The 72,089-nt window shown below is 46.4% G+C and overlaps 1 protein-coding gene across 6 annotated transcripts; it reads right to left on the bottom strand.

Annotated features, from left to right (window-relative positions):
* Window positions 1-24,755: 24,755 nt before the first annotated feature.
* Window positions 24,756-52,548, bottom strand: B3GNT2 (UDP-GlcNAc:betaGal beta-1,3-N-acetylglucosaminyltransferase 2). 6 transcript variants are annotated; one of them, XM_069954480.1, is made up of 2 exons: window positions 52,348-52,548; window positions 24,756-30,571 (listed from the first exon to the last, which is right to left on the bottom strand). In XM_069954480.1, exon 2 carries the CDS (start codon window positions 30,560-30,562, stop codon window positions 29,369-29,371), a length of 1,194 nt encoding a protein of 397 aa, XP_069810581.1. In that variant the 5' UTR covers window positions 30,563-30,571; window positions 52,348-52,548; the 3' UTR covers window positions 24,756-29,368. The 6 variants fall into 6 exon arrangements, with proteins under 6 accessions (XP_069810581.1, XP_069810586.1, XP_069810584.1 ...); XM_069954485.1 differs by lacking the exon at window positions 52,348-52,548 and adding an exon at window positions 32,274-32,295; XM_069954483.1 differs by lacking the exon at window positions 52,348-52,548 and adding an exon at window positions 32,104-32,267.
* Between the last annotated feature and the right edge of the window lie 19,541 nt (window positions 52,549-72,089).

The following is a 72,089-nucleotide window of genomic DNA, read 5'->3' as shown; positions in this document are numbered from 1 at the left end:
ATTTTTGGTCGCATCAAATCCAGAAAAAATGTAATAAAAAGCGATCAAAAAGTCGTATATGCGCAATCAAGGTACCGATAGAAAGAACACATCATGGCGCAAAAAAATGACACCTGACACAGCCCCATAGACCAAAGGATAAAAGCGCTATAAGCCTGGGAATGGAGCGATTTTAAGGAACGTATATTTGTTAACAATGGTTTGAATTTTTTACAGGCCATCAGATACAATATAAGTTATACATGTTATATATCGTTGTAATCGTAACGATTTGAGGAACATATATAACAAGTCAGTTTTACCCCAGGGCGAATGGCGTAAACATGAAACTCCCTGAAATGAAAACAAATTCCTTTTGTTTTTCAATTTGACAGCACAAATGAATTTTTTCTGGTTTTGCAGCATATTTTATAGTAAAGTTCAGCAAAGTACAATTGGTGTCGCAAAAAATAAGGGCTCATGTGGGTCTCTAGGTGGAAAAATGCAAGTGCTGTGGAAAAAGCAAAAGCGCAAAAACAAAAATTGGCTTTGACCTTAAGGGGTTAAGGGTGCGTTCACACGTACAGAATCTGCAGCAGATTAGATGGCGCAGATTTGAAATTGCAGATTCAAAGCAAATCTGCAGCTTCAAATCTGCAGGGGATCCTGTACATGTGAACGCACCCTAAGAACTCTGAGGGATACCCTTATATATAAGGTGCAGATATATTTTGCCTCCTTCAGGGCAGTTTCCTTCCAGTTGCCCCATCTCCTCAGTATACAGCCAATGCCCCTGATATATACACACGTGTGATCTCAATCATGAAGAATTCTTTTGACTGTCTTGGGATGGATTGCAGAGCGATCAGTTTCCTTCTAGAAGCTTCCTCTGTCCGTGGATCAGCCCCCAGGGTCCGGGCAGGTAAGTCTCACCTTTACTTTGGTTGCGTAGACAAGTGGCAGAACAGATGACACCTAATGTGCTGGATGTCATTGTGTGGGTAATGGTAGACGCCACCCGATCCGCAGAGTCAAAGACATTTGCTGCAGTATTAATATTAATGTCGGCCACCAATTACAGCAGGTGCGACCGACGTCGGGGAGCCAAACACTTTACAGATGAGAACCTGTCTAATGGCGCCAAAACAATGGCTTCTCTCCCTAATGGGAAAGATAATATGAGACAAGCTGCTTCATCTCTCCGGTGTACGGCCACCGCGTCCCCTGCGCCGGCAGTACACTCACTTACTGATCATACAACTGCTCAGGTGAATACATTTTCCCTATTTTAAAGGAGTAGTTCACAAAAAATAAAATTCTTTCAAATCAGCTGGTGACAGAAAGTGCCAGGGATTTGTAATTTACTTCTATATAAAAAAAGACTCCAGTCTTCCAGTATTTCTCATCTGCTGTATGTTCTGCAGGAAGTGGTGTATTTTTTCCAGTCTGACACAGTGCTCTCTGCTGCCACCTCTGTCCATGTCAGGAACTGTCCAGAGCAGCAGCAAATCCCCATAGAAAACCTCTGCTGCTCTCCAGACTGAAAAAAATACACCACTTCCTGCAGGACATGCTGCAGCTGATACCTACTGGAAGGCTTGAGATTTTTTATTAGAAGTAAATTACAAATCTCTGGCACTTTTGGGCACCAATATATATATATACTGATCTCCCCCTTTAACATTTGAAAACATCTATTAGTGACAGTGATGACCACATAGAGCAGAAACAAAATGATAATGTAGAAATGAACTCTGCAAACAAATTACATTTAGATCCAGTTCTCAGACGCTGGTGCCCAGCTGCCCTGCCGCAAATCGAATGATGGTGGTCATGTCTGCCAGGAAGGAACGGCTTAGAGGAAGATATCATATCAGAGAATTAAAGGAGCTGTCCCAGCAATAGGTCGCTCAGGAAATCAGGAAAAACGACATTCTTCAGCTTGAAGAGTTAAAGTAAAAATGCTCCATATAGATTTACTATATATATATATATATATATATATATGTATGATAGATACGACTGACAACATAAGGGATTAGTATTTAAAGGGATACTGCGGCAATTTTTTAATTCTTATCAACTGGTTTCAGAAAGTTATGAAGTTTGTAAATTCCCCCTATTTAAAAATCTCCAGTCTTCCAGTACTTATCAGCTGCTGTATGTCCTGCAGGAAGTGGTTATTCTCTCCAGTCTGACACAGTGCTCTCTGCTGCCACCTCTGTCCATGTCAGGAAATGTCCAGAGCAGCAGCAAATCCCCATAGAAAACCTCTCCTGCTCTGGACTGTTCCTAACATGAACAGCGGTGGCAGCAGAGAGCACTGTGTCAGACTGGAGAGAACACACCACTTCCTCTAGGACATACAGCAGCTGATAAGTACTGGAAGACTAGAGATTTTTAAATAGAAGTAAATTACAAATCTATAGAACTTTCTTACATCAGTTGATTTAGAAAACAGGGAAGGGAAATTAATCAAAATACACAATATAAGTCAAAGATTCTGAGGCAGATCGATATTTCTGTAATTTAATCTTCTAATTTTGTGGACTTAATTAAATTGTAAGATCCATGTACAATGCTCCTTATCCATTATCATATATACTCACCCATACTATATATATATATACAGCTGCGTTTACCATCTACCTGTATACAGACCCAGCAATTATTCATGCTAATACCTAATCCTGCACCATTACATAACTGTAATCGGGGACCATGCTGCCCAATGTGGACGTTGCATCATTTAAAGGGACACTACACCTACAGATATATATGTGTTTTTTTTTAACCTCACCTGTTGTTAATCTGTAGGATTGTCTCCATGTTTCTGAAAGTTTTACAGAAATCCTGCAGAAAGCAGAGGACTTACTGTAATGTCTCTCTGATCTCTTCCCTCTATGGCTGGTGAGTATCTCAGGATTGGTGTAATGAATGGGCGAGGCCCTAATGTATCCAGTGCAGAGGGGGGAGGATCCTGGTGCAGGGCGCGGAGGTAATAGCTGATCTTCTGGGACTCATATAAAGTATTTCTGAATACATTTTAACTGTAATATGAAATGAATTAGGAAAAAAGCAAAGGAGGAGATGAAGGGAGAACTAGGAGGAATATTTTATTAGCATTTTCTATGTGTAGTGGTTCTTTGGATATGTTACATATTGGTGGTTGTGGTTGATCCTCTTGTTCCTGTAGATTTGAGAGTAGAGATGACGCATGGTCATGGTCCTCCCTCTTCTTCATGAATAATCTCTGCTGCCGCTCCTCCTGCTCCCTCGCGCTGTCAGCCAGTGCAGTGTAGGACTGGAGCTGAGAAACACTGAGCCACTGAGTGTTTATAGAAGTTGTAAACTGTCTAAAGAGGACTGGTCTGCAATCAGATATAGCTGAATCTCCAATCTTAACTTAACAGGCGCTGTGGTCTAGGGGTAAGGGTGGTATTACACGGGCCGATGGGGGCCCGATAATACCTGTAAACGAGCAGCAATCTGCTAGATCATCGCTCGTTTACTGAACCTATTACACAGCCCGATAATCGTTAAACAAGGGCTGCAGGGACATCGTTACGATGTCCTTGCAGTCCTTGTTTAAACGACATACATTACCTATCCACGTTCCAGGGCTGCTCCTGCGGTCTTCTTCTCCCCGGGTCCTGCTCGCTCTAGCTTCAGAGTGGCCTGTCAGCCAATCACAGGCCAGGACCGCCGCGCTGTCCTTATGTCCTATTATATATCTCCCAAGCTCTATATCTCCCAAGCTCTAGATTCTAATAAAGCAAGTAATAATGTTGCTAAACCAACAACTAGGAGGCGCCTCACTGTTTGAGAAGCTCTGATATAGAACACAGCCCTGTCCGTATATCCTATTATATACACAGCCCTGTCCGTATCCTATTATATACACAGCCCTGTCCATATATCCTATTATATACACAGCCCTGTCCGTATCCTATTATATACACAGCCCTGTCCATATATCCTATTATATACACAGCCCTGTCCATATATCCTATTATATACACAGCCCTGTCCGTATCCTATTATATACACAGCCCTGTCCATATATCCTATTATATACACAGCCCTGTCTATATATCCTATTATATACACAGCCCTGTCCGTATGTCCTATTATATAGAACACAGCCCTGTCCATATGTCCTATTATATACACAGCCCTGTCCGTATATCCTATTATATACACAGCCCTGTCCATATATCCTATTATATACACAGCCCTGTCCGTATCCTATTATATACACAGCCCTGTCCATATATCCTATTATATACACAGCCCTGTCTATATATCCTATTATATACACAGCCCTGTCCGTATGTCCTATTATATAGAACACAGCCCTGTCCATATGTCCTATTATATACACAGCCCTGTCCGTATATCCTATTATATAGAACACAGCCCTGTCCATATATCCTATTATATACACAGCCCTGTCTATATATCCTATTATATACACAGCCCTGTCCATATGTCCTATTATATAGAACACAGCCCTGTCCGTATGTCCTATTATATACACAGCCCTGTCTGTATATCCCCTGTGAAACAGGAGAAAACAATGGGGGAGAGAAACCTGGGGATGGGGGAGAAACAGGGGAGAGAAGCAGGGGGGAGAAGTAGGGGGAAGAGAAGCACAGGAGAGAAGCAGGGGGAAGAAGTAGGGGGGAGAGAAGCACAGGAGAGAAGCAGGGGGAAGAAGTAGGGGGGAGAGAAGCACAGGAGAGAAGCACAGGGGGGAGAGAAGCAGGGGGGAGAAGTAGGGGGGAGAAGTATGGTGGAGAGAAGTAGGGGGGAGAAGTAGGGGGGAGAAGTATGGTGGAGAGAAGCACAGGAGAGAAGCACAGGGGGAGAAGAAAACAGGCCCAAGTTTCACACTGAGTGAGTATAAATACATTTAGAATCTATATTATTAACTATATGTATAATATGTACTGTTTTAGTGTCATTTTGTGCCATTTTGGTTGGTGGTGTGCCCCGGGATTTTTTAAGTATAAAAAGTGTGCCCGCGGCTCAAAAAAGGTTGAAAATCACTGATATAGAACACAGCCCTGTCCGTATGTCCTATTATACAGAACACAGCCCTGTCCATATATCCTATTACAGGGGTACTCAACAAGTTTTAGTGAAGCTCCACTTACTGGGGTCTATTGTCAGGTGAAGGTCTGAGCTGAACGTCAGTAGTAAACGTGTTTTGTTACTTTTCACAAACGTTGTTAAACAATTTACATACAGAATTGATGCTTATAAGTGGGAAAACTGGCATTATATAGTGCCCCTGTGCGCTCCCCCAGTAGTATCTAGCCCCCCATTTGCTCCCCCAGTAGTATATAGTCCCCCTGTGTGGTCCCCCAGTAGTATCTATCCCCCCTGTGCTCTTCCCCCAGTAGTATATAGCCCCTGTGTGCTACCATCAGTAGTATATAGACCCCTGTGCGCTCCCCCAGTTGTATATAGCACCCCTGTGCGCTCCCCCAGTAGTATATAGTCCCCCCGTGCGCTCTTCCTTTAGTATATAGCCCCCCTGTGCGCTCCCCCAGTTGTATATAGCCTCCTGGGTGCTCCCTCAGTAGTATATAACCCCTCTGTGTGCTCCCCCAGAAGTATATAGCCCCCCTGTGTGCTCCCCCAGTAGTATATAGCTCCTTTGTACGCTTCCCCAGTAGTATATAGCCGCCTGCTTTGTGCTTCCCAGTAGTATATAGCCCTGCTGTGTGCTCCCCCAGTAGTATATAGACCCCCTGTGAGCTCCCCCTGTTTGTATAGAGACCCCCTGTGAGATCCCCCTGTTTAAATAGAGACCCCCTGTGAGATCCCCCTGTTTAAATAGAGACCCCCTGTGAGATCCCCCTGTTTGTATAGAGACCCCCTGTGAGATCCCCCAGTTTGTATAGAGACCCCCTGTGAGCTCCCCCTGTTTGTATAGAGACCCCCTGTGAGCTTCCCCTGTTTGTATAGAGACCCCCTGTGAGATCCCCCTGTTTGTATAGAGACCCCCTGTGAGCTCCCCCTGTTTGTATAGAGGCCCCCTGTGAGATCCCCCTGTTTGTATAGAGACCCCCCTGTGAGCTCCCCCTGTTTGTATAGAGACCCCTGTGAGCTCCCCCTGTTTGTATAGAGACCCCCTGTGTGCTCCCCCTGTTTGTATAGAGACCCCCCTGTGAGCTCCCCCTGTTTGTATAGAGACCCCTGTGAGCTCCCCCTGTTTGTATAGAGACCCCCTGTGCTCCCCCTGTTTGTATAAAGACCCCCTGTGTGCTCCCCCTGTTTGCATAGAGACCCCCCTGTGAGCTCCCCCTGTTTGTATAGAGACCCCCTGTGAGCTCCCCCTGTTTGTATAGAGACCTCCTGTGTGCTCCCCCTGTTTGCATAGAGACCCCCTGTGAGCTCCCCGTTTGTATAGAGACCCCCCTGTGAGCTCCCCCTGTTTGTATAGAGACCCCCCTGTGAGCTCCCCCTGTTTGTATAGAGACCCCCCTGTGAGCTCCCCCTGTTTGCATAGAGACCCCCCTGTGTGCTCCCCCTGTTTGTATAGAGACCCCCCTGTGTGCTCCCCCTGTTTGTATAGAGACCCCCTGTGTGCTCCCCCTGTTTGTATAGAGACCCCCCTGTGAGCTCCCCGTTTGTATAGAGACCCCCCTGTGTGCTCCCCCTGTTTGTATAGAGACCCCCCTGTGTGCTCCCCCTGTTTGTATAGAGACCCCCCTGTGTGCTCCCCTTGTTTGTATAGAGACCCCCCTGTGTGCTCCCCCTGTGTGTATAGAGACCCCCTGTGTGCTCCCCCTGTTTGTATAGAGACCCCCTGTGTGCTCCCCCTGTTTGCATAGAGACCCCCCTGTGTGCTCCCCCTGTTTGTATAGAGACCCCCCTGTGTGCTCCCCTTGTTTGTATAGAGACCCCCCTGTGTGCTCCCACTGTGTATAGAGACCCCCTGTGTGCTCCCCCTGTTTGTATAGAGACCCCCTGTGTGCTCCCCCTGTTTGCATAGAGACCCCCCTGTGTGCTCCCCCTGTTTGTATAGAGACCCTCTGTGTGTTCCCCCTGTTTGTATAGAGACCCCCTGTGTGCTCCCCCTGTTTGTATAGAGACCCCCCTGTGAGCTCCCCGTTTGTATAGAGACCCCCCTGTGTGCTCCCCCTGTTTGTATAGAGACCCCCTGTGTGCTCCCCCTGTTTGTATAGAGACCCCCCTGTGAGCTCCCCCTGTTTGTATAGAGACCCCCTGTGAGATCCCCCTGTTTGTATAGAGACCCCCCTGTGTGCTCCCCCTGTTTGCATAGAGACCCCCCTGTGAGCTCCCCCTGTTTGTATAGAGACTCCCTGTGTGCTCCCCCTGTTTGTATAGAGACCCCCTGTGTGCTCCCCCTGTTTGCATAGAGACCCCCCTGTGAGCTCCCCGTTTGTATAGAGACCCCCTGTGTGCTCCCCCTGTTTGCATAGAGACCCCCTGTGTGCTCCCCCTGTTTGTATAGAGACCCCCTGTGTGCTCCCCCTGTTTGTATAGAGACCCCCTGTGTGCTCCCCCTGTTTGTATAGAGACCCCCTGTGTGCTCCCCCTGTTTGTATAGAGACCCCCTGTGTGCTCCCCCTGTTTGCATAGAGACCCCCCTGTGTGCTCCCCCTGTTTGTATAGAGACCCCCTGTGTGCTCCCCCTGTTTGTATAGAGACCCCCTGTGTGCTCCCCTTGTTTGTATAGAGATCCCCCTGTGTGCTCCCCCTGTTTGCATAGAGACCCCCCTGTGCTCCCTCTGTTTGTATAGAGACCCCCTGTGTGCTCCCCCTGTTTGTATAGAGACCCCCTGTGTGCTCCCCCTGTTTGCATAGAGACCCCCGTGAGATCCCCCTGTTTGTATAGAGACCCCCCGTGAGATCCCCCTGTTTGTATAGAGACCCCCTGTGTGCTCCCCCTGTTTGTATAGAGATCCCCTGTGAGCTCCCCCTGTTTGCATAGAGACCCCCCTGTGCTCCCCCTGTTTGCATAGAGACCCCCCTGTGTGCTCCCCCTATTTGTATAGAGACCCCCTGTGTGCTCCCCCTGTTTGCATAGAGACCCCCCTGTGCTCCCTCCGCACTGCAGCAGTCACAAGAGGCCGCTTTCCCCTTGTCCCCTTGCACCAGAGGCAGAGAGCGTTCTCTTGTGACGGCTGCGGCCAGTGAAGGGTGACTGACAGGGAGGGAGCCGATAGGTCCCTCTCTGTCAATGCTGCTGCAGGGTAACTATGAGCGCATTTTACGAGCGCTCATAGTTACTGTGCAGAGGGGAGCAGTGCAGCTCAGTATACACGTATACTGAGCTGCAGCCGGGGTCCAGACAGCTGGCCTCGGACCCCGGTCCGCCAGTTGAGGACCCCTGTCCTATTGTATAGGTATATGGTTATCATAGTGGGGGCCACAGTATATCCATGGGATTGATTCACCAAGAATCTATGGTAGATTACTAATACTAGAGGGTCTGCCTTTTCCATCCCATGGTCTCCCGCTCCCCTCCAGATCCTTCTGATACACTGATGATTTCCCATCGGACTATATGGCCGTTCTCTGACCCAGACCATACGATTCCCCCCCTAACCTTCTGTAGGTGTCAGGCTCCTGTGCTGTGATGGTATCTTTGGTTTTCCTTACTTTCTGGTACTGTTGTGAAATCACTGTCTCATCTTTCCAGAACACATTGTTCAGACGTTCCGGTGTTTACAGGTAAATGTTGCCCTGAAGATCTTTCTGTACTTTCTGTCTTCCTAATGGTCGAATATTATATTCAAATCAATAATACCAAGAGCTCATACACCAGAACCTTCTGGGCTGGCTGAGCTGAGCATCCCTATGTTCCCTACAGGTAGGCAGACCGCTCTCACTGCAGCTTATCTCCTCCAAAACAAAGGGGTCGGTGCTGAGGAAAGCCCCTGTACACCGTGTATTGACCAAAGTCTAAGGTGTATGGGGACCTTTAAACATCCTTCATTCTGCTCTCTACTGAAGTCAATTGGGATAATCAGACCCTCAGGCAAAGCAGACCTCCTGCTCAATACAGGGGCCATAACAGTGGGACACTGGGTAACTACCAGGCTTGGACTGACTATCTGGCGGACCGGGCAAATGCCCGGTGGGCCACCCACATTATCGGTCTGTGGGCAGCTTGACTGCGGCTCCTGCCTGGGATGTAACTACCATCAGGAGCTGCCGCGGCAGGGAGAGGCAGGACACCTCTACAGGCCAACACAACATAGCCTCCGGCCCCAGGCCGGCTGTCAGCTACACAGGCACCCGCTGTCACTCTCCATATGTCAGCCACCGCACCTGCCTCTCATTGCTGCCGGGGACACTGCTGTCAGCCTGCACAGGGTTGGGGGACTACTCTTCAGAAGGCCACCACACAACCTCTGGTGCTCCGTATGTCAGCGGCCGCACCTGTGGGGGGCATACAGCTGCCGACCTGCCCAGGACTTGGGGACTCCTCTCCAGGATGCCTCCTTCCGCTGCAGGGGACACTGCTTACAGCCTGCCCAGGACCAGGGAGGTAAGTATGTAGAAGAGCGGGAGATCCCAGCAGGGGAGAGGCTACCATGTAGGACACTATTTATTATTTTAGGTGTTACACATGTATTGTCATAAGGGAAAAGACCAAGAAAAATGGGTTCTTAGGTAGATATAGATTGCTTCATTAGTACATAGGAAATAAAACACCCGGACATTTATGGGTCAGTGACGCACAACATAAAAAAGGTACAGACACAGGACAGAAGAAGCAGCTGCTACGCATTTATCTTGTGCGTCGGGTTTGTGGGCCCAGGGGCCCCGGCCCCTGTCTTATTATTTGCCTGCAGTTCTGTAGTTGTCACCATACTGTTGTCTAGTAATAAACTTCTCAGCACTCACCAATCAGCTATGCTTGTAGTGTTTTATTGCATCTTCAAAGATGAAAAACAAATGGTACAGGACGCGTTTCGGCTTGCACCAATCAATTGATAAAGGCGCAAGCCCAAACACTTCCTGTACCATTTGTTTAAAAAATAAAATTAATGCATTTTTTCACAAAGTAAACTTAGTGTTTGGTTCAGTTTCAAGACAATCATTCCGTTCAATTATATTTATATATTGTTTATATAATAAAATACATATCGATCTCTTCCTATATGTGGAGCCCTCCCCGCACACAGCCGGCTTCTCTTCCAGCAGAGGGTTTAGTATTTGTGGGACAGAATGCTGCAAAACAAGGGAAAAAACTCAGTGGGTGAAGTGGAAAAACCAGCCGCTCCACCATTGTGTGGTGGATGTGTTTGATGGTGTTTACTTTACAGGTGTTGACCCAACATTGTGTTATTTTTATTGTTATTTTCACAACTTTCCGCCCCTTTCTTTCCCTTTTTCTCTCTGCGGAGATTTATGGGAGCTTGTTTTTTGTGGGAGGAGCTGTATTTTTTAGTGATAGATGATTTTTTAAATCATCTTTTAATATTTTTAAAGATTCATTTTTACATTTTTTATTCTTGTGTTTTTTATGTTTTTTTCCCTTTTTTATGTAATATTTTAAGCTCTCTCAGGGACTGACCACTCTATTGGTAGCTCTTGGGAACCTTCACAAGGCAACTGGCTGTTATCTCATCTGCTTCCATTGCAGAGAGGGAAGGAACCTCTGCCTGGGATTTAACCACCTAGATGCCACAGTTGCTATTGATCCTCAGCCTGTTTCATATATTCTTGCTGATATTATGAGACATCTACAGTATGGTTAAAAAATATCAAAGATGGGAGTCTGGTCTCTGGGACCCAGACCTATGGGGCTCGGAGAACCTTCCCTTCCATGACCCACAATAAACCAGCCTTTGTATATTCAATATCTGCCTAGATGCTGTCAACTTTCTGAAATCAGTTGATTTGAAAGAAAGAGACTTTCGCCGGATTACCCCTTTAAGAAAGGAGAACGCCCCATTTATGGGAATTGATCACAGGAAATCTTTTCTAGAAGATTCTCTGACCAATACCTTCATCTAAGCACTGAGTAATCTGCAGAGTTTCGCTATGAAGATGAACTATAGAAATGACGCTGAAGTCTCAGAAGTGGAATTTAAAGGGCCCTTCAGAGGTCTGAGCACCTTGAGGAATGTGTATGGGCGACTCTCATCGGGGAAATATCCAATCATTATTGACCTTTTGCTTCACATTTCGCACAGGAACAAAAATCCAGATTTTCCCTTAAATAACGTAAACTGTTTGAGCCAATTGTGAGGGCGTGAAGGACGTAGTGTGACAGCTGGGGGCGTGACACAGTATTGTAAGTATAAGGGTGCGTGCACACTACGGAATTCCCGCGTATGACGTGTCACTTCTTTCGGCGGAATGCGGAATCTGCCCGTGCATAGAATAGTGTCTATGGCACGGGCGAAGGTGCGCGCCGCTGCGTGTGGGTACGAGCGCCGGAATCCGCTGCGGGTCATACGTGTGAATTCTGTAGTGTGCACGCACCCTTATGTAGTATTCATACATGGCAGTACACTATTATATTTTGCCACATTTTGGATTTCCCCCCCACAACTATCAGGCTGTAGGGGCACATGAGCCTTCCGCTGTCTATGTCTGCAGGGTCCCGGGCAACCACTGACTCTGTACATAGGGAAAGGCAGTTCGGCTACTTTAAGGGTCTCGACCACCTAATCATTTGATCAAACAGATTTCTGTGTAGAAAAAAATAGCTTTATATATTTGATTTATTTGCTGCTATACGAGTTCAGTGGTGGCTTGGTTTGGAGCATAATCCGTCCCGGGACGGCGCTTGTAATCCAAATCCACTCTTACACCAAAGCAAATTTCCCCATAAGAAATCACTGAAATGCAGGCAATTGGTTTCACACCCCAAAGTATGATTTTTTAAATTCTGAATGTAAACATGTAAAACAAATAAAACAAACAATCAGAAACAGCTGGATATGTGATATATAAGTTACTGTACAGTATAGCAATCAGCATGTGGTGTATAATGTATAGTAACTGTATAACCCTGATAACACAGCAGCAGGATATGTGATATATAAGTTACTGTACAGTATAGCAATCAGCATGTGGTATATAATGTATAGTAACTGTATAACCCTGATAACACAGCAGCAGCTGGATAAGTGATATATAAGTTAATGTACAATATAGCAGCATGTGGTGTATAATGTATAGTAACTGTATAACCCTGATAACACAGCAGCTGGATATGTTATATATAAGTTACTGTACAGTATAGCAGCATGTGGTGTATAATGTATAGTAACTGTATAACCCTGATAACACAGCAGCTGGATATGTGATATATAAGTTACTGTACAGTATAGCAGCATGTGGTATATAATGTATAGTAACTGTATAACCCTGATAACACAGCAGCTGGATATGTGATATATAAGTTACTGTACAGTATAGCAATCAGCATGTGGTGCATAATGTATAGTAACTGTATAACCCTGATAACACAGCAGCTGGATATGTGATATATAAGTTACTGTATAGTATAGCAGCATGTGGTATATAATGTATAGTAACTATATAACCCTGATAACACAGCAGCAGGATATGTGATATATAAGTTACTGTACAGTATAGCAGCATGTGGTATATAATGTCTAGTAACTGTATAACCCTGATAACACAGCAGCAACTGGATATGTGATAAGTTACAGTACAGTATAGCAGCATGTGGTGTATAATATATAGTAACTGTATAACCCTGATAACACAGCAGCTGGATATGTGATATATAAGTTACTGTACAGTATAGCAGCATGTGGTGTATAATGTATAGTAACTGTATAACCCTGATAACACAGCAGCAGCTGGATATGTGATATATAAGTTCCTGTACAGTATAGCAATCAGCATGTGGTATATAATGTATAGTAACTGTATAACCCTGATAACACAGCAGCAGCTGGATATGTGATAAGTTACTGTACAGTATAGCAGCATGTGGTGCATAATATATAGTAACTGTATAACCCTGATAACACAGCAGCTGGATATGTGATATATAAGTTACTGTACAGTATAGCAGCATGTGGTATATAATGTATAGTAACTGTATAACCCTTATAACACAGCAGCAGGATATGTGATATATAAGTTACTGTACAGTATAGCAGCATGTGGTGTATAATGTATAGTAACTGTATAACCCTGATAACACTGCAGCTGGATATGTGATATATAAGTTACTGTACAGTATAGCAGCATGTGGTGTATAATGTATAGTAACTGTATAACCCTTATAACACAGCAGCAGGATATGTGATATATAAGTTACTGTACAGTATAGCAGCATGTGGTGTATAATGTATAGTAACTGTATAACCCTTATAACACAGCAGCAGGATATGTGATATATAATTTACTGTACAGTATAGCAGCATGTGGTGTATAATGTATAGTAACTGTATAACCCTGATAACAAAGCAGCTGGATATGTGATATATAAGTTACTATACAGTATAGCAATCAGCATGTGGTGCATAATGTATAGTAACTGTATAACCCTGATAACACAGCAGCTGGATATGTGATATATAAGTTACTGTACAGTATAGCAATCAGCATGTGGTGCATAATGTATAGTAACTGTATAACCCTGATAACACAGCAGCTGGATATGTGATATATAAGTTACTGTACAGTATAGCAGCATGTGGTGTATAATGTATAGTAACTGTATAACCCTGATAACACAGCAGCAGCTGGATATGTGATATATAAGTTACTGTACAGTATAGCAGCATGTGGTATATAATGTATAGTAACTGTATAACCCTGATAACACAGCAGCTGGATATGTGATATATAAGTTACTGTACAGTATAGCAGCATGTGGTGTATAATGTATAGTAACTGTATAACCCTGATAACACAGCAGCTGGATATGTGATATATAAGTTACTGTACAGTATAGCAGCATGTGGTATATAATGTATAGTAACTGTATAACCCTGATAACACAGCAGCTGGATATGTGATATATAAGTAACTGTACAGTATAGCAATCAGCATGTGGTGTATAATGTATAGTATGTGGATAAACCTCAAAATACAACATCAGTTTGTCAGAGGTCTGTGTGGTCACATGACAGCAATGGGGAAGGGTGTGTGTTCAGCATGGACCAATCAGGAAGTGAGAATCACAGAGCTGTGCAGGAGGACAGTGACAGAAACTTCTCTATACAGCAGTGTGAATGGCTGAGTGTAAGTGCAGGCACACTATAGCAGCAGTGTGTATAGCTGAGTGTGAATGCAGACACATTATAGCAGCAGTGTGTATAGCTGAGTGTAAGTGTAGGCACATTATAGCAGGAATGGAGAGGATGGGAAACACAAGGGCTGACAGAGACTGCAGAGAGCATGAAGGAATGAGCAGGACAGATGTGGGCACATAAATTGGGCACTCCCTGTCCAGGGAGAGAGGGGTTACAGCTATGGAGAGATTACCTCCACAGTCCTGTCCCCTGATGTAAGCCTCAGCCTGAAGTGGATCTGCTATGATTTGGAAGGTGAGGGAGACTTCCTGGGTCAGAGTACAGGGCTGTAGACCCGCTATGCAGACCATACCCCTCCTTCAGTCGGGCTCCCACCCAGTACAGGGAGCTCTTATACCAAAGCAATGCTCTTTCGCCGAGTCACAATTTTGAAAAACTGTGAGCTCTTAAACCAAAACGCTCTTAATCCAAGTTACTCTTAAACTGAGGTACCACTGTACATTGGAATTGTGAAGTGACGATAAGAAGCATCAGGGAGAGTAATAGTAGACGGCAGTAACACGAGGACGCTTGTCACAGATAAGACGGCGCTGGATTAGATCACCGTGAGGTTATAGGTCCGGACGTGGGAGAAAGCTGACGGAATCAGTTCAACTTCTAGAAATGCAAAGTCTCTTTGTCTCCTTAGGCTGCTGAATATTGCAGCTCTATATGCTCTATGTAGGAGCTCACTCATGATATGGCTCTGAGACTTGTCACAATTTGTCAGGGTCTTAAAGGGATAGTTCACACAAAATTAGTGCCAGAGATCTGTAATTTACTTCTATAAAAAAGAAAATCTCCAGTCTTCCAGTACTTATCAGCTGCTGTATGTCCTGCAGGAAGTGGTGTATTCTCTCCAGTCTGACACAGTGCTCTCTGCTGCCACCTCTGTCCATGTCAGGAACTGTCCAGAGCAGTAGCAAATGCCCATAGAAAACCTCTCCTGCTCCCTACATGATATTGTGTTAGAGAACAATCCGGCATGTTGGACACTTTAGTTCTCAGGGAGATAATCAAATGACTACACCTCATCTCTCCATGAGCCATATGTTCCCAATGATGCGGAATGGGAGATACAGCTGTCATTGGTCGTTTTTTCGGCCAACATATTGAACGTGTATGACTCCCCTTAGGAGTATTGGTCCAAATGTAAAAACTGATACCACTGGCAGGTTACGGATATCGGCCTCAGGGGGCTCAGTCCTCCCTACCATTGGATCAGCTATATACGGATAGTGGTAAACAATTACAGGGGGATGTGGACAACCTCAAATTATTATAGGGGTCCCCCAACAATAAGCCTATCACAAGTTTCTGTGGTGAAGCAAGGACACAAGTCCCCTACAGCGCCCCAATAGGAAAAATGATGCATTACATCCCGCCCATTAAAATCAACAGCCCCCCCCCCTGCTGAGGACCAGGATTTCTCTGACTTATGCGCAGAAGCTTCCGCTATCAGCCGCTCCCATATGTCCCACTATTTGTTGATGTTAGACTTCCGTTGGTAATAAATCTGATCCCCATATGTCGCCTCTATGTGACTCCTGCATGGACTGAATTATTTATCAGCTATAAGAATGAATCAGCAAGAAATATTTATACAGTGAATGATAAAAGATGTGCGGAGGGCGGTGTAAGATGTGCGGAGCGCGGTGTAAGATGTGCGGAGCGCGGTGTAAGATGTGCGGAGTGCGGTGTGAGATGTGCGGAGCGCGGTGTGAGATGTGCGGAGCGCGGTGTAAGATGTGCGGAGCATGGTGTGAGATGTGCGGAGCGCGGTGTGAGATGTGCGGAGCGCGGTGTGAGATGTGCGGAGCGCGGTGTAAGATGTGCGGAGGGCGGTGTAAGATGTGCGGAGAGCGGTGTAAGATGTGCGGAGCGCGGTGTAAGATGTGCGGAGCGCGGTGTAAGATGTGCGGAGCGCGGTGTAAGATGTGCGGAGGGCGGTGTAAGATGTGCGGAGCGCGGTGTAAGATGTGCGGAGCGCGGTGTAAGATGTGCGGAGCGCGGTGTAAGATGTGCGGAGCGCGGTGTAAGATGTGCGGAGTGCGGTGTAAGATGTGCGGAGTGCGGTGTAAGATGTGGGGAGGGCGGTGTAAGATGTGCGGAGTGCGGTGTAAGATGTGCGGAGTGCGGTGTAAGATGTGCGTAATGCGGTGTAGGATGTGGGGAGCGCGGTGTAAGATGTGCGGAGCGCGGTGTAAGATGTGCGGAGGGCGGTGTAAGATGTGCGGAGGGCGGTGTAAGATGTGCGGAGAGCGGTGTAAGATGTGCGGAGCGCGGTGTAAGATGTGCGGAGCGCGGTGTAAGATGTGCGGAGCGCGGTGTAAGATGTGCGGAGGGCGGTGTAAGATGTGCGGAGGGCGGTGTAAGATGTGCGGAGCGCGGTGTAAGATGTGTGGAGGGCGGTGTAAGATGTGCGGAGGGTGGTGTAAGATGTGCGGAGCGCGGTGTAAGATGTGCGGAGCGCGGTGTAAGATGTGCGGAGGGTGGTGTAAGATGTGCGGAGGGCGGTGTAAGATGTGCGGAGGGCCTGTTTCCATGGCTGCACAAACAAACAAACAATACAAAGATCGTTTGTGCAGCCCAGCTGCTAGATTTCTCTATTGGGGGGAAGGGTGGGTTTGGCCCTGCTCTGCCGAGTGACTGGTCCCCTTTAAGTGCGCTACCTTACATTTTTGTAATGGTGGGCGTCTGCACTCATACTCACCCCTATTACTCTATATAGATGGATGGTGGGCGTCTGCACTCATACTCACCCCTATTACTCTATATAGCCGCATGGTGGGCGTCTGCACTCATACTCACCCCTATTACTCTATGAAGATGGATGGTGGGCGTCTGCACTCATACTCACCCTGTCACTCTATATAGCCGCATGGTGGGCATCAGCTGATTTGAAAGAAAAAGATTTTTGCTGGACAACCCCTTTAAGGAAGAGACGTTAAGCAGAAAAAAAGAGAACAAAACCTGTTCAATATAGATATTATACAGAGCAATAAAAATGTTTCTCTTAGTCCCTTTTTATGTTGTTTGCATAGGATTACGTTACTTGTTAATATGTTTTATTATAAGGAAGTCTCCTATCCCCGGTGACGGCTCCTGCAGCAGCTGCATGTCTCTCTGCATGTCTCTCCCCAGCCAGGGATGTAATGTATGTAATGCTTACATCTCTATATCTTATACTGTATATCTCTATATATAACATCTCTATATCTTATATATCTCTATATCTAACATCTTTATATCTTATTTTATATCTCTCTATCTTACATCTCTATATCTTATATATCTTATATATCTCTATATCTAACATCTCTATATCTTATATCTCTCTATATCTAACATCTCTATGTCTTATATCTTATATCTCTCTATCTTACAGATTTTTTGCACATACAATCATTTAGCAGGCTTGTCTCCTTTTTATGATGCTGCTCTTCCCCTTCCCTTGCTGACAGCTCGTTGTCTCGGTTACCAACCACCACTCTGCTCTAAAAGCAGTGGTCTACCTTGTGTATATATTCATAGGAACAGACTTTCCACCCCTACACAGGTAACAGAGCCAACCCCTTCTGTGGGCGCTGTGGATACCAACTGTTTTCTACCAGACAAGCCCTTTAAGAGACGATTTTCATTTGAGATTTCAGGCCTAGTGAATTGTCAGTGCGGGATCTCAGAGCGACCTTACAGCCAAGCTAACACGTGTTTTACTGTAGAGTCGGAGTGTTTCCTTATCATCGGCTATTTATATCTATTCAGTTTAATATCAAAGTACAAAAAGCAGAAGGGACTTTCCCACGTGCTGAGGTTCTTACAGCGTTCACCACTTCCTTACAGAGAAGACAATGGGACTGCATGTAGTTTTCGGAGACAAGAGAGGGTGAAAAGCAGCCATGTTTTTGTAGCGCTGGATAACCCCTTTAAGGAAAATGCCAGAGGAGTAAGCCCGACTAACATGTCCTAGTGCACAACCTGTACTCCTCAGCATGAGAGAACTATCAGAGCAGACGACCAAACCGAGTGCCACTCCGATGGGGAAAGGAGCAGGAACTGTGTCACTCTGATCAGACGGTGCCATGTGGATGGAAGCACAGGCCCCATGTGAGGATGAGATCAGGCTGGCAGAGGTGGCATATTGGTGTGGGGAATGTTTTCTTGGCATGCCCTGGGTCCTCTGATACCTGCCATGCTTTTTCAAGTATTGTGACTAAGGTCGTCCCTTTATGGTGGCAGAAGGATGCACCATGGCTTATAGTCAGCGACTGGCTTCAGGAACATGACAACGACCTTCTCTGTGCCCAGATGGTATTCCTAGAGAGTATCTGTGGGATGACGTACATTAGGCTGGTCACAGCATAGAAGTAACTCCATCTAATGTTCAGCAGCGAGGAGAGGCCGATATTCCTGCACCCAATGGTCTCAATGATGAACTGCTGGGGTTCTGAGGGCCGACACTACTGGGCCGTGTCTCTGATAAAATGGCCGCCTGGTGCAGACAAATGAAATCACAGCCCAGATATAAAGAACTGGAGGTTAAAGGGGATTATCCAGGATTACAAAAACCACGGCTACTTTCATCACAAACAGCGCCACCCCTGTCTACAGGTTGTGTGTGGTATTACAGCTGCAAAACCTGCACCCAGCCTAAGGCCAGGAGGGGCGCTGTTTCTGGAAGGAAGCAGCCATGTTTTATGTTTACACAACTGTCCCCGACCGTCTTTATGTATCGTTCATAGACTGCAGGAGGTTTGTGTTTTTCACCGTCACACTGTATTATTGCTGATTTTGCGGATTTTGTTACATGAACACATAACACGCCGGCCTCTTGTTTTACTATAAACTCTGGACCGTGCACTCAGGACAGTGACGTGTTTATAGAAGACACGGACGCGGCTGTGCGGGGAACTTCGGCTTCTGGAACAAATGAATCACACAAGCAGATCTGAGCTAATAGTGAAATTTCCAGAGTTTCAGGCTATGTTCACACACAGTATTTTTGCTCAGTATTTTACAGCCAAAACCAGGAGTGGATTAAAAACACAGAAAGGCTATGTTCACTCACTGCTGAAATTTAGTGGATGGCCGTGATTTAATGGCAGATAACGGCCGTTGTTTCTAAATAACAATATTTTACCATGACGTGACGGCCATCTAATACTTTCAGCAGTGTGTGAGCATAGCCTATCTGTGTTTTCAATCCACTCCTGGTTTTGGTTGTAAAATCCTGTGTGAACATAGCCTGAAGGGGTTTTCACTTTTTTATAGTCATCTGGTGTCTGCCTAGATATTGGTCCCTATTCGCTGCCATCAGTTGCAGATCACTTTAACCTTCCTGTTACTTATTATCCTATTTGCAGAGTTATTACCGGCAAAACAAACAAGCTTTTACAGTTTTACCATTTTAAAGCGTAGTGTAATGAATCAACATTTGCTGAATCCTTTCTGCGCACTGTATTCATCGCCTATGAGGAGAGAATGTTTACTCAGCAAGTAGAGGGCCGGAAGACACCAGAGGAGGTTACACCGGATGTTAATAAAACTGACGGGATAAGGAGTTCACAACATGCAATCCCTCCTCCTCCTCCTCCTTCAGACCGGGCCCATCCTACCCCATGGGGGGGGGGGGCAGCCAGATCCTTGGGGGAGGGCAGAATGGCAGAATTGCTTCTAGCTGTGTGTTTGTACCATATATATATAGAATCTGTGCTTACAGTTAAAAACTACACTCATTCAAAAGGTTTGACAGAGCAAAGAGCCATTAGCTCCCTGCTCTGATAATCAGGCTTGTAGCCCACCTGCAGCTACTAGAGGGCAAGGACATGTTTCTTCTGTGCCCTGGTGCACACAATGATGTCACTTGTTGTGCACAGAAGAAACAGAAGACACTGCTAGAGCCCAGAGGGTTTTTTTAAATTGGATTTTGGGAGGAATTTCCTAATAGGGGAAACAATCTGCTGCTACCTAATGGGGGCAGTAGTGTAATTATGTTGTGATGATGGCCGTAGTCATGGTGTTGAGGTATTACTTGGAAAATATATATAATGGGGGAGATTTATCAAATATGGGGTAAAGTGAAACTGGCTCAGTTGCCCCTAGCAACCAATCAGATTCCACCTTTCATTTTCCAAAGAGTCTGTGAGGAATGAGAGGTGGGATCTGATTGGTTGCCGGGGGCGACTGAGCCAGTTTCACTTTACACCATGGTTGATAAATCTCCCCCAATATGTGTATTATTATTTTTATACATATACATCCTGAAATTTGCTGTAGCCTTTAGCTAGTGTATGTGCCCCATGCTAGGCCATCAGTTATGGTGTAGATGGATGGATGGCTAGATAGAAAACTAAAACAGTCCCGTAGCTGCCCCTATGTTGTATGTGGTATTACAATTTGGCTCCGTTCTCTTTTAGTGGAACTTAGCTGCACTACCACATCCAAACGCTGGAGAAGAGTGGCGCTATTTCTGGAAAAAGGCAACCATGTTTTTCTAATGCTGGATAACCCCTTTAATTTTTACATGGTTATATATGTGAAATGTAGAAAGTCTTTTACACTGTTCTCAGTTCCTATTCACTATAAATAATGTAGTAGAAAATACCCTTTATTATGTGGAAAGCATTGTTATCTACTGAGGTTCCCTATGGGTAACATAATGGGTTGGGGCCCACTGAGACTCACTCACCCCCCACCCCCAGGCTGAACCCCTAGCTATGCCCCTGAATGGGGGATATTGTCTACAGGGACCACCTACGTAATGGGGGATATTGTCTACAGGGACCACCTACATAATGGGGGATATTGTCTACAGGGACCACCTACCTAATGGGGGATATTGTCTACAGGGACCACCTACCTAATGGGGGATATTGTCTACAGGGACCACCAAGCTAATGGGAAACCTTCTTACATACAGGAGGGACCTACTTATGTATTGGGGGGAACTTGCTGAACCCAATATGGAGACCTAACTCCCCCTTCCAACCCTGTAAGTGCATTGAAATAGCAACAACAGTGACACTTATGTGGTTAGGAACTTCACCCACGGTAGATATAGTATCTGGTGCTTTAGTTTCCTTCTTTTGCTTAAACTTTTTTGTCTTTTATTAGGATTAATGTCTGGGCAGGAATAGACAAGTAGCTGGGTAAACGTTCTGACAATGTAATCTGGAGAGAAAAATGTACAAAAAAAAAAGTAAAGCAATAAATGCAGAAACCAAACAGTTACATCCTACTAAACAAATGGATATGTAACTGTGTGTAATACAATGCTGGGGATAAATCAATGGAGATCGCTGGAGGTTACAGAAAGGTGGAATAATAAAAACCCAACATATCAGGAAGATACGAGATCCATGATGGAAGCAGAAAGGAAACCAGGCAGAATACTATCCTCCATCCTCCACCATACACACAGTGTTAAATGTGAATAGTGCTGAACATGGGCTGAGCAGCAAGCTTCTGACCCCATTCCTAGGGCAACAACAGCTCCATGCAAATCATTCTACTGATGGGCTGGAACTTTCTATCTACCCCTATCTATTGGAAGATGCCATCGCACACAGGCACATTAATAAAACTGGTGCTTTTGTCATGTTTTATGTTCATTTTTTATATGTTGGCCATCAGAGTCTGACCAGAGGACTCTCCAACCTTTTATTGCATCTCATGTAAGTTATAAAAAAAATCATAGCAGTGAAATCAGCCAAGAACAATGGGCCTGAGAATACAAACCAAAGCAAAAAAGTGGCATCTGGGAGAGTGGTCTATATCACATCCTTTTCCACAGATTCCATACAGAAACATAGATGAGGTTTGCATATTGATTTGCATTCTCCGTTCACTGATAATGGGCAATATTTAAACCACTAATGGGTTATCTAATGCTACAAAAACATGGCCACTTTCTTCCACAGACAGCACCACTAGTCTCCGGTTTGGTTGTAGATTTTGTAGCTAAGTTCCATTAACGTGAATGGAGCTTAATTGCAAACCCCACCTGACCTAACCATTGATAATCCTGTGACAATGGCACATATTGAGGGATGGGATGTAAAAGGCACAAGTTGATATTTGCGACAAGTGTGAGCACCATAACTGCGGGTTTCAGCCTGCCCCGATAGATTCTTATAAACCACATAGGCGGCTGGACGCGTAGTTGTCACTTGCCTTAAAAAGAGCAACAGGACGCACTTTGAAAAGGCAATATGGCATATGCTGTGTGATGCTCTGCTGGAAAACCTCGGTCCTGGTATCAGGTGAGTGGTACTTTGCCAAAAATCCTTCCCCTAAACATTGTTACAGAACCCATAATCTCTTCATCAATAGAATTCCGAGTGACTTCTCCAGAATCATTTCCATGTCCCACTGTGGAAATTGTTCCAGAAAAAACATGACAAGAGTTCTTGGTATTGACTTTTGCCCAAATCACACATCTATCAGACCAAGGACGGTCACAGTAGACCCCTCCCCACCTCACAATGTTGCAGGACACCTTCAGAGGTCTTGTATTACCTATGGCAACATGAGGAGATCCTACATAATATTAGGTCAGTGGCTTTAGAATTATGACTGGTCGGTTTACACCCCAGTACTTACATAGCGTGAAGAACATGTTTTTACATTTATCATACCCAAGATTTTTCCTTCGGTTGAGAAGAGTCAATGACGCTGGTCTAGGACTGCTTCGCCAGTAACCATGGACATGGCAATTCGGAGGGAGTTTACTTCTTTTCGGAGGAGGGTGACTTCATACTTTCCCAAGGAACATTTGAAATTGTACTCCCATTCATTTGGCTCTCCCTAAGGAGCGCCATTATTCCAGGGAGGATAACTTAGTCTCTAAATTGGAGAGCTACATCTGCAACAACGGATAATGGTCTCTGAGGGGATCATTAACCATTCTTACGCAACTTCAGAAAGATGTATGCAAGTAAATTGTACGGACACGCCACCATAATTACCATCTATACAGCAATAATATACATCATAGGAGTTAAAGAAATTCACCTTTCTAGACCCCAAAAGGTTGATAGTTACCAGGGAACCAGAGAGTGTTACTAAGTAACAGGTATACAAGGGTATGAAGTAGGGACTGCCAGGTCTGATTTACCTTACTCATTCGGAAACTATGGAAGGGAAATGTTACCAATGGATGAGAAGCAGCTGTGAACAACTGTATATTTATGAACCATTTGTATATAGAGCATGCTCAAAGACCGAGAGGTTGCATCATAAAGAACAACCCGGTAGACACCCCAATAAACAGCAAAAGACAGTAAGCCAGTTATTGAAAGTTCCACTACCCTTCAGGGTCGCTATACCTATGCAGGTACAAATGCTGGCGAACACTGGAGGGGCTGTGGCACTTGTGAAACCGTCGTGGCTTCTTCAAAAAGTAGATTGCCGGAGACCTGACAGCAGCCGATCTTATATTCATGTCTATCCTGTATACAGGCTGATAACCCTTTAAAAAGGAGAAGTCCAGCAAAAGTTTTTATTAAAGTATTGTATTGCCCCCAAAAGTCATACAAATCCCCAATATACACTTATTACAGGAAATACTTATAAAGTGCTTTTTACCCTGCACTTACTACTGCATCAAGGCTTAACTTCCTGGATAACATGGTGATGTCACTTCCTGGATAACAGTGATGTCACTTCCTGGATAACATGGTGATGTCACGACCCGACTCCCAGGGCTGTGGGTGCTGTGGCTGCTGGAGAGGATGATGGCAGAGGGATGCTCAGTGACCCTCCAGTGCCGTGTCCCTCAGTGTCTCCCTGCCATCATCCTCTCCAGCAGTCACAGCTCTGGGAGTCAGGTCATGACATCACCATGTTATCCAGGAAGTTAAAGGGGTTATCCAGCGCTACAAAAACATGGCCACTTTTCCCCCTACTGTTGTCTCCAGTTCATGTGCAGTTTGCAATTAAGCTCCATTTATTTCAATGGAATGGAGTTTCAAAACCCCACCAAAACTGGAGACAACAGTAGGGGAAAAGTGACCATGTTTTTGTAGCGCTGGATAACCCCTTTAAGCTCTGATGCAGTAGTAAGTGCAGGGAAAGAAATCACTTTATGTGCATTTCCCGAAAGAAGTGTATATTGGGGATTTGTATAAATTTGGGGGCAATTCAGTACTTTAATCAAAATTTTCGCTGGACTTCTCCTTTAAGGAAGCGTCTATATTTTACTTGACCACATTAGTATGTAATAAGATCGCAATGAAACCCAAACACACATCAGCACTTGAAATCAGTCATTCCTTTCACCCGACAAATATTAAATTACAAGCACAAAGTTTTGTCTCGGTGACAATAGTAATTTATTAACTAGATTCCAACTTAGTTTACAGCCCATCGAAAAGCCGTGCTTTCTAAATATTAAAACATTGGGTACAAATCTATGTAATATACACAAATCATAAAAAGGAACAGTTCTGGCTTCGTAGACTTAAACAAATAAAAGCAGAAACGCTAAAAAGACAACGGGAGTCAAGGTTTGAAACTTTCTTTTAATAATCTTTGGGAGACAGAAGCTGCGGGATGAACCCCAAATCCTTCAAGTGTCTGTAACGTATTCTTCATTATAAAACCTCTAAGAATGTGCAAAGAAATAGAAAAATAGGGACAGTAGATCAAATAGAAAAAGATACAAACTGCAAAACCACAGAAACAAATATATACTCATCAGCTCAGTAGTTCTAATAAAAAAAAGGAGGCATACAAAGAAGGAAAGGGAAAAAACAGAAAGGAGAGAAGAGTAGGGATGGAGGGAAGTAAGGGAGGAGGAAAGGAAGTAAGGGAGGAGGAAGGGAAGGAAGTAAGGGAGGAGGAAGGGAAGGAAGTAAGGGAGGAGGAAGGGAAGGAAGTAAGGGAGGAGGAAAGGAAGGAAGTAAGGGAGGAGGAAAGGAAGGAAGGAAGGAAGGGAGGAGGAAAGGAAGGAAGGAAGGAAGGGAGGAGGGAAAGAAGAGAGTAGGGAAGAAGGGAAGGAAGGGAGGAGGGAAAATAGGAGTGAAGGAAGGAAAAGAGGAGGAGAGGAAGGAAGGAAAACAGGAGGAGAGGAAGGAAGGGAGGAGGGAAAATAGGAGTGAAGGAGGGGATGAAGAGAGGAAGGAAGGAAGGAAGGAAGGAAGGAAGGAAGGAAGGAAGGAAGGAAAAGGGGAGGGAAGGAAAAGAGGAGGAGAGGAAGGAAGGGAGGAGGGAAAATAGGAGTGAAGGAGGGGATGAAGAAAGGAGGGAAGGAAGGAAGGAAAAGGGGAGGGAAGGAAAAGAGGAGGAGAGAAAGGAAGGAAGAGAGGAGGAGAGGAAGGAAGCTACAGACAAAAGGTGCAATCATCAAACATCAAAACAATAGGCTGACTTTTTGCAAATGGATAAAATAGAAAAACTAATAAATATACATACACAGTATAATATATAGCTTATACATTAAAAGATCAGACAACAGATGAGGATATGGACAGAGTACAGGAGGTTTGTGTTTCTTTTGGATAATAAACTAACAGATTGAGGGAAAAAAAATATAAAAGCATAAAAAAAATAGATTTGCCTCATTTCACCAAAATTCTGTTATTATAGTCCTAAGACAATGAATGATATGGATGGGATTATTGCACATGTCTATCACCGCCTAGCCTGTCTGTAAAGCAGGATTTAAAGGGTTATATAGGACCATGCTATTCATTTGTCTGAGCGATACAGATGAATTATGCATTAACAAGGCATGTTTTATAGGCTGGGGTACTAGAAAGCACTGGCCTGTAGTATAATGCTAAATGGACCCATCAACTGACAGCACAAGAGGTACCTACAGCTCTGTATGGTGCGACAAGGGCTGTATGGCCATATACACATATATCATATGGAACATAGACCAAGAATACAGCCATGAGCTCAATCCATCTCCAGGACATTTGTTGCTCTCTATAAATGGTAAATTATGGAGCAGGAGGGAGATCTTCGTTTTATAGCGCACCTTTTACAGCCCCCTATTTTAGATGGTTGGTTGGTGAGGATACGACTTCCAGGACTCCCATGGATCCTTATTATAGCTGCGGCTCCTTCAGAGCATCTACCTGCACAGCGCCGCTTCCAGACACATTCACTTCAATGAACCTGCTCAGCATATCCCAGCACAGCGGGAGAGATGGAAGCTGCACTGTGCAGGGGAGAGGCAACCGCCACATCCAGGCTTCACTGACATTAGCTGGGAAACAGTGAGGAATAGATCTCATCTAACGGGACATTTTATTGTATCTTAATAGTGTCAGTGCTTCTAACAATTTATGCCAAGGATAGTTAAAGGCGGTGTACAATTTTGCAACCAGTGTTTTTTTTTTGCTGCAGTGCAGCCCAACAGCAGTGATCTGCCATCTTTTGCATACAACACCTATGGAGGTCCATGGACTAAACTCATCCCTTTCCATCTCCCTTCCTGGCCAACAAGTGGTTCATGTTGGGCGGAACTGTTCAGGTTTTGCAATGTTATCCGAACCCTCAGTTATAGATCCCAACGGCTGCAGAAGCTGGATGCCACCCTATGGCTGCCAGGAAACCCAGATATGGCCTATGGCTGTATCCATGTTTTCCCAAGACTCCCTAGGGCGGCACCCAACTTCTGCACCTGTGGGGAATCAGACGACAAGTGTTCTGTGTACGGTGTTATCTCCATTGAGTGAGGACTCTAGAAAATTCGAGATGCCGTGGCACAAAAATGTAACGCATGATTACAACTCTTATGCAAGCCTATGTGTCGGCCTAAAACAAGCCCTGCATGGTGTGCAGCGATTCCCTCTTTAACCATACAGTACTTTCTATACAAAAAATATGATCAGAGGAAAAGACAGAAAGATAGGAGAATAACTGCAGGATCAGACTACACAGGTGGTTTGTAGTCTGTAACCATGGTGATGCATTGTGTACATAGTAACTTATTAAAATAGAAGTTTTTCTTACTTGGTTGCATAAGGAACACATATCGTATACCTAAAAGGAACAAGCCTGTTCTTTTAACCTTTTATTAAAAACAAAAAACAAATATAACAATTAAATTACTATCCCCAACATGTAGTAAAGAACCACTCGGATATAATATGCATATAATATTCGTGATACAGCGGTACAATGGTTGTTCTTATCACAGCATAGTAGAAACTCTTAATAAAGGGTATATAATATAACTTTGGAGCCCTACGGGAAGGCGATCGGAGGTAATACCACCCAGTAGATGCAATATCATGCTGCGTGTGACAGTGTTACTCTCTAACACGATATGTAAAATACTGTATCTGGAAATTCTCAGCAATAATAGATAGGTGGCCTAACAATGACACAACATCACATGGTCACGCAAGGAGCGCCTGCCCGCTAGCTTATACCTCAGGCAGGTCAGTTTATATCGATAGGTTGCAACACTTCCCAAGGATACTTATAAAGGCCACTAGTGAAACGGACTGGCGGTAAAAATCCTTTTCCTTCACTTTTTGTAGACAACATACATACTTCAAACTGAAATCCCATCACCCCCACCCCTGTACCATGTAAGGCCTAACTCCACTTAGAACATGCATATTCACATTAAAGCGCAACTTGCTATTTGCTTATAAATGGGAGGTTTTCTGAAAGAGACTTGTGGTGCTGCTTCTAGGCATTGAGCAGACATGGAGGGAACATTATGGCCAAGAGTAAATTCAAACCTGCTAGATATCATTAGCTAAACCATGATGAAACGAGAGATCAGCTGCATAAAAATGGTCCTATTGATAGACAAGGAGTCAAGAAGGACCCCCCCCTTCTCCAAGGATAGAACAACGCAGCTCAGAAGAAATGGTTAAAAGGGTTCTGCAGGATTACAACAACATGGCCGCCTCCTTCCAGAAACAGTTTGCGTGCATTATGGAAAGCCATTCAAGTGAATGGAGCAGAGCAGTAATAACACACGTGAGGACAGGTGTGATAGTCTTTAGAAGAAAGCAGCCATGTTTTTAATCCCTTTAAAAAATCCCTCCACATGTCAATGTTGTAGATATGATGACCTCTAAATAGACTCTTAAAGGGGAACTATCAGCAGGTTAGACTAATTTAACCTGCTAATAGTTCCATAAAGTGCACAGGGAGCTGAGGGGTGATGGTATATCTCTTACCTTCCTCCTCAGCACCATTCCAGGGCTGTTAGCAGTGTAATCCTCTGTCTGGAGCACCATTAGGAGAACTTCCCCCCACCTGCTCAATTGATTATCATTAGAAGGAGCGGGCTGGTTCAGTGCTCTGGGGGCAGAGCAATGCTCCTAACGGTGCTCCGGACTGAGGCTTAACCTGCTAACAGCACAGAAATGATGCTGAGGAGGAAGGTAATAGACACATCATCCTCCTCGGCACCCTGTGAGCAGGTTAGATCTGTCTAACCTGCTAATAGTTCCCCTTTAAGGATTGTACAAATCGCAGAATAGATATCAGCATCATCAACCTCCAAGTTTTTGGGAAAGGAAGTTAGGGGCATTGCGCTTCAAAAAGTACCCTGCCCCCACAAAAAAAAAAAAAAATAAAACGGTGCATCATAAGAAAGAATGAAACAGACAATGTGTTTTTCAAAGCAGCAGAAGCCGTCAAATAGAGGAAGAAAAGGGATTCTGAACGGCCACTAGCTTTCACACAGTAAGCAAATTCACACATTTAGCAAGACCAAGCTTTACACGTAAGGGCCGCTTTTAATAAAGACACAGGTACCAATTTTACTACAGCAACGACTTCCATACTTCCTAGATGAACTGTGCACAAAACTCATCAGCCCGACGTATGGATAGGACAACCGAGTGATCCCAAATAAAGGAATATGCTAGACGCATTTTAATAAAAAAAAACTGCGTGTTTAAAAAAAAAAAACAATCCACTCAAACAGGACATAAACCTAAGACTGACTACGTCTGACAAAACTTTAAAAAAAAGGAAACACATGAAAACAAAAGCTATAGGTTAACAGCCTTCTGGGTACGCAAAGTCTTCAGAAACATTCAGAGTGGCCAGACGTGGACTCTCGGCACACGTCCTCAATATAAGCAGTGCAAATCAGAACTCCTTCCGCAGGGCGTAGACCATGCACTCCCGTCTTAACAGTTTAAACTAGAGTCTTGTAACTTGGACCAAATCTTAATCATTTCTTGGGGTTTCCTAGGATGAACCAAAATTAAATTGGAATACGAACAAATGTTATTTTTCTGTTTTTCCTCTATATCAAACGTTTTGAACCCTTTGTGTTTCTCCGGAGCAAGCCCAAGCTTTTCAAGGCACATTCCCGTGTATACATCATCAATGGGATATAGGAGAACTCTAGACGTTACATTGTAAAGTCTTAAAGCAAGATTGCCTGAATAAAGGAAGCCTCCGCCCCCAGCGTAGGGTGGGTAAGAACCTTCAAACAGGCTCTCAGGAATGTAGTACTTCAGCTTTTTGTCCCTATGGGGTCCGGCATCCTTGATCACATCCCCAATGAACAAATCTTTGGCCTTTTCTGCAGACAACGTCTTCAAGTAATCCAGGATCTGATGGGTGTTCACAAAGACGTCATCGTCACCTTTAAAGATGAACTGGACGTCAGGACAGGAATGGCTTACCCACTTCAGAAAGAGTACCTCTTTAAGGGTTAGGTTAAAGAAAGTGTCCTTGTAATTCCAAAGTAGGATGTCATTATACTTGTCACTTTCATATTTTACTAGGCCGGAAAGATCGGGATTATCGTCTTCCGGAGGAGTGTCTCCAAGGAGAAACACCCGGACTACAGTCATGTTGTTAACTTTCAGTTCCTTGCCCCAAGACTCCCGTATGGCTTGTCGCCTATCAAACTGTGGCGTAAGGGACTTGATGGCCAGCAGCAAGAAAGGTTTATCTTTACACTTTTCTGGCTGATCCAACACCAGAGAATAGTTCTTACATCTTAAATAATAAAGGAAGTCTTTAAAACGGACCGGCAAGTTCTCAAAGTCCTTTATTTCGGACTGAATGGTTGAATCCATATCGCAGGAATTCAGCAGACTGGCGTTGTAGGCCACCATCTCTTCTACAGTAACGTTATTTAGCAGGTTGAGAATCGGATTGTACAACCTGTCGAGTTTTTGTTGCTCTCTATTCCAATAAGCGCCACTGGCCGCGCGTTTCCTCCAGAATTTGCCGGTGGGTAACAGAACCTGACGTTTCCCATTGCCCTCGTCACTGCCGCTCTTCGATACTTCGACAATGACATAGATGAAGAAGTTTATCATCATTAGGATCCCCACCAACTTTAATCTTCTCCTTCCAACACTCATTTCTCATACCTGAAAGGAAAGAAACAGATCAGGTAATGTGCACAGGATCTCACTTCATAGGATCTAAGAGTTGCGCCACTTCAGAGAACGAGTTTTACATTTAAAACAGCTTAAAGTGGTGGCAATTGTGAAGATGCCAGACCCTGCTGTCAGTGCTTCCTGTACTCCGCCTGACACAGATCTACAGCCTGTAACATTAAAGGGAATCTGTCGCTAGGTTTATGCCTCCGTAAATGGGGGCAGCATAAACTAGTGACAGAAATGCTGAACACAACGGTGTATTACTTACATCAATCCATTCAGCCGTTCTTCTAATATGCAGGAGAATAGGATTCTTGTCACACCCCTCCTGCCCACCAGCTGCTGAGTGACAGCTAACTGCCTATTCACAGCATGGATAGATAACTGCCAATCAGCAGCTAGTGGGCGGAGTTGTATAAATTTCATTTATGTATTAAAAAATGCCTTTAAAAGTTTACCATACACTACTGTGATCTAACATTACTTGGGCGGATTGAGTCAGGATTTAGATGCAGAATCAGTGTCTAAATCATTACAATCTATAAAGATGTACCCTTCATTTAAAAAATAAATACATAAAAAAAAAAAAAAACTTGACAAGTGAAAATTTAGCTTAGCCACCAACTGCAGGGAGAAGCACGCGGCTAAACACTTCTTTACCTGCAGGAAATGGGCCCGTAAACTTCTATATGTCCATTTCCACCCATGAAGACAGGGCAGGAAAAGAACGTCCCCGACAAATGCTAGTGATGAAAATGGAACAAGTCAAAAGTTGTTGTTGTTGTTTTTTTTTAATAAATACAGTGCCCATTTGAAAGGATTCTCAGCATCAGGGAGTTGTTACAGCTCCCCCATAGGGTAAACAAAGTATTACCCATTCAAATCAATGGCTTGCAGAACAGAATAGGTCCCTCCAGAAAGACAAGGGTGTTAAACTCAGGCCCTTCAGCTGTTCCAAAACTACAATTCCCATCATGCCTGGACAGTAAACTAAAGCTTTGGCTGTCCAAGCATGATGGGAATTGTCGTTTTGGAGGCTGGAGGGTCAGAGTTTGACACCTGTAATCTTCACTTTAGCTAAGGGGAAGATCCGTAACTGGGGACCCCCAACATTCCCTAACGGGGTACATGAAACTAGATTTAGTGATGGTAGTACCCCTAAACAGGTTTACAGCCGAAAGCAAAATAACAGATTATGATGTCATATGCAGTGTTGTCAAGGTAACCGTGGGTAATTTAGGTCACCAACTGCAATGCTATCCACCTCCTGTGTGTGTGTGTGTATGTGTAGGTCAGATGCCCACCAGGTCTCCATGGTAACACTGTAGTGAAGCCTCAGGCTTTGGGCCTATGTGTCAAAGGAAAAACATGAAACCTTCTCTTTTCTGCCGCACAGTAAGAAGCCCATTATGATCTGTCAGGCCGCTGCTGGCATCATAGGGTTAATAATGTCTCCAGGCCGCCTTATAGAGCAGTCATATAAAAAAAAGCAGGAAAAAAAAATGAAAAGCAGCTCACACCAGAGGCCGTAATCTGCTAACAGAAGTGAGGGGAGAGCCGCGCCAAAAAGTGTCAGACATGCCAGGAATTTATGACATCAGGACACGATGCTGGGCCTAATCCACCAGACTGCGGCCAGGAGGAAAGAAATCACCGCCATTACGTGCTTCTCAGCCGCCCTGAAAGTCACCTTCAACCGCAATGGCTGCAGCTCCCAACCGGCCTCACATATACAAACCACACAGCGAGGCACCGAACAGCCAATCAGATTACTGCTTTTACTATAACACCCAGACTGTGAAAATATAAGCGAGGAGCTCATTGGCTGATATATTATATATATGGGATTCCCATCATATATACTATAGTATATATCTGTAGGGATTAGGATAAAGGGGAAATCGCATCATATATAATAGTATATACCTGTAGGGATCAGGATGTGGGGGATGCCCATCATATATAATATAGTATATACCTGTAGGGATCAGGATACGGGGGATTCCCATCATATATAATATAGTATATACCTGTAGGGATCAGGATAAAGGGGGATTCCCACTGTACATAACATAGTAGCATTCATCATGGTAAATATTTTTGCACATAGTATCATTTACGAAACTTGTCTCCTCCTCCTCCTGATAGGTTGATCTTTTCCTTCCATTGTTGACATCTTGTTGTCTAGGTTACTAACCACCACTCTGCTCTAACAGCAGAATATATATTATATCTCTATACATTTAAATTATCGTTATATATACACACCAGCCAGACCACTGGTGTTAGAGCAGAGTGGTGGTCAGTAACCTAGACAACAAGATAACAATGGGTGGGAAAGAGCGGCAGACAAGTTTGGTGAACGATTGTATATGCAAAAACATTTACCATGACGAATGCTACAAGAGGTTTTAGGGGCCGTCAACAAACACCTGGAGGTATAATGGACGTCATGCTGATGCAAAAAAACTGCAGGTGCCCCGGGGCGAGTGGCGGCCGAACACCCAGCAGAAGAGAGAAACTGGCTGTAACCAAGTGTGCTCGCTCCGCCTGAGTGCTGCACGAGTGCTGTGCGGGGTGACTGATCCTGATCGGCTCAGATTGTAGCAGTTCTGGGTGGTTTCCTCTAAGAAATGAGAACTGCCATGCCCTCCCCAGAGAGCAGGGGGAAAACAATGTAATTATAAGGTGTCAGAACTGTAACAGCTTCATGTCTAAACAGAACTCTAAGGAGCAAAATCATATTTTATATATATATATATATATATATATATATATATATATATATATATATATATATATATATATATATTTGTGTGTATATATATATATATATATATATATATATATATATATATATATATATATATATATATATATATATATATATATACTTACACATACACACTCTAAGGGGTCAATCTATCTCCTAAAATAGCCGCTGCGCCCACTTCCGGTGAGCCATCCATGTAAAGCAGCTGTGCCAACCTTCCATTAGATCACACAATGCAAAAATAAAAAATAAAAAAAGGAAAATCAGGCTTAAAATAACCCTTGAAAAATCACAGTTGTCTGCCGGGCTCCTTCCAAAGCAGGTGGTATGCAAATCCTGGGACAGAGAGCAGGTTATCCCTGTCAGGTCTGCAGACGCCGAGCACCTGGACTCACCTGCCTGAAGGGATAGAGAAAAGGGGGTTACAGGGATAATCCCATCTCAGCTAATATCGTTATACTTGTAGGACTCGTCAAGATAAATAGTTTTAAAAGGTGTGTATACATGTTATATACACTATGGGGGAGATTTAGCAAACATGCTGTAAAGTGATACAGGCCCAATCGCCCCTAGCAACCAACCAGATTCCACCTCATTTTCTAGAGAGTCTGTAAGGAATAGTATGTGGAATCTGATTGGTTGCTAGGGGCGATTGGGCCTGTATCACTTTACACCATGTTTGATATATACATACATACACACCAACCAAACTACTGCTTTTAGAGCAGAGTGGTGGTCAGTAACTTAGACAATGAGACATGAACAATGGGAGGGAAAGAGCAGCATTTAAATGATTGTATGTGTAAAACTTCATGATGAGTCCTACAGGTATATAATGTATTATTGGAGATGGGAAGTGCAAGAACAGAACGGACTCCGTATTTCCGGTGGTTGAGACCACAGATTAGTCATATACTATGACATGACATATGACTGTGTGTGTTACACATCAGAATCTACTGGCAGCGGATATGGAAACTGTGCACAATACTTCTCCGATGACAATGACTATGGCCGGGTCCCACAAGCTTTGAGAAAATAAAAATAAAATACATGTTACGCAAAGCCCATAGTATTCAATAGAAATATGTGCCATAGTTCACACTAGTTTTTGTCAAGTATTTAAAATCTGGTGGACATATGTGACACGTTGCAGATTTTGCGCTGAAATACATAGTTAAGCCAGGCTGTAGATTTGCTTCATTGCATGGGCTGAAAGGGGTTGTTCACCAAACTTTTTTTTTTCAAATCAAGTCCCAGAGATTTGTAATGGTGCGTTTACACAGGCAGATTTATCCGACAGATTTTGGAAGCCAAAACCAGAATTGGATTTGAAAAAAGGAGAAATCTCAGTCTTTCCTTTATGACCCATTCCCTGTTTATGGTCTGTTCCTGGCTTTGGCTTCAAAAACCTGTCAGATAAATCTGCCTGTGTAAACGGACCATAATTTACTTCTATTAAAGAAAATCTCCAGTCTCCCATTACTTATCAGCTGCTGTATGTCCTGCAGGAAGTGGTGTGTTCTCTCCAGTCTGACACAGTGCTCTCTGCTGCCACCTCTGTCCATGTAAGGAACTGTCCAGAGCAGCAGCAAATCCCCAGAAAAACTCTCCTGCTTACCAGGCTGGAGAGAATACACCACTTCCTGCAGGACATACAGTAGCTGATAGGTACTGTAAGACTGGAGATTTTTTTTTTAATAGAAGAAGTAAATTACAAATCTCTGGCACCAGTTAATTTGAAATAAGACATTTTTTGGTGAACTCCTCCTTTAAACAGCAAGAAATGAGGGGGAAAAATTGGTAGAGAATACAGACAGCATCTTGAATAAATGCCCAGTAGCCAAACTGGTCATGGGAAATGAGAAGGGAAATCATGGAGGTCAACACAATGATCAGCTGATCCCAAAGCCTTAGTTAGGACCCCATAGCTTTATACTAGGACTTAAGAAAGTTTCTGGCAAGGCCCAGCACAGCGTGGCTACCACGTCATGAACTTTTCCCCGCAGTTGGTGAGACGAGCAGCAAGTGTCCCTGTCTCAGAGTTCTGGTATAAAAGTGAGACAGAACCGTCCAAACATCAGAGACCACATACTAGCATAAAAGCAATAAAAACACAAACACTGGTTAGAATGTATGGTGGCTGATGAGGACGTGAATATGGCCGTGATCTGAAGACCTGGTCAGTACTGCTGGTGGATACAGAGATAACATACATCAGCTGAACCGGCGTAACTATAGACGAACTCGAAGCGCCCCCCCCCCCCACAGCAGGTACCATAAACATCACATTGCTGAATTTCAAGTCGGTCTTGTTTATCTCCTCTAAGATCGTGCACCTTCCCCAAACAATAGGTGTGGTGGGGAGGGAGGAGGGAACGGGTCCAAAACCTCTGACTTACAAGATAAAACACGTTTGGCCAAGAGAAGTGAAGATGGTGAAATAGCGAGGAGCAAAAAAATCCCTGCAAATGTGGCCGTCTCCCGGCACCTGGTGGAGAGGTTACAGCTTCATTCATCAGGGGGGCAATAGACAATCCCAATGTGCGGACCACCCCCGCTATTACTGCAGATGGAGGGGACCGGGATACTCAAGATTTATCAGTCCAGATCACAAGTGTCAAACTCCGGCCCTCCAGCTGTCACAGAACTACAATTCCCATCATCACAAAGCTTCAGCTCTGACTGTCCAGGCACGATGGGGGTACTCTGGCAAAAATCTATCAAATCAACTGGTACCAGAAAGTTATATAGATTTGTTATATACTTCTGTTTAAAAATATCTAGTCTTCCAGTACTTATCAGCTGCTGTATGTCCTGCAGGCAGTGGTGTATTCTCTCCAGTCTGACACAGTGCTCTTTGCTGCCCCCTCTGTCCCAACCTCTACTCTCCAAACTGAAAACAATACACTACTTATTGCAGGACATACAGCAGCTGATAAGTACTGGAAGACTGGCCTTTTTTATAAACAGAAGTAAATTAAAAATCTATGAGACTTTCTGAAACCAGTTGAGTTGAGAGAAGTACTCGCTGGAGTCCCCCCTTTAATGATCTACCCTAAGGCCATGTTCCTATATGCTGGTGAACACATGGTAGACACATCCCTATGGATCCCCTATGTCAGCATTTCCCAATCGGGGTGCCGGTGGGAAATGTGGGCTGTCTCTTTAAGCATGCCGAGAAGCTGCGGCCGCGCAGCTTCTCGGGATGCACGGATCACTTTTATGTTCCGCCCGCACTATGAGCACTATTAGCGGGCGGAACATTAAAGTAAGCAGAATATAGGTACAGGAAGTGTCAGCGTCCTGCTCCTATATTCACTCCCATAGGCTGCCGGCACTTCATACCAGCAGCCTATGGGAGGCCGGGCCGTGACCTCTCCGGCAGGCGTGATGATGTGACGTCATCACGCCTACCCGAGGTCCTGTCCCTGCGGCTTGCAAGATGGAGCCCGAAGAGGAGGAAGAGCTGCTGCCTGCAGCTACACAGCGCCGATTATGTGAGAAGGATGTTTTGGGGTTTTTTTAGGGGCAGAGCAGGGGGCATTATTAGTTCATGGGGGGCACCTCTGAGGGCATTATTAGTACATGGGGGCACCTCTGGGGGCATTATTAGTACATGGGGGCACCTCTGGGGGCATTATTAGTATATGGGGGCACCTCTGGGGGCATTATTAGTATATGGGGGCACCTCTGGGGGCATTATTAGTTCATGGGGGCACCTCTGGGGGCATTATTAGTTCATGGGGGCACCTCTGGGGGCATTATTAGTTCATGGGGGCACAGCAGGGGATCCTACATACAGGGGGCACAGCAGGGGATCCTACATACAGGGGGCACAGCAGGGGATCCTACATACAGGGGGCACAGCAGGGGATCCTACATACAGGGGGCACAGCAGGGGATCCTACATACAGGGGGCACAGCAGGGGATCCTACATACAGGGGGCACAGCAGGGGATCCTACATACAGGGGGCACAGCAGGGGATCCTACATACAGGGGGCACAGCAGGGAAACCTACATACAGGAGGCACAGCAGGGGATCCTACATACAGGGGGCACAGCAGGGAATCCTACATACAGGGGGCACAGCAGGGAATCCTACATACAGGGGGCACAGCAGGGAATCCTACATACAGGGGGCACAGCAGGGAATCCTACATGCAGGGGGCACAGCAGGGAATCCTACATGCAGGGGGCACAGCAGGGAATCCTACATACAGGGGGCACAGCAGGGGATCCTACATACAGGGGGCACAGCAGGGGATCCTACATACAGGGGGCACAGCAGGGGATCCTACATACAGGGGGCACAGCAGGGAATCCTACATACAGGGGGCACAGCAGGGGATCCTACATACAGGGGGCACAGCAGGGGATCCTACATACAGGGGGCACAGCAGGGGATCCTACATACAGGGGGCACAGCAGGGGATCCTACATACAGGGGGCACAGCAGGGAATCCTACATACAGGGGGCACAGCAGGGGATCCTACATACAGGGGGCACAGCAGGGTACCCTACATACAGGGGGCACAGCAGGGGATCCTACATACAGGGGGCACAGCAGGGGATCCTACATACAGGGGGCACAGCAGGGGATCCTACATACAGGGGGCACAGCAGGGGATCCTACATACAGGGGGCACAGCAGGGAATCCTACATACAGGGGGCACAGCAGGGGATCCTACATACAGGGGGCATTCCACATTCCTACTCGCTTTACTGCACATAACACCAAACAGCGCAGTTACTTTGGGAGCCGACAGAAGGGAGAAAGAAAAGGAAGTTGCTAGAAATGTGCAGAGCCTAAATTGTTTGTCTTGCAGGTTCTGAAGAGATGAAAAGTAGCTGGAAGAAATCATCATGGCGGATGGAGAGGAAAAGGGAAAGTGACGGGGAGCCCCGAGGTAATTTTTTTTTCCAAGGTGTGCCCCGAGGTAGAAAAGGTTGGGAAGCACTGCCTTATGTCCCACGGCCATTGGTGAACACATGGTAGACACATCCCTATGGATCCCCTATGTCACACGGCCATTGGAGAACACATGGTAGACACATCCCTATGGATCCCCTATGTCACACGGCCATTGGTGAACACATGGTAGACACATCCCTATGGATCCCCTATGTCCCACGGCCATTGGTGAACACATGGTAGACACATCCCTATGGATCCCCTATGTCACACGGCCATTGGTGAACACATGGTAGACACATCCCTATGGATCCCCTATGTCACACGGCCATTGGTGAACACATGGTAGACACATCCCTATGGATCCCCTATGTCACACGGCCATTGGTGAACACATGGTAGACACATCCCTATGGATCACCTATGTCACACGGCCATTGGTGAACACATGGGCGGGGTTTCGGGCACAAGCATATACCAAGGTTTGGCACCAACTGCAGCCCCTGATTCCTGTAACCAGCGCACAGTAATTACTATGTGTATACAGGAAAGCACCTCGGCCACTGACGACGTATACCAGCAACAGCCACCAATGTACGTATGTTCTTTTGTTTAAAGGTTTCTGGAGCAGTTTCTATGTAAAACCACACGGCAGAAATACATGGAGACGGATGGCGGTTCTTACAGTTTCGAGCCTTCAGTTAATGAGTCAGCAAACCACGAGGGGCAGGACATCCTGATCCAAGGGGCCACAGCAGCTGCCGGCGCACTTACTGTATAGACCCCCCCCCCGGTCTGATCACAGCTGCTAAAGATCTGAGCCCACCTAAATTACTATATACCCCATCCCCATGAAGCAGGACCCTCCTCACCGGTGCCCATTCAGGAGACCTCACAGACAAGAAGAGATGGTAAAACTCCTCCCCGACTCCACATACAGATGGGCTCGCCTTAGGATGGAGACCCCCTATAAACTATGAGATTCTGTTTGCCTGCAGCCACCTCCAGGGGGAGCACCGGAACAGATCACAGACTGATGACTGATTTTAATGGTAGCGCTATGCCGTGTTTATAGATTTATTGGCTTTACTGGACTCTGGGCGACTGATGGTGGGCAATTGGCTGCTGGTTGTGGGGTATGTGGGCGTGGCGGAGCTGCGCAGTGCTGGGCTGGCACTGTAGCATTTAGCTCAACGCCAAGTGCGCATGACCGGTCCCGCTGGTGGTGAAGGGGGTCCACTAATCAGTTGGGGGGGGGGGGGGGGCTTTTTACTCCACCCATTCCATCGCCGGGTCGCCAGGTTATCTACCCAACCGTGATGAAGCCAAATCCTGGCACGATACATTAAGGAGGACCGGCATAACAGGTTTGTCTCTCCTACCCAAGCATCTGCACAGCTATACTATATAACAGCAGCACCCCCGGCATCTCCTCCCCAACAGCAGCGCCCCCGGCATCTCCTCCCCAACAGCAGCGCGCCCGGCATCCCCTCCCTAACAGCAGTGCCCGGCATCTCCTCCCTAACAGCAGCGCCCCTCATCTCCTCCCTAACAGCAGCGCCCGGCATCTCCTCCTTAACAGCAGCGCCTGGCATCTCCTCCCTAACAGCAGCGCCCGGCATCTCCTCCTTAACAGCAGCGCCTGGCATCTCCTCCTTAACAGCAGCGCCCGGCATCTCCTCCCTAACAGCAGCGCCCCTCATCTCCTCCCTAACAGCAGCGCCCGACATCTCCTCCTTAACAGCAGCGCCTGGCATCTCCTCCCTAACAGCAGCGCCCGGCATCTCCTCCTTAACAGCAGCGCCTGGCATCTCCTCCCTAACAGCAGTGCCCCTCACCTCCTCCCTAACAGCAGTGCCTGGCATCTCCTCCCTAACAGCAGTGCCTGGCATCTCCTCCCTAACAGCAGTGCCTGGCATCTCCTCCCTAACAGCAGCGCCCGGCATCTCCTCCCTAACAGCAGTGCCTGGCATCTCCTCCCTAACAGCAGCGCCTGGCATCTCCTCCCTAACAGCAGTGCCCCTCACCTCCTCCCTAACAGCAGTGCCTGGCATCTCCTCCCTAACAGCAGTGCCTGGCACCTCCTCCCTAACAGCAGCGCCCGGCATCTCCTCCCTAACAGCAGTGCCCCTCACCTCCTCCCTAACAGCAGCGCCCGGCATCTCCTCCCTAACAGCAGTGCCCAGCACCGTTCTGGGTGGTCCACGAGTCCCAGCGACATAAGCAGAGCCGCTCTGATGGTCCCTTGTCCTAATCCAAGGGTTTATTATGTTGGCAAAGTTATGGCAATGTGATCTGGCAGAGAGCGTCTCAGCTCTAATCCACTACAGGCGACTAACTAGATGGATGTGGATTTGGCCCGGTGCTCAGAGAGAGGAGGGAAAAGTAAAAACACGCACATACACATTGAGTCCTCGCAGTTGGCGTGACAGCGTGTGATCTCATAGAGCCGCATCTGAATGAACGTCCAACACTAATCCCATCGTCCACGGCATGAGTATGCACAGCCAGAAACCAGAGCTCGGGAAGGAACGGCAACGGATAATAGGACATGTAAAGCTGCCCCATTCCGTGAAGCTGATGCTCAGATTTCAGTAGTCATTCTATGGAACTGCCCTCTAAGGCCCCATGACACCAATTAACCTGTTACCGCCAATAATCACTCGGTGTAATGCTGCGTTTACACGTAACGATTATCGTGCGAATTTGCGCAACAATCGAATTCGAACGATAATCGTACGTGTAAACGCAGCTAACAAACGACGAACGAGAAATCGTTCATTTTGATCTTTCAACATGTTATCAAATAGTCGTTCACAAAAAATTCGCCGATCGTTCCGTGTAAACAGTCGTCGCGCGATAGTCCGGGCGGGGGTGGCGATCGAGCCGGTGCAGGGGCCTGCGGATGAGAGGGGGGCCAGGCTGCGTGCGTGCCATCGCAAAACCATTTTTCCGTACGATATATCGTACCGTCTACACACTGATCGTTATGAAAAAAAAAAAATCGTTACTCCGACATCGTTAATCGGACGATCGGGCCAATTATCGTTTCGTGTAAACACAGCATATTAGGCAACAATCAGATGGCTACACAATGTCGGCTGATCCTCGTCTTTCAACATGTTACAAAGAAATTACAACATCGGTCTGCTGGCCATCGCTCCGTGTAACAGCAGCAGTGTCAGCAGACTGGCGCCATCTCCTATGGGCGAGCCCCTACCACAGCCCACCGCTCACCGTTTGTGTGTGTTATAGCGCCGGCAGCGAGTGGGGAATGAGGAGCAAGCGAGCGTGATCTGACAGGTCGGCCCGTGTAATAGGGGCTTAAGGCTTTGTTCACACAGTGGAAAAATAAAAACGTATAAATAGGATAATTTCCGACTTGGGTTTTGTACTTTCTTAGCAGTCGCAGCGTCATCTGAGGGTAGAACTGCGGTAACAGCTAGAGTTGCTTGTACTTCGAGCTCGCTCATGAACCCGAGCGCGACGCATTTAGGGGTTTGTGAGCATGCTCGAAGTACAAGCAACTGTGATCCCAGCAGGGGGCAGAAAACACAGGATCACCCCAATGATAATAGTGGTGGAACCCCTTCCTGCACAGAGCACGCCCACAAATCTTTTACCATAGAAGTTAATAGGTTTGCTTTGCCTGAATTAGGCTCACACCACGTTCGGATTCTACATTGAAGAGACGCACTGGAACACAAACAAAAAACACTTTCTACATTTCGGACCATGTCGTGAACCGATACTTTTATTTTGCAGGACTTGAAGCAGTCCACAGGATATAAGTATATGATCAGGAATGGAGACTGAACGTAGTCTCGGTTTGGTCCTTAAAGTGAATGACCCCCGCCCCACAGGTCGCAGGATCTTTTTGAATACTTTTTCCTTGTAGAAACCAAACATAATGTGAACACAGCCCTAGTGTCCTTCTATACAGCCGTGCACGGAATTCTCAGGAACGTTTATAGCCACAACTCGGGCAAGATAACAATGAAGGCAAAGAAGACAATGGCCAAAATATACAGACATTTCCTTTAAATAACAGAGGATGATATCTGAGAAGTCATCAGGCGGCAGATCCCAGTATAGGATAGAACCTCAAAAACCACAGGTAACCTGCCGCAAGTTTTACAAAGGTAAAAAAAAATAAAAATAATAATAAATATATTATTCACAAACTATTTCAAGGCCGCACACAACTGGATTAATAACACCCCAAGTTGCGGTCATAAAGTTTACCGAGCAGAGTGACGGCCATAGTGTGGTGACCTACGACCGTCTTGGGGTTCACCGACTCCTATGACCGGTTTCTGCTTCCCATAACGTGGACACCCTGGGCTCTCATCAGTGACAGCTACTCTGTGCGCACGCTCAGTGTCCTGGAGGTCAATGGCAACACGTTTGTACTCTTATAAAATCAGACAGTACATATAGCGCTACTCAGCCATATTACACCAATGATATGGAGATGACGCGTTTCACCATCACATATTGGGACGTCACAGCCAGACGTGTTGATCTGAACAGTCTTTTCCATGTCATGGACGTTATATGGTTTGCTGTGGATATATCCGCAGAGCATCTCGCTACAAATAGGTGAGCCGACCACCTCTCTTCTGGAAATGTAGATCAGATGATGCTGAAGATTAAAGGGGTTATCCAGCGCTACAAAAACATGGCCACTTTTCCCCCTACTGTTGTCTCCAGTTCAGGTGTGGTTTGCAATTAAGCTCCATTTACTTCAATGGAACTGAGTTTCAAAACCCCACCCAATCTGGAGAGGAGAGGGGGAAAAGTGGCCATGTTTTTGTAGCGCTGGATAACCCCTTTAAACCAGAAATCCAGAGGACTCACTTCTATGGACTGTAAAAAGCCTCACTGAATACTTCACCATCATGTACAGCCAGGAATACTGCCACTGCATAAGAACACATATGGTAGTTTATCTCCCATTGACTTAAAGGGGTACTCCAGCTAAAAAAAAATAATTTTCAAATCAACTGATTTCAAAAAGTTATATTGATTTGTAAATTAATTCTAATTAAAAATCTCCAGTCTTCCAGTACTTATCAGCTGCTGTATGTCCTCCAGGAAATGGTGTATTCTCTCCAGTCTGGAGAGCAGGAGAGGTTTTATATGGGGATTTGCTGCTGCTCTGGAAAGTTCCGTAACAGCTTACTGGGCACAACTAACAGCAGAGGACCAGCGCGGAGGATAAAGGTAAGGGGTATATCCATCGTCAGCGCCCTGTAACCACTAGGGTTAGATTTGCCTAACCTGCTGATTGTTACGAATTTAAAGGGGAACTATTAGACTCCAGCATGCTCCAGCTGAGCTCATCTCTATTCCAAACACCAAGTCTGACAACGTGGAGAGAAGACAATGCAAATCTATATGACCACTCATGTGGCCGCCTTAAGGGGGTCCTCTGGGTGGTAATCATCACTTGTGTATAGTATGCTCTCATGACCAATAGAAATACTGTATACTCAGAAGCCAATCTAATCAGCTCCCATGACACACGACCCTTCTATATATTACGTCTGTCAGTATAAGGAGACCAGACGAGGACTCCATTTCCCCAGTCACTATTTTACCAGATCTGAACATCTTGAAGGGACTTCCTCTGACTACTTCCACTTTTAGTAACGGAGCGTCGCTGTGGTGACAATACAGCCGGAGCTGCGACCAATTCATCAATTGTAACCGACTGCAAGTTCTGTGAAACGGAAGCCGCAACGTTCCATGGAAATCAATGGAAATTATTACTGAGACGTAGCTTCAGTGATGTAATAACTGCATTATGCAATAGTCTCGCCCAGTGACACACCGATGCAGCAGCGTATACTTCCATCATCATACGGTCACATAGATACAGGACGCTCATGTACGAGACTAGAACATTATGGCTGCCACTATCCAAAACCGCCACCACTCATGCCTATGGGAGGTGCTGCAGATACGCCCAATACCAGCCATGCCCCATAACCAGACTAGAGGGGCGCTGCTTCCAGGATGTGCCAGCTGCGCTATAATAAGGGAGGGCACCTGTGTACCAATGCAGTGAAGTGTGCGCCAGCGGTAAGATACAGCAGCAGAAAAAGGAGTCAAAGAATTCATGTCATTCATATCCATAAGATAGTTAACTGGCTGATCAGTGGGCGGGGGTCCGACCCACATTACGAAACTGGACATTAAAGGGGTCGTTCAGCAAAAATGGTTCTCTTTCAAATCAACTGGTGCCAGAGATTTGTAATTTAAGTCTATTAAAAAATACTTATCAGTACTTATCAGCTGCTGTATGTCCTGCAGGAAGTGGTGCATTCTCTCCAGTCTGACACAGTGCTATCTGCTGACACCTCTGTCCATGTCAGGAACTGTCCAGAGCAGGAGAGGTTTTCTATGGGGATTTGCTGCTGCTCTGGACAGTTCCTGACATGGACAGAGGTGGCAGCAAAGAGCACTGTGTCAGACTGGAGAGAATACACCACTTCCTGCAGGACATACAGCAGGTGATTAGTCTTCCAGAACTTGAGATTTTTTAAATAGAAGCAGACTACAACTCTCTGGCATGTGCACAGACAGTCACTGGGGGGGGGGGGGATATTTACTTCTAGGCTTGATGGATCTCACTATCTACTGTCAGCTGCAATTCACATGCTGAACTGTAAGACAACTGTTATGAAAGGAATCGCGTGTCTCCTTGATGTATTTCCATCTGTGACTCTCTGTGCTATAAAATAACAGCATACAGTCTGAAAGCAAAGAAGCTTTCCTGAGCTCCTACAGAGCAGCAAGCTGGAACGCCTCCTTGCTTTATTTAAAGGGAACCCGTCACCATGAAGCTATGGGCATCATGTTATAGAGCAGGAGAAGCTGAGAAGATTGATATATAGCTCTATGGGGAAAGATGCAGTATAACTTATAAGTTATTCATTGAAATCTCTGATGTCTCAATGCTAAAGAGTCCAGTCCATTGACTAACTCCGCCCACTGGACTCCTTAACACAGAATAATCAGGGATTTCAATAAATTACAAGTTATACTAAATCTTTTCCCACAAAGTTATATATCAATCTGCTCAGCTCTCCCTCCTCTATAACATGGCGGTGATAGATTATACAGCATTATCTGGATCACAGGATCCCTTTAATAAATATAAAGGGATCAAGTAAAAATAACCAACCATTCACACCCCTTTGTACATTCGTTTTTGGCATCAGTTCATGTATATTAATGCACCAGTTCACACTGGATCCCTTTGTAACCAGTCTGTCCACACGTCCGTATATTTTTCATCTGCAAAATTCCACCAAAAAAAAAAAAAGTGTGCTTAATAAAATAAAAAAACAACAACTAGTCACTCTTTGTGAATTGCAGATTTGTATTTTTGCAGAATGCGATCCACAAAAATACGGATCCCACAGAGTTCTATTGGTCTATTGTCCGTGGAGGAGTTTTAGTCGGCACAGGGGCCGCTCCTTTTTCTTGCGGCACGGATCACGGCCTGTATACTCCTACAGATGTGTGAATGAGACCATTGAGGTACACTGACCTCATTTTCTGTCCGTAATTAAGGACACTTGAATAGACCCTTAAGATTGGAAAATCACAGCGCAGGAAGCGTGTGCGGCCCCGACCTCAAGTATGGAGGATTGAATGGGAACCTCCTGACAGACTCCATCATCTGACTCCAACAACCGCTGCACATTCTTCTCTCGGCGCTCACATGATCGCTGCTAAACATTAGGTTAATTATTGACCAAGTAACTTGAGGTTAAGTGGAAACAGCCGGCAGAATATAACACCGGGAGGGCTTGTTCCTTCTCCACCATCGCCCAGGAGGCTGGAGCTACACGCTATGCAAACAGGCCCGACCGGCAGGCTCCAGAGACGTCTGCTGCACAACACGAGAGCCGCTCAACCAGAAACGACAGCGCAGGGACACCAGTCAATGGAGGGCCGAGCTGCTGCAGTACATGCGCTGTCACTATCATAGCCATCGTGCAGCTGCTGCAGAGACAACAAAAAAAATTACTGAAAAAAGAAACTCATGTAAATAGACCCAAAAACACCTAAGTGGTATCTGACCTGTGGCTCCATGCTGGGAGAAAAAAAGAGAGGGGCGAGTGTCTGTGTGTTACCTCGGGATGTATCCACACAGTGCTAATAATGTGCACAACACTTAAAGGGGAACTATCAGCAGGTTAGACGAATCCATCGCAATACTGAGGAGGAGGGGCTGTCTCTTGCCTTCATCCTCGGCGCTGTTTGTGTGCAGTTAGCTGTTCACTCCATATTCCAATAAGAGTTTGGATCACTGCCTGCCCCCACATATGGCTGATCTACCCCCCCTTCTAATGATTATCTATTCCCTTTACTTGCTGATAGTTCCCCTTTCAAAAACTGGGGGGGCGGGGTGTTCAGCAGCAAGTTGTGAAGCAGGGCGCATATTATATATATATATATATATATATATATATATATATATATATATATATACACATATATATATATATACACATATATACACACACACACACACACACACACACGCGGGGAAAAAAAAATTATATATATATTCATTCATGTATGTTGTACAGTCTCCATTACAGAATGACATACATAGTCACTGACGGCCAGGGGTGGTGACATTGGTGGAGTGACAAATCTAAAGTTTTAGCCGTCCAGACATGATGGGAATAGTAGTTGTGTAACAGCCGGAGGCGGCAGGCGGGGTCCTTCCTTATACAGCAGATCTTTTCCTTACAGAACACACTGTACTGTGCAGCAGATGTCATCTCACACGTTGCAAAAGGTGAAACAAGCGACAACACTGAGGGGGTCACGGATGCGAGTATCTCAGGACGGTTTCTGACCGCTCCGACCTGTTCTTATTTCATGTCACTGCCACCATGTTTATGGGACACGTTTGGTTAGGAGTCATTCTTCCCGTATCCCACCGTGTCCTGTATGACGGGATATGGTGACTGGCAGCCGCCTTACAATCTGCATCACATGCTGCCTCATTATTTCCTATGGGGATGACTGGTTGCTGTGACAGCCGATAGCTGCACCCCAGACAATGGTTGCCTAGTACATAGATGTAACATGCTGTATAATACATGCCGGAGGAGCTCGGCCTCGCTGTCACTGCGGGACACGCAACCTCCGAGGAGACAGCCAACATACAGGAAATAACAAAGCTAAAGTGTAAATTCTATCAAAACAACAAACTGGTGCAACAGTCCAACAATATCACCCTGATCCCAAGGATCAGTCCTGGACAGTCTGACAGATCCTAACAAGAAGGAAGCAAGAAACACACAAGATTAAAGGGGAACTCTGGATAGGGAAGATTATTTCCTATCAAATGTTAGAGATGTCTGTACTGTATTCCTGTATCTGCGGAGTTCTGCCGCACTGGAAGTTCATTGACATCCAGGAAGTGATAAAAACTGTCCTCCCTGCCATCCACTCCGTCTCCGTCTGGCCCGCCCCCTCAGGAGACAGATCATGTGACCTCCACCTCCCATTCAGTTTTATTTGCTGAGCAGAGACTGAGGATGCAGATGTGACAGGGGAAGGAGAGGGGGCGGGAAGGGGAAGGTTATGGGGCTGGGATGTTTTTTTTTTTTTTCTTGTTTTTTTTTTTTTTTAACAAGGCTGCCCGGAGTTTCCCTATACAAATACAAAGAAGCAAAAGTTGCTTTGGTGGTTTTTCCAGCTGTAGGATTAGTGATAATTCGCTGCCCACAATTACTTAACACGGAGATTACTGCAGGTAAATAACAGTGATCAGCAGATACGACACAACTTGCTGTAAACATTCATTCTAGAGCCGCCTGCCCTGTCCCCGGGGAGCGAGCCCATGGAGACCTCATCCATTATCATCAAACAACGCTAATGAAACCGTACTAAGGAGACGCCAAGATTCTAGGCCTTTCCATCAAGCCTTTCAAGGTTTCCCAAGCCCCAAGAATTATGGCAGCGGCTTAGTTCTCACAGTGCAGGATCTGCGGCCATTAGGACGTCTCGTCCGCTTTTACCTCCCATTAGGTTTATTAGAATTAGCTGCATTCTGAATAGTGACATTTATCAGCTCTATATCACACTCAGAGCTGCGGAGGTGGGCAGAGAGCTAATAGGAAGAGAACACAAACCCGTCTAATGGAGGTCTGCAAATTCATAAAATCATGTTTTCTTCCCAAGCTCAAGAGCCATAGAGGGCAGGCTGAGCAGCAGCATGCATGCCTCCTCCCTCCCCCACCTCTGCATGATTGAGCTAAAAGCTTCAGTGCTAGAAGCCATACAGGGAAGGGTGGGAGAGGGAGGAGGCATGCATGCTGCAAATCGACACCTCCTCTATGGCACTTGAGCTTGGGAGAAAAACATAGTTTTATAACTTTGCAGACGGATATCATCTAAAGGGGCCTGTACATTTTGGCTAAGCCGTTACCTCTGATAGCTAGAGATGAACGAAGTGGGTTATGTTAAGGTTTGTACAAAGCTGAACCATCTGTCTGCCCGCTCCGCGGAGGTGGTGGATACATCCTGAGGAACGCCTAAAAGTATTGACACAGCCATAGACCGTATACACCAGGACCCCCGACCCCCCCCCCCCGGGGGTATCCATCTTATTCAGCCACCGGTATATCATTGCAGATACGCTGGACTCCCGCTCATCCCCACTCCTGACTATTATAGGGTCACTGCCCCACAGTCCAGCATACTGAGAGTCCAGCAAGGGAACCTATGGCACAGGACATTGCCTCAGCTACATGATGGCTGCAAGGTTTGGCTACACCAGCTTCAATAGACTTAACCCCCACTGCTCCAGTCAGCACCTTCCTCTCATCACATCTGTGGTTATTTCCATAGTCGGCGACCAGACACCTGTATCCGCGCAGGCACGAGCAGCCAGTGGCACAGACGCCTGTACCCGCTTGTGCCAAACGTTTCTGTCTCTGGTTACATACAGACTCACCAGCTGCTCCCTCTCCCGGCACACACAAACCAAAGCTATAGGAGTAGAGATAAAGCAGAGCCGAGCCGGTTATTCAGCACTATGATACGTGTATATAGGCCCTATACATCACACCCAGGCCGCCACTCTGACAGATCAAAACAAACTCAGCTCTGCTGCATCTACGTATAATGTATCCAGGGACTTACTGATAACTCGCAAAGAAATTCCTTCCCAGCGTCCGCTAAGCCGAGAACATTAATTGGGTTTCACATTGCAGCACATTTAGCCATGGCGGAATGTATTTTTAGGCTGCTTAAGTATATACAGAATGAGCTGCACCACCGAGACTGATAATATCCAGAATGAGCTGCACCACCAAGACCAAGCCTGACATAATATCCAGAATGAGCTGCACCACAGAGACCAAGCCTGATATACAGATTGAGCTGCACCACCGAGACTGATATAATATACAGAATGAGCTGCACCACCGAGACTGATAATATCCAGAATGAGCTGCACCACCGAGACCAAGACTGATATAATATCCAGAATAAGCTGCACCACCGAGACCAAGACTGATGTAATATCCAGAATGAGCTGCACCACCGAGACTGATATAATATACAGAATGAGCTGCAGCACAGAGACCAAGACTGATATAATATCCAGAATGAGCTGCACCACAGACACTGATATAATATACAGAATGAGCTGCACCACCGAGACCAGCTGCCCCACAGCCCTGGAACCAGCATGGGGTCTGAACTAAGATCCATACATATAAGAGGCTCTATAGTGAATATACTAGAGGACGGCTCTGACAATGTATCCTTAGGGTACAAACACACACATGGTATACGCAGCAGATTTGATGCTGTGTTCAGTTATTTAGATCTAATCTGCTGCGTATTTGTGCGTATTTGCTGCATATCGCAGCAGTAAATACACTGCGTATACGGTGCCTGGGTTATACCCTTAAAGGGATTCTCCACCTGGGAGAGTCACTTTTCATGGTGCAGGTGCTGTAGGATCCTCTAGATCAGATGTTCCTCTATGGGTGGGGGATGGGGAGAGGGTCCCCACTATGCGCCCTATTAGTAGTGACCCCCAGGTTGTGGCTCTCTGACTACAACTCCCAGCATGTCCCAGGTGAATAATTCATAGACTAACAGTATGCTATAGGATGAGGGAGAAGGTCACACATCCTTCCTCTATAACGACCATCTCCAACTCCTAGCTTCCCCAGAACTACAACTCCCAGCATGCCCAGTGTTTTCCCCAACCTATGGCTCCCAGTGTGCCCCGGGGTCTTTGCTCTCTGGATATCCTGGACAGATGGAGGGGTCGGCCATCACAGCTATAACTCCCATCCTCCCCATCGAAGCCTCCGCTCTGCAGGCATGATGAGAGTTAGAGTTCTGCCACAGCTGGAGGGCTACAGGTTCACCAACACTGCCCGAAAATAAAGGTCGGAGGTCACCACTAGAAGGTATAGGAGCCTTCTCCTTCCAGGGATCCTGGGAGTTGTAGTTCTGAAACAGCCGGAGGGCCACAAGCTCTTTACGTCCATAACTCAAGGGTCACTCTTGGCTCCTGGCATGCTGGGGGTTGTAGTTGTTACTAAGTTATAGGACACCTCCTCTGATACAGACATCGTCTGCGAATGGCGCCCTCTGTCCTGGGTGACCAATGTATCAGCCCTGCACTTTATTCGGCACCACGTGACCCCTCAGCAGTGATATACTATCTGTCAGCCCTGCACTTTATTCGGCACCACGTGACCCCCTCAGCAGTGATATACAATGTATCAGCCCTGCACTTTATTCGGCACCACGTGACCCCTCAGCAGTGATATACTATCTGTCAGCCCTGCACTTTATTCGGCACCACGTGACCCCCTCAGCAGTGATATACAATGTATCAGCCCTGCACTTTATTCGGCACCACGTGACCCCTCAGCAGTGATATACTATCTGTCAGCCCTGCACTTTATTCGGCACCACGTGACCCCCTCAGTAGTGATATACAATGTATCAGCCCTGCACTTTATTCGGCACCACGTGACCCCCGTCAGCAGTGATATACAATGTATCAGCCCTGCACTTTATTCGGCACCACGTGACCCCCGTCAGTAGTGATATACTATGTATCAGCCCTGCACTTTATTCGGCACCACGTGACCCCCTCAGCAGTGATATACAATGTATCAGCCCTGCACTTTATTCGGCACCACGTGACCCCCGTCAGCAGTGATATACTATCTGTCAGCCCTGCACTTTATTCGGCACCACGTGACCCAATGTATCAGCCCTGCACTTTATTCGGCACCACGTGACCCCCTCAGCAGTGATATACAATGTATTAGCCCTGCACTTTATTCGGCACCACGTGACCCCCGTCAGCAGTGATATACTATCTGTCAGCCCTGCACTTTATTCGGCACCACGTGACCCCCTCAGTAGTGATATACAATGTATCAGCCCTTCACTTTATTCGGCACCACGTGACCCCTTAGTAGTGATATACAATGTATCAGCCCTGCACTTTATTCGGCACCACGTGACCCCCTCAGTAGTGATATACTATGTATCAGCCCTGCACTTTATTCGGCACCACGTGACCCCTCAGTAGTGATATACTATGTATCAGCCCTGCACTTTATTCGGCACCACGTGACCCCCCTCAGTAGTGATATACTATCTGTCAGCCCTGCACTTTATTCGGCACCACGTGACCCCCGTCAGCAGTGATATACTATCTGTCAGCCCTGCACTTTATTCGGCACCACGTGACCCCTCAGCAGTGATATACTATCTGTCAGCTCTGTCAGCCCTGCACTTTATTCGGCACCACGTGACCCCCCTCAGTAGTGATATACTATATCAGCCCTGCACTTTATTCGGCACCACGTGACCCGCTGGCCACCTCCACTATAAACAAGCCCCGTCCCGCAGCTCCGCCACACTCCGGGCCCCCGGGGGCCACACTCCCCATGTAACTAGTGGGAAGTTGTCCCGGCGCCCCCTATAGGCGGTACACAGGCGGTATAGAATGTCGCATCGCTCCCGTCAGCATTTGGCGCACGGCCGGTTACCTTGGGCGGGACGGTTCCTGTGGAGTGTCTCCTGCCGGGGTGTGATCATCCTCTCTGCCGCCTCATCTCCCCGCTGCGGTACCGCATCCAAGTGACCGGGGTGCAGCCGCCCGCTCCATCCGCAGCTCAGCCTGGACTCTCCACTGATTGCGCCTTCACAGCAGGACTCTGCGTGTCACTCACAGACAGGGGGCGGGGCTCCAGACGGGGGCGGCGCCTTATACTCATTTATCCAATTGGAGAGAAGGGGCGGGATTTCATTCTGAGTGACGTCTCTAGAAAACATCCCAGCCCCGCCCCTTCCTTGTCACCGCTTCGGCTCCGGATCGTGTAGGAAAAACTTGGCATGTCAGAGAAGGTGAGAGGATTTGCCTGTGGCGACCAATGAGATCACGTAAAGCGTGAATGCTGGATTCTGATTGGCTGCTGTAGAAGTGGACGCTTTTCAGACTGGGCTGAAGTTTATACATGACGGCCCTTAAAGTGATGCTGATCGTGAGGAGAAGAAGCTGCTTTCCTCCAAATCCGGAGGTCACATGACCATAATGGATACAATCTGCATCATAAATAATCATATACATTAAAAATGGGCCGAACATTGTCACTGGGTGACTTTGTTTAAACCCTTAAAGGGCTTATCCAGCATTAGAAAAACATGGCTGCTTTCTTCCAGAGACAGCACCGCTCTTTTCTCCAGGTCCGGTGTGGTTTGTAATTAAAGGGATTATCCAGCGCTACAAAAACATGGCCACTTTTGCCCCCGTCTTGTCTCCAGTTCAGGTGCAGTTTACAATCAGGCTCCATTTACTTCAATGGAACTGAGTTTCAAACCCCACCCAATCTGGAGACAATAGAGGGGGAAAGTGGCCATGTTTTTGTAGCGCTGAATAACCCCTTTAAGCTCCATTCTTTTCAATGGAACAGAGTTACAACATCTGCTCCCAAACTGAAGACAAAAGCGGTGCTGTCTCTGGAAGAAAGTCACCATGTTTTTCTAATGCTAGATAGGCCCTTTAAAGGGATTATCGAGGATTTAAAAAGGCTCAGCTACTTTCCTGCTAAAACAGCGCCACCCCTGACCTCAGGTTGTGTGTGGTATTACAGTTCAACCCCATTTACCTCATTGTAACTGAGCCGTAAAACCCCCACACCCAAACCGAGGACAAAGAAGGCGCTGTTTCTGGAAGAAAGAGGCCATGTTTTATGTAATCCTTTAAAGTCACTGATCCCGCTGACAGTGCGCTGCAATATACATCAGGATACCTACTGTATACCCCTGACATACTGATGAAATGCAGAGGGGGTCCAGCCTTAGGCTTCCACAAGTGCACGTATATTATGGCCCCACGTCCTGGCCTGACCGTCTCATCACCCGAGTTAAAATTAAAGGGTTAGTTCACAAAAAAAAAAAAAAAAAAAACAACTGGTGCAAGAAACTACCAGACATTTGTTATTAACTTCTATTAAAAAAAAAATCTCTTGCAGTACTTATCAGCTGCTGTATGTCCTGCAGGAAGTGGCGTATTCTCTCCAGTCTGACACAGTGCTCTCTGCTGCCACCTCTGTCCATGTCAGGAACTGTCCAGCGCTGCAGCAAATCCCCATAGAAAACATCTCCTGCTCTGGACAGTTCCTGACATGGACAGAGGTGGCAGCAGAGAGCACTGTGTCAGACCGGAGAGAACACACCACTTCCTTCAGGACATACAGCAGCTGATAAGTACTGGAAGACTGGAGATTTTTTTAATAGAAGTAAATTACAAATTTCTGGCACTTGCTGGGACCAGTTAATTTGAAGAAAAAAAAATTGTGGGGGGGGGGGGGGGGGGGGGGGGGGAAAATACCCCTTTAACCTAGCCGACCAGCCTGCAGTCCCTGGTTATTGGGCTGATCGTCTATGGACAAACCTGTACGATCCCCTGGGAGCCTGAAGGAGGAATAATTACAATGGGGACAAGTGGTGACTGTATTTCCCTTTAAACATTCAAAAAGAGGAAGTTATGAAACACCTGTAACAGCTGATAGTGATCGAGAAAGCACAAAGCAAACCGCCGCGCCAGCGTCCACCGCCAGATATACGTATATATACCACTCCCTTACCGCGCCAGCGTCCACCGCCAGATATACGGTATATATACCACTCCCCCACCGTGCCAGCGTCCACCGCCAGATATACCGTATATATACCACTCCCCCCACCGCGCCAGCGTCCACCGCCAGATATACCGTATATATACCACTCCCCCCACCGCGCCAGCGTCCACCGCCAGATATACGTATATATACCACTCCCTTACCGCGCCAGCGTCCACCGCCAGATATACGGTATATATACCACTCCCCCACCGTGCCAGCGTCCACCGCCAGATATACCGTATATATACCACTCCCCCCACCGCGCCAGCGTCCACCGCCAGATATACCGTATATATACCACTCCCCCGCCGCGCCAGCGTCCACCGCCAGATATACCGTATATATACCACTCCCCCCACCGCGCCAGCGTCCACCGCCAGATATACCGTATATATACCACTCCCCCCACCGCGCCAGCGTCCACCGCCAGATATACCGTATATATACCACTCCCCCCACCGCGCCAGCGTCCACCGCCAGATATACCGTATATATACCACTCCCCCACCGCGCCAGCGTCCACCGCCAGATATATACCGTATATATACCACTCCCCCCACCGCGCCAGCGTCCACCGCCAGATATACCGTATATATACCACTCCCCCCACCGCGCCAGCGTCCACCGCCAGATATACCGTATATATACCACTCCCCCACCGCGCCAGCGTCCGCCCCCCGATGTACGGTGTATATACCACTCCCCCCACCGCGCCAGCGTCCACCGCCAGATATACCGTATATATACCACTCCCCCCACCGCGCCAGCGTCCACCGCCAGATATACCGTATATATACCACTCCCCCCACCGCGCCAGCGTCCACCGCCAAATATACCGTATATATACCACTCCCCCCACCGCGCCAGTGTCCGCCCCCCGATGTACGGTGTATATACCACTCCCCCCACCGCGCCAGCATCCGCCCCTGATGTACAGTGTATATACCACTCCCCCCACCGCGCCAGCGTCCGCCCCCCCGATGTACGGTGTATATACCACTCCCCCCAGCGTCCGCCCCCCATGTACGGTGTATATACCACTCCCCCCACCGCAGCCGCCCCCCATGTACGGTGTATATACCACTCCCCCCACCGCAGCCGCCCCCCGATGTACGGTGTATATACCACTCCCCCCACCGCAGCCGCCCCCCATGTACGGTGTATACACCACTCCCCCCACCGCAGCCGCCATGACACTGATGCGGAGGGAAGGAAATGACAAATCAGAAATATTTATTATTCCAGGTTTGGGTGATTTTTAGCATTGAAGCTGAAATGTAAATCAGTAAGAGCTGTGAGACACGATCCGGCTCCACCACGTTCTCACCCAGACAGGGAGGATTGGGAGGGGAGCCGGCCATTATTGTCCTGCAGGAAAGTCCATTGTACCACCCATCAGCCTCCTATACCATCCAGCAGCCTCCTATACCACCCATCAGCCTCCTATACCATCCATCAGCCTCCTATACCATCCAGCAGCCTCCTATACCATCCAGCAGCCTCCTATACCATCCATCAGCCTCCTATACCACCCATCAGCCTCCTATACCACCCATCAGCCTCCTATACCATCCATCAGCCTCCTATACCATCCATCAGCCTCCTATACCACCCATCAGCCTCCTATACAATTTACCATCCATCAGCCTCCTATACCATCCATCAGCCTCCTATACCATCCATCAGCCTCCTATACCACCCATCAGCCTCCTATACAATTTACCATCCATCAGCCTCCTATACCATCCATCAGCCTCCTAAACCATTCATCAGCCTCCTATACCATCCAGCAGCCTCCTGTACCATCCATCAGCCTCCTATACCATCCATCAGCCTCCTGTATTATCTATCAGCCTCCTATACCATCCATCAGCCTCCTATACCATCCATCAGCCTCCTATACCATCCATCAGCCTCCTGTATTATCTATCAGCCTCCTATACCACCCAGCAGCCTCCTATACCATCCATCAGCCTCCTATACCATCCATCAGCCTCCTTTATTATCTATCAGCCTCCTTTACCATCCATCAGCCTCCTATACCATCCATCAGCCTCCTATACCATCCAGCAGCCTCCTATACCATCCATCAGCCTCCTATACCATCCATCAGCCTCCTATACCATCCATCAGCCTCCTGTATTATCCATCAGCCTCCTATACCATCCATCAGCCTCCTATACCATCCATCAGCTTCCTATACCATCTATCAGCCTCCTATACAATCCATCAGCCTCCTATACCATCCATCAGCCTCATGTACCATTCATCAGCCTCCTATACCATCCATCAGCCTCATGTACCATCCATCAGCCTCCTGTATTATCCATCAGGCTCCTATACCATCCATCAGCCTCCTATACAATCCATCAGCCTCCTATACCATCCATCAGCCTCCTATACCATCTATCAGCCTCCTATACCACTCATCAGCCTCCTATACCATCCATCAGCCTCCTATACCACCCATCAGCCTCCTATACCATCCATCAGCCTCCTATACTATCCAGCAGCCTCCTATACCATCCATCAGCCTCCTATACCATCCATCAGCCTCCTATACCACCCATCAGCCTCCTATACCATCCATCAGCCTCCTATACTATCCAGCAGCCTCCTATACCATCCATCAGCCTCCTATACCATCCATCAGCCTCCTGTACCATCCAGCAGCCTCCTATACCATCCATCAGCCTCCTATACCATCCATCAGCCTCCTATACCACCCATCAGCCTCCTATACCACCCATCAGCCTCCTATACCATCCATCAGCCTCCTGTACCACCCATCAGCCTCCTATACCATCCATCAGCCTCCTATACCACCCATCAGCCTCCTATACCATCCATCAGCCTCCTATACCATCCATCAGCCTCCTATACCATCCATCAGCCTCCTATACCATCCATCAGCCTCCTATACCATCCATCAGCCTCATGTACCATGTACCAGCAGCTTTATGTGCAGTCAGACTCGTATTTGCATCAGTTAAAGTGACTCTGTACCCACAATCTGACCCCCCAAACCTCTTGTACCTTTGGATAGCTGCTTTTAATCCAAGATCTGTCCTGGGGTCCGTTCAGCAGGTGATGCAGTTATTGTCCTAAAAAACAAGTTTTAAACTTGCAGCCCTGTGCTCAACAGGAGCATCTGTGCCCTAACTTTGCACCACCCCTCCGTCCCTCCTCCCCAGCCTTTTCATCATTAGGAATGCCACTGGAACATTTTCTCCATGCTGAACATTGCACAGGTGCCTTAACGATCCAGCCCATGTGCTGTGCTGACACAGGTAGGGAATAGGAGGCAATCTGCCTGGAGCATTCCTAATGATGAGGAGGGTGGGGAGGAGGGACGGAGGGGTGGTGCAAAGTTAGGGCACAGATACTCCTGTTGAGCACGGGGCTGCAAGTTTAAAACTTGTTATTTAGGACAATAACTACATCACCTGCCGAACGGACCGCAGGACAGATCTTGGATTTAAAGCAGCTATCCGAAGGTACAAGTGGTTGGGGGGGGGGTCAGATTGTGGGTACAGAGTCACTTTAAAGTTTCAATATAATAAAACTTTTAGGAGCAGTACGTCTGTCACTCTCACCCGGTAATATCATCGCCGGCTGCCGCACATCATTGTTATATACATTATTATATACATCATTATTATATACATGGAGGAAACAATATCTGCTTAATGACTGGCGGCCAATAAATTTTACATGTCACTTTGAAACTCTTGTTAGACATAATGTATCACTATAATTAGGCTGGGTTCACACTACGTATATTTGAGGCTGTATGTTTGAGGCTGTATAGCAACCAAAACAAGGAGTGGATTGAAAACACAGAAAGGCTCTGTTCACATAATGTTGTAATTGAGTGGATGGCCGTCATTTAATGGCAAATATTTGCTGTTATTTTAAAACAACGGCTGTTATATTGAAATAATGGAAGTTATTTACCGTTATATGGCGGCCATCCACTCAATTTCAACATTGTGTGAACAGATCCTTTCTGTGTTTTCAATCCACTCCTGGTTTTGGTTGCTATGAGGACCTGACATGAGGACCAAATACAGCCTGAAATATACATAGTGTGAACCCAGCCTTAGTAAAACTGTAACTATAACTCTGCGCTTTACGAACACTGCGCTGACATCTCTACTCTGGTCTATGAACGGTAGAACGGCCGTTCTTTGTACAGCATGTGAACATAGCCTAAAGCTGAAGTTTTACTGTGATGACCTACTTTGTTCTCTATCAGTTCTGCAAGGAAGGGTCTATTAGAGCGGTGAGTACTCTCTAGTGTCAGCGCCCTGCAACCCCCCACTCCAACTTATACTGCTATTAGGGACAACCTGTGTGTTTGGCTGATATACTATACAAATCTTGTCTTCCAGTACTTATCAGCTCCTGTATGTCCTGCAGGAAGTGATTCATTCCTTCCAGTCTTGAGAGCAGGAGAGGTTTTCTATGGGGATTTGCTGCTGCTCTGGACAGTTCCTGACATGGACAGAGGTGGCAGCAGAGAGCACTGTGTCAGACTGGAGAGAATACACCACTTCCTGCAGGACATACAGCAGCTGATAAGTACTGGAAGACTGGAGATTTTTTAATAGAAGAAAATTACAGATCTCTGGCATTTTCTGACACCAGTTGATTTGAAAGAAAAAATTTTTTGTGAACTTCCCCTTTAATTCTGAGGTAAATAGGCTGCTCCTAGAGGAGGCTGAGACCAGGTTCCTTTTCTCCCCCCATGCAGAATACAAGCATCGGAAGCAGGAAAATGGATAAGTATAAGATTCTGAGCAAATTTGACAAGTGCCCGAAACCACAACCATATTCTATGTGGTCGATGGAAGAAAACTCGGTAGAATATTGCAACTAACCCAAAAACACCAGCCCATAACCGAAATAACCAAATACCAGCCCATAGCCAAACACCAGCCCATAGCCAAACACCAGCCCATAGCCAAACACCAGCCCATAGCCAAACACCAGCCCATAGCCAAACACCAGCCCATAGCCAAACACCATCCCATAGCCAAACACCAGCCCATGGCCAAACACCAGCCAAACAGCAGCCCATAGCCAAACAGCAGCCCATAGCCAAACAGCAGCCCATGGCCAAACACCAGCCAAACACCAGCCCATAGCCAAACACCAGCCCATAGCCAAACACCAGCCCATAGCCAAACACCAGCCCATAGCCAAACACCAGCCCATAGCCAAACACCAGCCCATGGCCAAACACCAGCCAAACAGCAGCCCATAGCCAAACACCAGCCCATAGCCAAACAGCAGCCCATGGCCAAACACCAGCCAAACACCAGCCCATAGCCAAACAGCAGCCCATGGCCAAACACCAGCCAAACAGCAGCCCATAGCCAAACAGCAGCCCATAGCCGAAATAACCAAACACCAGCCCATAACCGAAATAACCAAACACCAGCCCATAGCCAAACACCAGCCCATAGCCAAACACCAGCCCATAGCCAAACACCAGCCCATGGCCAAACACCAGCCCATAGCCAAACACCAGCCCATAGCCAAACACCAGCCAATAGCCAAACACCAGCCCATAGCCAAACACCAGCCCATAGCCAAACACCAGCCAATAGCCAAACACCAGCCAAACAGCAGCCCATAGCCAAACACCAGCCAAACACCAGCCCATAGCCAGACACCAGCCAAACATAGAAACATAGAAGATTGTTGGCAGAAAAAGACCACTGGGTCCATCTAGTCTGCCCTTTTAGTATTTTCTTTCTTATTATCTTTGGATAGATGTATGTTTATCCCAGGGGTGTTTAAATTCTGTTATTGTAGATTTACCAACCACTTCTGCTGGAAGTTTGTTCACACCAGCACCAGCCCATAGCCAAACACCAGCCAATAGCCAAACACCAGCCCATAGCCAAAATAACCAAACACTAGCCCATAGCCAAACACCAGCCAATAGCCAAACACCAGCCCATAGCCAAAATAACCAAACACCAGCCCATAGCCAAACACCAGCCAATAGCCAAACACCAGCCCATAGCCAAAATAACCAAACACCAGCCAATAGCCAAACACCAGCCCATAGCCAAAATAACCAAACACCAGCCCATAGCCAAACACCAGCCAATAGCCAAACACCAGCCCATAGCCAAAATAACCAAACACCAGCCCATAGCCAAACACCAGCCCATAGCCAAACACCAGCCCATAGCCAAACACCAGCCAATAGCCAAACACCAGCCCATAGCCAAAATAACCAAACACCAGCCCATAGCCAAACACCAGCCCATAGCCAAACACCAGCCCATAGCCAAACACCAGCCCATAGCTAAAATAACCAAACACCAGCCCATAGCCAAACACCAGCCAATAGCCAAACACCAGCCCATAGCCAAAATAACCAAACACCAGCCCATAGCCAAACACCAGCCCATAGCTAAAATAACCAAACACCAGCCCATAGCCAAAATAACCAAACACCAGCCCATAGCCAAAATAACCAAACACCAGCCCATAGCCAAACACCAGCCCATAGCCAAACACCAGCCCATAGCCAAACACCAGCCCATAGCTAAAATAACCAAACACCAGCCCATAGCCAAAATAACCAAACACCAGCCCAAAGCCAAAAAAGCATTGTAGCGCTAGCGTTTATATCTTCCTCTTGACCCCCAGCTAATATGTGGACACAGCTCTGTACCTGATGCCATCACACATCACATATCACATATCACACATTACATATCACATATCACACATTACAAATCACACATGACTCATTACATATCACATATAACATCATACATTACATATCACACATCACATATAACATCATACATTACATATCACATATCACACATCACATATAACATCATACATTGCATATCACATATTATGCATCACATATCACACATTACATATCACTGTTTGTATGCAGTGTAGATCTCAAATCTTTCCCATCCCCTCCTATCACCATCCCTCCCCCTCCCATCACCATCCCTCCCCCTCCCATCACTATCCCTCCCCCTCCCTCCCATCACCATCCCTCCCCCTCCCATCACCATACCTCCCCCTCCCATCACCATCCCTCCCCCTCCCATCCTTTCCGCTGCTATTACCATCCACTCCTGGCATTAACTTCACAAACTGCATTAAGTAACTCGCCGGCGGCGGTAGGAAGCTTTATGGACGTTGTATTTCCACTTGGCCTATGGCGACTAATAGAGATTATTCCACATTGTCATCATTTGTTGTTACGTTCCTGTATTATCCTGACTTGTGAGATGGAAGCGATTACACAATGTGTTTCTGGATTCTCCACAATTCTCCATCCTGCTCTTAATTTACCGTCACACTTTGCTTCAAAACCTGCCGGACCAAACTTTTGAATAGTTTCCTCATTTCTAGTCTCTATCCACTCATGAATGACAAATATTTGTTATGTTTAAAGGAGTCTTCCACTCAAACATAACGTTTGATATGTTGCCGCCCATGGTGAGACTAACAATTCCTTCCATACTTGTTATTATCTTTTCAGTCTCCTTTCCCCAGTTCTTAGCTGCTGCTTTCTGCTGAAGACACAAAAATCTGTGCGTAAGCCTTTCTCTCTGTCTCCCCCCCCCCCCTCCCTTCTGAGACAGCTGATGTAAACAAGTCCCTGGCAGGCTGTATCTGCAACATTGTAGCTTCTTTCTAATGCCGGGAGGGTTAATGACAGTGAGTTCATCAGCAACTTCACCTCAGAATAACCCTCTCAGCATTACAAAGAAGCTACAAGGTTGCAGATACAGCCTGCCAGGGACTTGTATACATCAGCTCTCTCAGAAGGGAGTGGGAGGAAGGGGAGACAGAGAGAAAAGCTCACACACAGGTTTTTGTGTCTTTTTAGCAGAAAGCAGCAGCTCAGAACTGGGGGAAGGAGACTGAATAGATAATAACAAGTATGGAAAGAAATTCTTAGTCTCACCATGGACCGCAACATATCAGAAGTTATGTTTGATGGTGAATACCCCTTTAAGGCACGGAATGTATCTGAATTAGGATACTGCATAGATTTCTTCATGTATTATTTGTATCATTTCTAAGTAAATAGGAAGCGATGCTGGAAATGGAATAGGAGCTGTCAGTCAGGTTCCCGCTCCTTCTATCCCCTCAGTCTTCTGAGGAATCTCGTGTTCGGGGAAGTCGGTGGATTCTTGGACATGGCCGTGCTTGTAGGGAATACACCGCGGCACATTCTGAGGGGGAGGAAGGATGTGGTCAGCGGCGGCCAATGTCATTACGAAAAGAGATGGAGAAGAGGAAGAAACGAAAGCTCTATACTGCGGATTCTGCGAGGGTGGTTTCGTTTCTCTGAATGAAATAATGTTTGTAAGAAGAGATCTTCAGCAGCCAGGTGTTACAGATGAGGCCGCAGTACGAGGTGCTGGGGCTGGAGTCATCCTGGGGGGGGCTGTGGATGGGGTAAATGATACTGTACATTCTCCATGAGTGAGATGAGCGAACGCCCAAAGCTCAGTCTGTCACTGCCGGCGGCTGGAGAAGATGGATGCATCCCTGGGCCATAGACTGTATACCTAGGGCGGCATCCATAGACTGTATACCTAGGGCAGTATCCATAGACTGTATACCTAGGGTGGCATCCATAGACTGTATACCTAGGGCGGCATCCATAGACTGTATACCTAGGGTGGCATCCATAGACTGTATACCTAGGGTGGCATCCATAGACTGTATACCTAGTGTGGCATCCATACACTATATACCTAGGGTGGCATCCATAGACTATATACCTAGGGCGGCATCCATAGACTGTATACCTAGGGCGGCATCCATAGACTGTATACCTAGGGCCGCATCCATAGATTGTATACCTAGGGTGGCATCCATACACTATATACCTAGGGTGGCATCCATAGACTGTATACCTAGGGCGGCATCCATAGACTGTATACCTAGGGCGGCATCCATAGACTGTATACCTAGGGCGGCATCCATAGACTGTATACCTAGGGCGGCATCCATAGACTGTATACCTAGGATGGCATCCATAGACTGTATACCTAGGGCGGCATCCATAGACTGTATACCTAGGGCGGCATCCATAGACTGTATACCTAGGGCGGCATCCATAGACTGTATACCTAGGGCAGTATCCATAGACTGTATACCTAGGGTGGCATCCATAGACTGTATACCTAGGGCGGCATCCATAGACTGTATACCTAGGGTGGCATCCATAGACTGTATACCTAGGGTGGCATCCATAGACTGTATACCTAGTGTGGCATCCATACACTATATACCTAGGGTGGCATCCATAGACTATATACCTAGGGCGGCATCCATAGACTGTATACCTAGGGCGGCATCCATAGACTGTATACCTAGGGCCGCATCCATAGATTGTATACCTAGGGTGGCATCCATACACTATATACCTAGGGTGGCATCCATAGACTGTATACCTAGGGCGGCATCCATAGACTGTATACCTAGGGCGGCATCCATAGACTGTATACCTAGGGCGGCATCCATAGACTGTATACCTAGGGCGGCATCCATAGACTGTATACCTAGGATGGCATCCATAGACTGTATACCTAGGGCGGCATCCATAGACTGTATACCTAGGGCGGCATCCATAGACTGTATACCTAGGATGGCATCCATAGACTGTATACCTAGGGTGGCATCCATACACTGTATACCTAGGGTGGCATCCATAGACTGTATACCTAGGGCGGCATCCATAGACTGTATACCTAGGGCGGCATCCATAGACTGTATACCTATGGTGGCATCCATAGACTGTATACCTAGGGCGGCATCCATAGACTGTATACCTAGGGCGGCATCCATAGACTGTATACCTAGGGCGGCATCCATAGACTGTATACCTAGGGCGGCATCCATAGACTGTATACCTAGGGTGGCATCCATAGACTGTATACCTAGGGCGGCATCCATAGACTGTATACCTAGGGCGGCATCCATAGACTGTATACCTAGGGTGGCATCCATAGACTGTATACCTAGGGTGGCATCCATACACTATATACCTAGGGTGGCATCCATAGACTGTATACCTAGGGCGGCATCCATACACTATATACCTAGGGTGGCATCCATAAACTGTATACCTAGGGCGGCATCCATAGACTGTATACCTAGGGCGGCATCCATAGACTGTATACCTAGGGCGGCATCCATAGACTGTATACCTAGGGCGGCATCCATCTTCTTCAGCCACCAGGAATAAAATGTTGAGCGTTCGACCTGTCACAAAACTAGACTTACTGTAACTTCGTTCATGTCTGATTTTTACGTGTTACATATAATAATAAGGGTCATACGGGAGTCTGTGCCGCCATATAATGCTGTGTGCACGGAGATACTCTCTACAAGAAGCAATTCCTCTAGGAGAAGAATCATTGTACATGGAAAACCACTTGTTGGGAATAGAGGACAGAACTGGGCATTACCTATAGCAGTCGCCTTTCCTTGGTCCTTACTGTGGCTCCAAGTACTCAGATTCCCCCAGGACTTACAGTATTGCTAAACAGTATGACAAGCTGCAAGAAAAGCAGAACCAGCATGGAATAATACTGTCAGAGAACAACAACTAGATGTCAGGAACCCAAGTTTAAAGGGGTTCTCCAGGCTTAGAAAAACATGTCCCCTTTCTTCCAGAATCAGCGCCTCTCTTGTCCTCAGTTTGGTTGTGGTTTTGCAGCTCAGTTCTATAGAAGTGAATGGATCTGAATTGTAATACCGCACTCCACCAAGTACCTGTCCAGCGAGTCCTTGTTTATCATTGTAACTTCTCCAGGAATGAAGATGTTTGCTATTCTGATACATTCCCAATTCTAGCCAAGGACTCAATGGACAATGATATTCAAAGATGATGATGATGATGATGATGATGATGATGATGGCAATCAGGAATAAATTATTACAAACAAGAGCAAATACAAGTACCGACCCAACCTAGATGTCCCCAATCTTTTTCCTAGATTTTCCCTGAACTCTAACACCAAACTTCCTGGAATGACCCAAAGGAAACCTTAAACTAACGTCCCCCAACAGAAATAACAAAAAGAAACAAGGACCCAAAGAAACAAGGCAAAGCTCTAAACCTGGAGTGAAACCAATGAATAAAACAGCATAAACTTCCAAATACTTGAATTATACAGAAGAACCATGACCGGCCTGAAGAACTAGGAACGAGGAAAGAACAAGAGATACAGGATTCAAACTCACAGAGTGTATGTTCTCATGTTATAATCCGCACAGGACTGCACAAGCCAAGGCTTTATAAAGGGACTAACCAATGGCAGCTCCATCCTAAACAATCCAGCGTAGCGCTAGTTAAGATTAGCTGATCCAGAGCGTAGGATCAGCTGTGAAGCCTCAAACAGCGGAAGATTACAACCATATAGGAATACCAGTGTAGACAGACGCATATGGCGGTATACAAGAGACCACATGCACCTCACTGGTTGCCTTAATATGATTTTGTACAAAACTGAGATGCAATGCAGCTGTGTGCATGCGGCCTAAAACTGCTCATACACCATAGAGCATATGTAACATATAGAACATTTATAACAGCTATCTCCCACAGGCACTTGCACACACGGCCCGCATGTTTTCTGAATGGAGGGAGAGGGGTAAAACATTGCCAGATACCTCCGGTGATATCCTTCCTAGAAAGTTGTACAGAGGTCTATTTAAAAATCTCCAGTCTTCGAGTACTTATCAGCTGCTGTATGTCCTGCAGGAAGTGGTGTATTCTCTCCAGTCTGACACAGTTCTCTCTGCTGCCACCTCTGTCCATGTCAGGAACTGTCCAGAGCAGGAGCAAACTTAGTAGTATAACTTCTTCACACCAGTTGGTTTCAAAGAAAAAACTTTTGGTCGGAGTGCCCCTTTAGGAGCTGTTCTTTTTGCAGGGAGTCTATTAAAGTGTCATAAATCAGTAGTGTCTAGATGTCCTACTTGGCAGCTGGTTATTTAAGATCCAGGCAACATTAGGACAATGTCACACTGGAGCCTGATCGTCACTTATACAACATATGTTATATAACAGAACAATAAAGAGGTTCCGGGAATATAGATCTGTCCGTAGGGTTGATGATCCTATGTGATTGGTGGGGACACTATCTGTAAGGAGTGCCAATCCCAGGCAATAAATCACAACCACAGCTAATTCCTATGGCTCAGAAGGGCTCGGCTACAAATAGTGCACGCAATATATACTCTTAAAGGAGAATTAACCTATTGTCCGCAAGGTCATATGTAAACGTTTTCAGTAGGAACAATTAGAGGGGCCGATCACATCTGTAGCCAAAGGTGTAAAGTAGACGCTGCAGAATACACAGAATGAAGCTCGGTCACTCAGCTGATTCCGACAGATCTTCTCCCTCCTCCGATCAGCGAAACCAAGAGAGTCATTTCACCTGAAGTGGCCGAGTGACCCCACCTGTAGCTACAGTTATAGAGAGACCTGGGCTGGTGTATATCAATATTTCTTTATTGTGTTTAATATTTCTTCACCTGAGAGACAGAATCTATAGAACATTCCAGATAATCACTTAGAAGGATTTATAAAGAATTAGTCACCATTTCATTCCATGAAATAAGGATGTGACACAATAAAAGAAGAGAAGTTCCGATTTGGGGCAGAAACCTTTGTTTGCAGTTACAGAGGTCGGACGTTTCCTGGAGATCCTGACCAATTCTGCAGAACCTGCATCAGAGATTGTGTCCCCCTCCTCCATACACATCTTCTCCACAGCTTTCACGTTTAGGGGCTGGAGGCAACATTGGCTTTTAGCTCCTCCAAGAATTTTCTATTGGATTCTGGTGTGGAGACTGGCTGGGCCGCTTAACGACCTTACTTGTCCCTGCTGCGGGTTTCCTCCTTAGTTGTCCCGGCTGCGGGTTCCCTCCTTAGTTGTCCCAGCTGTGTGTTTCCTCCTTAGTTGTCCCAGCTGTGTGTTTCCTCCTTAGTTGTCCCAGCTGTGTGTTTCCTCCTTAGATGTCCCGGCTGTGTGTCTTCTCTTTAGTTGTCCCAGCTGTGTGTTTCCTCCTTAGATGTCCCGGCTGTGTGTCTTCTCTTTAGTTGTCCCGGCTGTGGGTTTCCTCCTTAGATGTCCCGGCTGTGTGTCTCCTCCTTAGTTGTCCCGGCTGTGGGTTTCCTCCTTAGTTGTCCCGGCTGCGGGTTCCCTCCTTAGTTGTCCCGGCTGTGTGTTTCCTCCTTAGTTGTCCCAGCTGTGTGTTTCCTCCTTAGTTGTCCCAGCTGTGTGTTTCCTCCTTAGATGTCCCGGCTGTGTGTCTTCTCTTTAGTTGTCCCAGCTGTGTGTTTCCTCCTTAGATGTCCCGGCTGTGTGTCTTCTCTTTAGTTGTCCCGGCTGTGGGTCTCCTCCTTAGTTGTCCCGGCTGTGTTTTTCCTTCTTAGTTGTCCCGGCTGGGGGTTTCCTCCTTAGTTGTCCTGGCTGTGGGTTTCCTCCTTAGTTTTCGCGGCTGTGTGTTTCCTCCTTAGTTGTCCCGGCTGTGGGTTTACTCCTTAGTTGTCCCGGCTGTGGGTCTCCTCCTTAGTTGTCCCGTCTGTGGGTCTCCTCCTTAGTTGTCCCGGCTGTGTGGTTCCTCCTTAGTTGTCCCGGCTGGGGGTTTCCTCCTTAGTTGTCCCGGCTGTGTGGTTCCTCCTTAGTTGTCCAGGCTGTGGGTTTCCTCCTTAGTTGTCCCGGCTGGGGGTTTCCTCCTTAGTTGTCCCGGCTGTGTGGTTCCTCCTTAGTTGTCCCGGCTGGGGGTTTACTCCTTAGTTGTCCTGACTGTGTGTTTCTTCCTTAGTTGTCCCGGCTGTGGGTTTCCTCCTTACTTGTCCTAGCTGTGGGTTTCCTCCTTAGTTGTTCCGGCTGTGTGTCTTCTCTTTAGTTGTCCCGGCTGTGGGTTTCCTCCTTAGTTTTCCCGGCTGTGGGTTTCCTCCTTAGTTGTCCCGGCTGTGGGTTTACTCCTTAGTTGTCCCGGCTGTGGGTCTCCTCCTTAGTTGTCCCAGCTGGGGGTTTCCTCCTTAGCTGTCCCGGCTGTGGGTTTTCTCCTTAGTTGTCCCTGCTGTGGGTTTCCTCCTTAGTTGTCCCAGCTGTGGGTTTCCTCCTTAGTTGTCCCGGCTGTGGGTTTCCTCCTTACTTGTCCTAGCTGTGGGTTTCCCCCTTAGTTGTTCCGGCTGTGGGTTTCCTCCTTAGTTGTCCCGGCTGTGTGTCTTCTCTTTAGTTGTCCCGGCTGTGGGTTTCCTCCTTAGTTTTCCCGGCTGTGGGTTTCCTCCTTAGTTGTCCCGGCTGGGGGTTTCCTCCTTAGTTGTCCCGGCTGTGTGTTTCCTCCTTAGTTGACCCAGCTGTGGGTTTACTCCTTAGTTGTCCCGGCTGTGGGTCTCCTCCTTAGTTGTCCCAGCTGGGGGTTTCCTCCTTAGCTGTCCCGGCTGTGGGTTTTCTCCTTAGTTGTCCCTGCTGTGGGTTTCCTCCTTAGTTGTCCCGGCTGTGTTTTTCCTCCTTAGTTGTCCCGGCTGTGTGTCTTCTCTTTAGTTGTCCCGGCTGTGTGTTTCCTCCTTACTTGTCCCGGCTGTGTGTTTCCTCCTTACTTGTCCCGGCTGTTGGTTTCCTCCTTAGTTGTCCCGGCTGTGGGTTTTCTCCTTAGTTGTCCCTGCTGTGGGTTTCCTCCTTAGTTGTCCCGGCTGTGGGTTTCCTCCTTAGTTGTCCCGGCTGTGTGTTTCCTCCTTAGTTGTCCCGGCTGTGTGTCTTTTCTTTAGTTGTCCCGGCTGTGTGTTTCCTCCTTAGTTGTCCCGGCTGTGGGTTTCCCCCTTAGTTGTCCCGGCTGTGGGTCTCCTCCTTAGTTGTCCTGGCTGTGTGTCTCCTCCTTAGTTGTCCCGGCTGGGGGTCTCCTCCTTAGTTGTCCCGGCTGGGGGTCTCCTCCTTAGTTGTCCCGGCTGTGGGTTTCCTCCTCAGCTGTCCCGGCTGTGGGTCTCCTCCTTAGTTGTCCCGGCTGTGTGTTCCCTCCTTAGTAGTCCTGGCTGTGTGTTTCCTCCTTAGTTGTCCCGGCTGTGGGTTTCCTCCTTAGTTGTCCCGGCTGTGTGTTTCCTCCTTAGTTGTCCCGGCTGTGTGTTTCCTCCTTAGTTGTCCCGGCTGTGGGTTTCCTCCTTCAATGTCCTGGCTGTGTGTTTCCTCCTTAGTTGTCCCGGCTGTGGGTTTCCTCCTTAGTTGTCCCGGTTGGGGGTTTTCCTCCTTAGTTGTCCCGGCTGTGAGTTTCTTCCTTAGTTGTCCCGGCTGTGTGTCTCCTCCTTAGTTGTCCCGGCTGTGTGTCTTCTCTTTAGTTGTCCCGGCTGTGGGTTTCCTCCTTAGTCGTCCCGGTTGGGGGTTTTCCTCCTTAGTCGTCCCGGTTGGGGGTTTTCCTCCTTAGTTGTCCCGGCTGTGGGTTTCCTCCTTATTTGAAAAGAAGAGAAATCTCAGTCTTTCCTTTATTACCTCTTCTCTGTTTATAATCTGTTCCTGGTTTTGGCTTTAAAAATCTGTCAGATAAATCTGTCTGTGTAATCGCACCATTAGAGAGGCACTAAAAGAGAGGCAGAATTCCTGCTGGATGGTCAATGACCCATTCCGCAATTGCGTGTTCGTGTGTCTATTTACTGATCCGCAAAAACTCTGCATGTGTGAATAATTGCCACATAGCAACGTATGGGCCCTAAATGTGTCCATAATGGCGAATCCACAATTACAGACAAATTGTGTGAACGTGTGAATGAGGCCTTAGGGCTACTACAACAATTACATCTGCAATTTAGTAAGTATATATGTATATATACACTCACTCTGTACATTATTTGCACTGCAGCTAACATTATAGGAGTCTCCATAAAACCTATTTGGAGGTGTAATAACACAGAATCCCACTGCGCATTTCTCCACACTTCATTATAATATTGTGAAGTTGCTCGGGGGCTTTGGTCTTCTTTATCCCATTATAGATATGAGCGGGGTTCCCACCAGAGACCAGTTCTATATCCTCCCGGACTGGGTGTGACTGGACGGATCACGGCACATTACCGGCAGTCTATTTTGTAGCTGTTATCCAATTATGTTGTCTCGGGTATCACACAAACACATTATCAGCAGTCTGAATGGGTTTTACAGCCGATGTATAATCAGGTGATCTCAGTATCTTTGTATTTTTGTATCTTTGTATCTAAGTATCTCAGTATCTTTGCATCTTTGTATCTCAGTATCTTTGTATTTTTGTATCTTTGTATCTAAGTATCTCAGTATCTTTGCATCTTTGTATCTCAGTATCTTTGTATTTTTGTATCTTTGTATCTAAGTATCTCAGTATCTTTGCATCTTTGTATCTCAGTATCTTTGTATTTTTGTATCTTTGTATCTCAGTATCTCAGTATCTTTGTATTTTTGTATCTTTGTATCTTTGTATCTCAGTATATTTGTATTTTTGTATCTCAGTATCTTTGTATCTCAGTATATTTGACTCTCAGTATCTTTGTATCTTTGTATTTTTGTATCTTTGTATCTCAGTATCTTTGTATCTCAGTATCTTTGTATCTCAGTATATTTGACTCTCAGTATCTTTGTATCTTTGTATTTTTGTATCTTTGTATCTCAGTATCTTTGTATCTCAGTATCTTTGTATCTCAGTATCTTTGTATCTCAGTATCTTTGACTCTCAGTATCTTTGTATCTTTGACTCTCAGTATCTTTGTATCTCAGTATCTTTGTATCTCAGTATCTTTGTATCTCAGTATCTTTGTATCTCAGTATCTTTGTATCTCAGTATCTTTGACTCTCAGTATCTCAGTATCTTTGTATTTATGTATCTTTGACTCTCAGTATCTTTGTATCTTTGTATTTTGATGCAATATTTTTAGCTAAAACTAGGAGCAAGTCCAAAGCACAGAAAGAGGCGCAAAACTTTCCACTACGACTTCTGTCCGTGGTGGCTTCGAAATACAGAGGTAAAATGCTGAACACTTTCCCAAATCTTACAAGATTATTGTTTGCTGTCAGTGAATAGGAACAATTGTTTATATACATAGAAAATCCATATGGATCTAATACGTAACAGGAAGCAGAGATATCGATAATGATGAGGAACCAGGGCCGGCTTCAGGTTTTTGTGGGCCCTTGGTCAAGAGAGCCTCAACGGGCCCCTTTAAATAGCAAATTATATGGCATCCTTGTTAGAGGGTCTCTAGCTCTCAATTCTGTGTAGTGGATCAGCTGTGTTATATACGTATTATCCCCCCTCCTGTATGAGTGTGTATATATCTATCTCTCGGGCACATATATACACACACTCATACAGGAGGATAATAAGTATTTAATACACTGCTGATCACCTTTTTCACCTCGGAGCGCACCTACCAAATAAAGTTTGACAAAATAACAGAAAAAAAACGTAATTCGGTAACTCACAGGTGACGTCTTCTTTGATCTGAGGCGATCGCTCTCGTTTCCTCTCCATCTGGCCCAGACCTCCATGATGATTTCTTCAAGTTACAATTCATCTCTTCAGAACCTGCCAGACAAACATCTTAGACTCCGCACATT

Source organism: Dendropsophus ebraccatus, chromosome 15, assembly GCF_027789765.1.
Source record: "Dendropsophus ebraccatus isolate aDenEbr1 chromosome 15, aDenEbr1.pat, whole genome shotgun sequence".
In the NCBI taxonomy this organism is placed as follows: domain Eukaryota; kingdom Metazoa; phylum Chordata; class Amphibia; order Anura; family Hylidae; genus Dendropsophus; species Dendropsophus ebraccatus.
This window is presented reverse-complemented; position numbering and strand designations above follow the sequence as displayed.

Coding starts and splice junctions, on each gene's coding strand:
- B3GNT2 (XM_069954480.1), bottom strand. CDS start 30,562: ATGAGTGTTGGAAGGAGAAGATTAAAGTTGGTGGGGATCCTAATGATG.